The sequence below is a fragment of the Schistocerca piceifrons genome, chromosome 7 (genome assembly GCF_021461385.2).
Source record: "Schistocerca piceifrons isolate TAMUIC-IGC-003096 chromosome 7, iqSchPice1.1, whole genome shotgun sequence".
In the NCBI taxonomy this organism is placed as follows: domain Eukaryota; kingdom Metazoa; phylum Arthropoda; class Insecta; order Orthoptera; family Acrididae; genus Schistocerca; species Schistocerca piceifrons.
This window is the reverse complement of record NC_060144.1, coordinates 100,664,891-100,736,979: the sequence shown is the minus strand read 5'-3', so window position 1 is coordinate 100,736,979 and position 72,089 is coordinate 100,664,891. Positions and strand designations below refer to the sequence as shown.

The 72,089-nt window shown below is 39.7% G+C and overlaps 2 protein-coding genes across 2 annotated transcripts; one reads left to right on the top strand and one right to left on the bottom strand.

Annotated features, from left to right (window-relative positions):
* Positions 1-17,220: 17,220 nt before the first annotated feature.
* Positions 17,221-20,099, bottom strand: LOC124805215 (nucleosome assembly protein 1;2-like). Its single transcript, XM_047265721.1, has 2 exons — positions 19,859-20,099; positions 17,221-17,459 (listed from the first exon to the last, which is right to left on the bottom strand). Exons 1-2 carry the CDS (start codon positions 20,070-20,072, stop codon positions 17,335-17,337), a joined length of 339 nt encoding a protein of 112 aa, XP_047121677.1. The 5' UTR covers positions 20,073-20,099; the 3' UTR covers positions 17,221-17,334.
* A 10,170-nt stretch (positions 20,100-30,269) lies between these two features.
* LOC124805195 lies at positions 30,270-32,334 on the top strand. The gene is made up of 2 exons (XM_047265691.1): positions 30,270-30,533; positions 32,096-32,334. The coding sequence occupies exons 1-2, from the start codon at positions 30,272-30,274 to the stop codon at positions 32,218-32,220; spliced, it is 387 nt and encodes a 128-aa protein (XP_047121647.1). The 5' UTR covers positions 30,270-30,271; the 3' UTR covers positions 32,221-32,334.
* Positions 32,335-72,089: the final 39,755 nt, after the last annotated feature.

Here is a 72,089-nt window from a genome sequence, read left to right as displayed (position 1 = left end):
TAGCAGAATATGGAAGCGGTGGTTTCAGGAGGGTAATACGGAACGCCGTGCTGGATCCCAACGGCCTCGTATCACTAGCAGTCGAGATAACAGGCATCTTATCCGCATGACTGTAACGGATCGGGCAGCCACGTTTCGATCCGTGAGTCAACAGATGGGTACGTTTGGAAGACAACAACCATCTGCACGAACAGTTCGACGACGTTTGCAGCAGCATGGACTATCAGCTCGGAGACCATGGCTGCGGTTACCCTTGACGCTGCATCACAGACAGGAGCGCCTGCGATGGTGTACTCAACGACGAACCTGGGTGCACGAATGGCAAAACGTCATTTTTTCGGATGAATCCATGTTCTGTTTACAGCATCCTGATGGTCGCATCCGTGTTTGGCGACATCGCGGTGAACGCACTTTGGAAGCGTGTATTCGTCATCGCAATACTGGCGTATCACCCGGCGTGAGGGTATGGGGTGCCATTGGCTACACGTCACGGTCACCTCTTGTCCGCATTGACGGCACTTTGAACAGTGGACGTTACATTTCAGATTTGTTACGACCCGTGGCTCTACCTCTCATTCGATCCCTGTGAAACCCTACATTTCAGCAGGATAATGCACGACCGCATGTTGCAGGTCCTGTACGGGCCTTTCTGGATACAGAAAATGTTCGACTGCTGCCCTGGGCAGCACATTCTCTAGATCTCTCTCAGCTGTACCTGTACACTCCATCCAAGCCCTGTTTGACTGAATGCCCAGGAGTATCAAGGCCGTTTTTACGGCCAGAGGTGGTTGTTCGTGGTACTGATTTCTCATGATCTATGCTTCCAAATTGCCTGGAAATGTAATCACATGTCAGTTCTAGTTTAATATATTTGTCCAATGAAAACCCGTTTATCATTTGCATTTCTTCTTGGTGCAGCAATTTTAATGGCCAGTAGTGTAGATTCATCCTAAAGACTATTGTTACTGTGCAGTGTCAATGACATTTTTGCTGAGAGAGTCAGTTAAAAGTGTGGCACCAAGGTCTATTTCACAAACTGAGTGTCAACTGATATTGTGGTATAACAGCGTCGACAATGTACGGAAACTCTGGTAATTATTATATACGTAAGTATATAGTCTTGTGATGTACTTTTAAATACGTTCTCTAAAACCTAACTTGAGCAATTAGTTTCACTAGCTGCACGTAACTGAGATATTTTAGACCCTGTAGCTATAAATAGTTCTGATCTCACGGACGGCGTCTGTACAGAGTGTAGGATTAGCGACCATGATGTCATCATAGGGAACAATGTTGAGGAACAAAATGCTGTCGAGAACGAGCAAATGACTACAGGCACAAGTTAATATAAATCGGTGCACCTGTAAAAAGATCGATGCGCGAATCAGACAACGAATACCTCCGCCATACCTTAGCAAAAGATCTTGCCGAGAACGTGAGCAAATTCTGGTCCTACGTAAAATCGCTAAGAGAGTCGAAGTCTTCCATCCAGTCACTCGTTGACCAGTCTGAAATGGCAGTAGAAGGTAGCAAAAGGAAAGCCAAACTTAAAATTTAACGTTTAAGAAATCGCTCAAGCATTTGAATTGTGCAAAGAATCGTCGCTTGACTATCGCAGAGACACCCCGATGGATGGTGTAGTAATAAGAAACTGAAACAATTTAATGGAAATACGTTTTACGTAGGCTGTTTAGGTATTTATGTTGGTAATGCCACGTAGCGCTCTGTATGAAAATCACTGACTATGCTGTGTGCAGTCTGTGGCTGGTTGGACTCATCGTTGGAATATTCGCTAGTGTAGTGTTGCGCAGTTGGATGCGAACAGCGCATAACGTTGGGCGGTAGGAGGTGAGCCGCCAGCAGTGGTGGTTGCAGAGAGAGAGATGCCAGAATTTTGAGAGATTGCTATAAGCGGACAATCCGGACGCGTGTACGCCAGAAAAAGGAAATCTGTAAAGATGGATGTCATGAAATGATAGATACATATATATGATTACTTTTGAACGATGTTAAGGTAAATTCATTGTTTTTTCTCTATCAAAATCTTTTATTTGCTAACTATGCCTATCAGTAGTTAGTGCCTTCAGTAGTTAGAATCTTTTATTTAACCGGCAGTAATGGCGCTCGCTGTACTGCAGTAATTCGAGTAACGAAGGTTTTTGTGAGGTAATTGATTCATGAAAGGTATAGGTTATTGTTAGTCAGGGCCAATCTTTTGTAGAGATTATGGAAAATCAGATTGAGTTGCGCTAAAAATATTGTGTGTCAGTTTAGTGATGATCAGAGTAAGTAAAGGGAGAAATGGCTGAGTATTTTCAGCTGTTTGAAAATCAAATAACGTAAGAGGTTTTCCAGCGCTGTCATGTTTATAATTTTTTCTTAGGGGACGTTTCAACTTCACCAGGTCATAACTGAGTCTTATGAAAAGTAAATGGTTCAGATGGCTCTTAGCACTATGGGACTTAAAAGTTGAGGTCATCAGTCCCCTAAACTTAGAACTACTTACACTTAACTAACCTAAGGACATTACACACAATCATGCCCGAGGCAGGATTCGAAACTGCGATCGTAGCAGTCGCGTGGTTCCGGACTGAAGCACCTAGAACAGCTCGGCCACCGCGGCAGGCCATGAAAAGTACTTTACGGCATTTTCAACTTATTTAGCAAGCACTTAGTGCGAATCTCTCACCTCGCGCGAACTCCTAAGCTAATGGAAAGAAGCACAGGTTACTCCTGTATATAAGTAGGGTAAATGAACGGACTCGCAAAATTACACGTCAGTATCCTTAACATCGGTTTTCTACGGTATTCTCAGTTCGAATATAATAAATTTCGCTGAGACCGGAGAGCTTCTGTCAACGAATTAACAAAGGTTTAGAAAGAATCGCTATAGCGAAATTCAGCTTGCCATTTCTGACCTGATATCCTGCGAACTATGGGTGAAGGGCGACAGACGCATTCCATATTTATAGATTTACAAAAAGTACTTGACACGATGCCTCACTGCAGACAGTTAACGAAGGTACGAGAATGCGCAATGGATTCCCAGATATGTGAGTGGCTCGAAGATATCTTAAGTATCTGAACCCTGTACATTGCCCTCAACGGCAAGTATTCACCAGAGAAAAGGACGCCGTAAGCTCTGACCCATGGACGTGTAATACAGGGTGTTTCAAAAATGACCGGTATATTTGAAACGGCAATAAAAACTAAACGAGCAGCGATAGAAATACACCGTTTGTTGCAATATGCTTGGGACAACAGTACATTTTCAGGCAGACAAACTTTCGAAATTACAGTAGTTACAATTTTCAACAACAGATGGCGCTGCGGTCTGGGAAACACTATAGTACGATATTTTCCACATATCCACCATGCGTAGCAATAATATGGCTTAGTCTCTGAATGAAATTACCCGAAACCTTTGACAACGTGTCTGGCGGAATGGCTTCACATGCAGATGAGATGTACTGCTTCAGCTGTTCAATTGTTTCTGGATTCTGGCGGTACACCTGGTCTTTCAAGTGTCCCCACAGAAAGAAGTCACAGGGGTTCATGTCTGGCGAATAGGGAGGCCAATCCACGCCGCCTCCTGTATGTTTCGGATAGGCCAAAGCAATCACACGATCATCGAAATATTCATTCAGGAAATTAAAGACGTCGGCTGTGCGATGTGGCCGGGCACCATCTTGCATAAACCACGAGGTGTTCGCAGTGTCGTCTAAGGCAGTTTGTACCGCCACAAATTCACGAAGAATGTCCAGATAACGTGATGCAGTAATCGTTTCGGATCTGAAAAATGGGCCAATGATTCCTTTGGAAGAAATGGCGGCCCAGACCAGTACTTTTTGAGGATGCAGGGACGATGGGACTGCAACATGGGGCTTTTCGGTTCCCCATATGCGCCAGTTCTGTTTATTGACGAAGCCGTCCAGGTAAAAATAAGCTTCGTCAGTAAACCAAATGCTGCCCACATGCATATCGCCGTCATCAATCCTGTGCACTATATCGTTAGCGAATGTCTCTCGTGCAGCAATAGTAGCGGCGCTGAGGGGTTGCCGCGTTTGAATTTTGTATGGATAGAGGTGTAAACTCTGGTGCATGAGACGATACGTGGACGTTGGCGTCATTTGGACCGCAGCTGCAACACGGCGAATGGAAACCCAAGGCCGCTGTTGGATCACCTGCTGCACTAGCTGCGCGTTGCCCTCTGTAGTTGCCGTACGCGGTTGCCCTACCTTTCCAGCACGTTCATCCGTCACGTTCCCAGTCCATTGACATTTTTCAAACAGATCCTTTATTGTATCGCTTTTCGATCCTTTGGTTACATTAAACCTCCGTTGAAAACTTCGTCTTGTTGCAACAACACTGTGTTCTAGACGGTGGAATTCCAACACCAGAAAAATCCTCTGTTCTAAGGAATAAACCATGTTGTCTACAGCACACTTGCACATTGTGAACAGCACACACTTACAGCAGAAAGACGACGTACAGAAAGGCGCACCCACAGACTGCGTTGTCGTCTATATCTTTCACATCACTTGCAGCGCCATCTGTTGTTGAAAATTGTAACTACTGTAATTTCGAAAGTTTGTCCGCCTGAAAATGTACTGTTGTCCCAAGCATATTGCAACAAACGGTGTATTTCTATCGGTGCTCGTTTAGTCTTTATTGCCGTTTCAAATATACCGGTCATTTTTGAAACACCCTGTAGGTCCACTATTATTTTCTGTTTACGTAAATGATCTACCGGACAGAGCGAGGAGCAATATGCGGCTGTTTGCTGATGATGGTATGGTGTACGGTAGGGCATCGTGGTTGAGTTACTGTAGAAGTATACAAGATGACGTCGGCAACATTTTGATTTAGTGTGATTAATGGTGGACAGCTTCAAATGTAGAAAAATGTAGGTTAATGGAAATGAGTAGGAAAAACAAATCCGTAATATTTCAATACGGCGTTAGTAGTGTTGATTCTTGACACAGTCAGATCTTTTATAGATCTAGCATAACGTTTGTAGTGGGACGTGAAATTGAAGCGTCACCCATCCACCAGTGTCAGTCCAGTTTGCAGGTGAATATAAATTTAATTTAGTTTTTGTTTATGTATTTTTTGTAATATTTGTAATGGTTGTAAATTATCTAAAGTTTTGTATTTATTTTTTATGTTTCATGTACGGAGAGGGCGGCGCAACGAACGGAGACAGCATCTTCACTGCCGGGACCAGAGAGAAAATTGCTGGCCACTATACGTCGCGGGTCGACAGCCAAAGAGCAACAGAAGATCCTGAAACCGAGTTGTTGCGTCGTGCTTCTAAAAATTAATAAAAATAAGAATTTGTAATGTTTCTATAACAATGATGTCATAGAAAGTTAATCATGTTGTAAATGTTCAGTTCTGTCTTGTCAAGGCTCAGGTTCACGTCTATATGTAGGAAGATAATAAACTAGTGGATGCTACTAAAGTTGAAATACGTGTTCCGAGAATTTATTTATGAAGAATTATGTTACGTAATTTATGTGACAAGATTATTAATTTTTGACAACGTTCATCGCGAGTTTGAATCTCGAAAGTTTATTCAATGTGGTTCTAACATTTATTAAAGCAGATCACTTGCATTAATATAATTTCTGAGAAGAAACAATCGACATCTAAATTGAAAAAAGTTTACGCAAACCAATTGGCCTGAGTGACGTAATTCTGCGCATACGACTCAAATGATGATGTTTTAATTACAGTTTCGTTCAAGAACCATTCAGAGACAAATTTTAAAAAGAGTTTAAATAATTTTGAAGTGTGTTGTAACTGACGTAGGTGACGAAGTCTGCACATGGTCATATGTCAAATGAAAATCATTTAAACGAAACTTACGTCGTTACACTACACGTTCCAAAGCGATATGACATGGAACGAACATGTAACGATCGTAGTGGAGAAGACGAATGGTCTACTTCGGTTTATTAGGATAAAATTCGGAAAAATGTGGTTGTCTGTGACCCATTCTTATGAACTGTTTGAGTGTTTGGAATCCGCATCACGTCAGATTAAAGGAAGATATCGAAGCATTCACAGACAAGTGCCTATATTTGTTACCGGTAGGTTCGATCAACACCAAAGTATTGTGGAGAAGCTTTGGGAGCTCCCATAGGAATCTCTAGAGGACAGGCCACGTTCTTTTCGAGGAACACTATTGAGAAAATTGAGAGAACCGCATTTGAATCTGACTGCATGGCGATTCTTCTGCCGCAAACGTAATTTCCCTAAGGATCACAAACAGAAGGCGAGAGAAATTAGAATTCGTGCGTATACATATAGACAGTCGTTTTGCACTTGCTCTGTCTGCGAGTGGAAGAGGTGAGGTAAGGACTAGCAGAGGTACAGCGTAGACTCCGCCACGCACTGTACTTGTATACAGAAGTAACTCACGTAGTAACTGTGCCATGCACTAAACAAAATTGTGGGTATGGAACACAATACCAATGGAAAAGAGACGTAAAATATTTTAATGAGATACATGAATACCATGTTCAGTGTATGTCTCAGCACACAGCAGTGATAGCACGCTAGTTAGTTTCGTTTTAATAATACCTACTGGGGTCAAAATAACATCATTCTTTCGCATTGAAGATGGAAAAGACAGTCACATTTGATTTTTATGTGTTTGTTTATATAGCATGGAAACTCTCGTCTCCAGAGTGTGGATTTTTCTTTACATCATTAGCTATTCAGGAAGTCTAACCGGAACAGAAATTTGTAGATCAAATTTAGTACCACGCTGTATAGATGACTGATAATAATATGTTACTTGGACTCTAAATATCATACCTACGTAGAAATAAGATACCATTACAGAGCGAGGTGGTGCAGTGCTTAGTAAGCTGGACTAGCATTCGGGAGAGCAACAGTTCCAACCCGCGTCCGACAATCCAGATTTAGGTTTTCCGTGATTTATCCGTCCACGAAAATACTGAGATGTCTCCTTTGAATGTGCACGGCCTATTTCCTTCCCCATCCTTGAAAAAGTCCAGCATTGTGCTGTGTCTTAGAGTGGCACCTCGATGGCGACGGAACGTTAAACTCTATCTTACTTCCTCCTTCCTACGATATCATTGTCACAGATAACCTCTCACACCGACGGAACGTTAAACGCAATCTTCCTTCCTCCTTCCTACGACATCACTGTCATAGATAACCTCTCGGCGTGGCAAATATATGGGTCTTCCATATTTAGCAAGTGTAACTATATTAACGAGCCATAATTTGTGTATTAGAGGACACTGCATATTTAGCCAATTAAGCATTCTGCTAATGGTTTAATAACAACAACAGAGTTCCTTGACCTTCTCGCCTCTTCTGGAGTCGATGTCGTTGGTAGGTGTACGGTTTTAAACAGTTAAAGTGTCAGGACAGTTGCCACGATGAAGAAGGGTTTGCCGGGCTCGGATAATACAGCTGAACCTGACGACGTGAGTACTGCCCTCGCGCTACCTGGAGTCAGACGCCATGTGGGGGCGCCCGCCTGTGGCAGCCATGGCGGCACAAAGGGGGCTGCGGTCGAGCGCAGCCTCCCCAGTTCAGTTGCTGTTTGCAGTTTCACTGCCAGCCTGCTCTCTGCATTCCCACCCTCCGCATCACCGTTTCCGCGAGCATCACCGACTTCTGGACCCTCGGTGCTGTCATCATCAGTGCCCCAGGTATCGGCTGTTGCATTTGAGACTTCTTCTGCAGCAGCGAGCGGAGCGCAGTGCGCCACATACAACACGGAAGCGTCGGAAGCTTATCGCCCACAGTGTGGCAGGCAAGGACAGCTACTAGTAAGTATTTCACAATGTGCTATGACCCCTACCTATCTTATTAGCAGGAATATCTTCCTGAGCAGGATATAAAACCGTTTCTCTCCTCCTTTCATACTTACGAGGATACAATTATGGCACCAATCACAGCAGTTCACCTACTCTACACAGTAGTTAATTAATAACATAAAATACATAACTTGATTATATACCAGCTGACAACAGCTGAATGATCACCCTCAATCTTGTGCCTATTAGGATTGGCCAGTGATATATCAGTAGGCGTAACTTGGATGAGTGAAACGCCTACATATCACTACATACTCAATATTCATGAAAACAAAACTCCTTTAGTTTCTTCAAATCAAATATGGGAGTCATTACATTAGTTAATCTTATCTATGTCATTATCTGGGTAGCTGCAGTAGACAATAATTGTTAGGACTAAGATGTAAGACAGATATAACATAATTAATAGATAGCATTTAGTACATAAGTGGACTGTGTGTCAGCCGATGAAACCAAATACAATCGAACATCAATGCAGAACTGGTCCATCTTACCTCAATCAACGTGAACAGGATAACTGTTCTAAATTGTACTAAGTGCCTACCTAATGATATTGATACCAAAATATCTTTTATTCACTTGCAATACATATATAACAGTCATCGTTTTACTTAAAATATCGAAGTCCTTAAGTGTTAGTAACATGGCACAAGGGACATTAGTATAATTAGCCCTGCATTGTGGCAAATACGACAGTAACATTGTCAAAGTACTTTGAGTTATTAAGGTCTCTCTGTACGTTAAGTATTTTCTACGATGGGTTTTCAGATTGTTATACATCTCTGCCTCTTTAAGAAGATTAATCTGAATACCCTTTTCCACTTCATAAAAGATTTTGATGTATTTTCAGTGTTCCCTATTGTATTTTCTTCTATTTTAAGGTTATCACGTAAAATGTATGGTTGATGATATCGAAGTCCTTAAGTGTTAGTAACATGGCACAAGGGACATTAGTGTCATTAGCCCTGCACTGTGGCAAAGACGACAGTAACGTTGTCAAAGTACTTTGTGTTACTAAGGACTCTCTGTAAGTTAAGTATCTTTTATGATGGGTTTTCAGATTGTTATACATCTCTGCCTCTTTAAGAAGATTAATCTGAATACCCTTTTCCACTTCATAAAATATTTTGATGTTTTTTCAATGTTCCCTATTGTATTTTCTTCCATTTTAAGGTGATCACTCAAAACAGACTTATGACTGGGATTACAATGTACCTTAAATTTTATGTTAAGCTTCCTTCCTGTTAGTCTATGTATACCTGGTGACACAGGCCACAAGTGATTATTTATACTCTTGAGCTATCATAGACTGGTAAAAATATATTCTTCAATAGTGAAGTTAATATTACGATTTAGCTCATGGAATTTACTATGTAGTTTTTGAATCTCTGTTGCACTACCAGTGGTTACTGATTGTCACAATGTGACAAGAACTGTTAATGTTTCAAATTTTTGTAATTTTAACACCATAGAAGAAAATGAAGAAATAACCTACTCGCAAAAGGAATTATTGTACTTTCGTTGAGAGCATCCTTTTAATTGTTTACTCTTCATATGATGAAAAGTTATGTATGTATGGATATTTGGTAAATAATTAAGGCAATTGATCAGAATAATAATCCAGATGCAGATGACCAGACCTGCTAATTATCTAAATTTCAAGAATTGTGGAATCTTATGCCTAAAAGGTGCCTGACAATTCCTTCTTTCAAATTCATAGCACCTTTATTCAGATTAACATACCATTATTTAGTAACATTTGTGATGAAATATCAACCAATTAAATGACCTTAAATGTATGGTTGATGATATCTGATCCAATACTATGCTGTTTCTCTGATAAAATATACATAAACATGTCAAGCACTGTGTTATAACATAGCTGGATAAATTAAAACAATAACTAGGCACGAATTCCAGCTGAGAACTATTAAGCAAATACTATTATGACTATGGCTGGTGCCATACTTTGATTTTCTGAAGGTCTATTGGTAAATAATGTGATGATTTGTAATTACGCTGTGTACATGTGGCATTGCTGAAAATTGATAGCCTTTCCTTATAACTCTAGATAAGTGTAATGTTAAACAAAGAACTAGAGTAAAGGTTAGATCTACTGATGTTAAGCACTTGTAATGACTATTAAACCATGTACCAAGTCTCTGCATGTATAAAAAAGATTTACTTTCAGTGTTGGTTAAACTGAGGTGTATCTACCTGTATTCCTACTAAACTGTATAGTAACCATAACATGCAGATGGTTTGCAACTGAGTTATTAGTGTTGTAACATAATATATGTATTTTGAGTAATCTGTAATTGAAATGTTAATTTTGTAACCTAATGGATCCCCTTCAGATTGTTATTCATTAGATTTGTATAGCGCCATGTCCATAAAATATTTCATTGAAAGTGATTCCCACTTTTTCTAAATGAATATCAAGGTCGGCAATCGTGTATCTAAGAACCTCAAGAAATATTGTAAAAAGAAATGCCTTAAGCACAAATTAAAAGCAAAACATAGATAAGGAAACGATCTTCTGTAGACTGAAGAATCAAGAAGGGTGTGTTGTAGATATGGCTACTGATATTGTAGATAAATGTTTTGACTTTGAACAGTAAGTAATCAGACACGCATGATAAGAAAATTAACAAACAGGCAGAGTTATGTAATACCCTGGACACATTTATTGACCCTGGTATTACTTTTTATGATATCATTGTGAACTTGTCAAATATTAATGTACTTAGCAAAGGCTTTAAGTTTAATGTTTCGACCAGGTTTAAAAAGAAAAATGTATAATAAATGATAGTTCACTCTAATCTGACAGTTGACTGAATCACAGGTTCAAGAACTGAGGTAAAATATGATAGTGTGTAAAGTAGCTAACGTCATGAAAGAGATTGTAACAGCTGGCAAAAGGCAAAGGTTTCACAAAAGTGACCTACGTATTATCGGTACAGTCAGTAACGAATTAAATGTGGTACAGTCATTAAATTTCAATGTAGACTAAGGCAGTTCCCTTGTTATCCTTACTAAATCCCATATATAAGTAAAATAATTTTTCTAGGAAATAATCAAATATTTTAGATTCCTAAAGCTCCCACTGGTACATACAGTGACTGACATTCAAACGAAAATGTTTGTAGGTATCAACTCAAGTGCTCATAAACTTAGAATTAACCCAGAAATACATAATATTGCGGTTCCCATTAAACCAATTTTCAATTACATCGATTGCAAAGGTTACCATGTAAGTCGAGAATTGAATAAGATAACTACTAAAAACTACAGATTCACAAATAGTCACATGTTAAAAAATGCAGCAGAACTGTTGGAGTTCACCTTAGAGGTTACAATCCCAACAGTTGATAAATTCTTAACATTAGAGCTAAGCAATCCAGATGCAAATGTACCAGTTGAAGAAACAATTAACATCATCAAAAATAATCGACTAACATACAAAAAGGTGAATAATCACCTAATTGTAGAGTTGTATAAACTACTCAGGATAGTTTTGACTCAAAATTAATTTGTATTCAGTTTGACCTTCTGCAGATAGCCAGATGGTTTAGCAATTAGTAATTGCTCAGCAGGGACACTAGCAAACATTTTCATGGATGATTTTCGAAATAAATTATTTCACTGAACAAGAAATGATGAAAAATGGGATTATCTATTACAAAAGCTTCTTTGATGACATGATCATACTTCTTAGTTCGAGTACAACATAGATTGAAAACGTAAGCAGTAACTTAAATGAGCTACTTGCTAATAGTAACTGTGTTATCTAGGAAGAAGAATATCTTCATTTGGAGACATCCAAACTTAATGGAAAGCATACCTACAACATATTTTGAAAACTCACAATCACAAATGCAATCATACATGTGTTTTCATGTCATCCCATATGCTTTGAAGTGTGCACATTTCATGCCATGATGACAGGACCATTTGATTACCCTCATCTAGAGAGAGTATAGACAATGAACACAATGTTTTACGACATGTAGCTGCGGACAATGGGTCTGACTTTATGTCAGTAGACAAGGTGTACAAGAAAGAGATTTTATTAAAAGAGAAGAGCAGACAACAAGTGATAAGGCTACAGAAAATAAAAAATGAAGGAAACCCTAGGTTTGTAATCACGAAATATTTAGTAAAAAATCCCATATAAAATAGCACAGGTTTTCTGAAGTAGTATTGTTAAGGTGGTTTTCCAAATAAATAATGAGGTAAGGAAAATGGTGACTCACAAAATAGAGAAAGAAGATGTATATGATAGATCACAGGTGTATAAATTCACCTGTGGTCTACATGACGATGTATACATAGACAAACAAGAAGGAAGCTTGCGATAAGATTCAAAGAACCTCTAATCCCTGTCATACAGCTGCTTTGAGTGACCACCTTAAAACACATGAACTTACAATAGGGCACACTAAAGAAAACATGAAAATCTTGTATAAACTAAAAGACATATTGTTATGGAGGTAGAGATATATGCTAATCAAAAGGCCCACAGGAAAACATGAAAGATCTTAAGAATACAAAGTCCTTTAGTAACTTTTCTGATGTTTTGCCAAAATATCCATGTAATTCCACATATTGGCTATGGTCAATTTACGAATTGAAACAGCTGTTCATTTTGGCCATTGAGAAGCTGTATTTTTCCTTTTATCCGGCACAGCACCCTAATAGAGAGAAATGGCGATGAGTGCAATTGTTTGACCACAGCCACAGCCATAAATATGATATTCAGAAACCACACAATAAATTCCATGAGCTAAATAATCTTCACTATTTAAGTAACGGAATATATTTCTATCAGTTTATGACAGCTCAAGAGAGTAAATAACCACTTGTGGCCTGTGTGACCAGGTATACATAGACCACCAAGAAGGAAACTTAAAATAATATTTAAAGAACATTGTAATCCCAGTCATAAATCAGCTTTGAGAACCACATTAAAAAAAAACAAGAAAATACAATGGGGAACACTGAAAAAACATGGAAATATTTGAAGCAGTGGAAAAAGGCATTCAAATTAATCTTCTTATGGAGGCAGAGATGTATAACAATCTAAAAACCCATCCTAAAAGATACTTAATGTACAATGACCCTAACAACACAAAGTACTTTGACAACTTTATTGTTGAGGTTGCCACAATGTAGGGGCAAATTATACCAATGCCCCTTATGCTATGTTATAAGTTAAAACTACATAGTTTGTGTTGAGTCCTCGTTGTCACTTTAAGTATGATTCAAGGTACACATAGATGTTTTCTAAAAGTTACTAATATGGTAGGATAAAAAATTTAAGGAATTTATCATGATCTTCGCTGTAGGCATTGTATATATCATTTTGTGCTGCGAACTATGTTTCTGGATGATCCTGTCAATGCTTCAATGCTGCATTATATTTTCTGATGTTGTGAAGTGAACTGAAATATTAAATGGAAACTGGCAGATGAATGTGCTATTAAAAGCCATTTGAAAAACTTTATGTTGAGTATCGAACTTCTGACTGCATGTCATTCCCTATTCACCAGAGTTAAAAAATGTAGAAAGTATGATGGCATCACTAATTAGGTCACAGATAGCCAGAAGGGATCATTAAGAACAGTGAGAATAAAGAGGTACCAACTGAGCTGAAGAGTGCAAATAACATTTTAGGTATTCTGCAAATAAACTAATGTAACCATTGACATAAATTTATTTGTGTGTAAGTTTTTGATAATGTTGAACACATTCATTGCTTGTGTTGAGGCAGTATTTTATATGTTGCATATATTCATTAATGTGAATGTCATTATCCTGGAGTTTTGGCACTGTTTATCTTATAATTACTATAATTGTCATTATCCTGGGGTTTTGGCACTGTTGGCCTTATAATTACTATAATTGTCATTATCCCGGAGTTTTGGCACTGTTGGTCTTATAATTACCATAAATGTCATGAAAAATTTAGTGTTAATTAAGGATGTGATGATCAACTGATACCACAATTCAAAATCGAAAGTTTTTTTTATGTTATATGTAATTAGTAATTGTGTCTTTATTTAACATTGTACTAGCAGCCCTTACAAAAATTTTCATGTTGAGATATAAATACTAGATGGTCACTGAGAAATAGTGTATTGTCACACATGAGAATGGGCCATACTTTGAATGAAGTTGCTATCTTTACCATTAAAATGGAGGGCACTCACTATAGAGATATGCTCACCATATCAATCAGTCATGATCTATGGCACTCCCACATGACTTATACTGCAGACACTTCAGACAGGGTGAGGTGCTAGCTGCCAAAATGTTGATTGAAAAGTTAATACTAGGAGTGACTTCCAGTGGTTAGTGCACTGCAGACGTCCTACATTGCCATGGCTGGAGAAATTATCATGTAGGACTGAAATCTAAGCCATTCTTCTGTCTGAGATCTCCACAATCATGTTTTCCTTCGCAGGCACAACATATTTGGTACTGCACTCCATGATTCCATTTGTGAACAATGATTAACAAGAGTTGAAGACACAGTTCATTGTAGAAAGAGCTTCTTAAGAGCATTCTAAGCCCCATTCCTGCATCATTTTCTACACAAACAGTGCTGTAAACAATGTCATTAACTTCCACTCATTCGACAGCAGACTGATATTAAAGGTTTATTATATTATGCTGTTTGGTGCTTAAGAACAAATTCAGGAGGAGAGCTACAGAAAGTTGTACTTTCCAAAAAATTAGTTTCATTTGTAGATATTTATGTTCTTTACTATCATCCTAGTTTGTTATTTATACTATATTCATAATGTCTGTTACATTCAAAAGATTACAGTGTCTTCAAGTACTTTGTTTATGACTGCCTATAAGGTTAATGTGTCCTCCTGAGTAACTAAATTTATACTAATATTGTCTCGATATCGATTATACACACCTACATACACACCCACCCACCCACCCACCCACACACACACACACACACACACACACACACACACACACACACGCATACAGTCACACACACATACACACACACACACACACACACACACACACACACACACAGACACACAAATATATATATATATATATATATATATATATATATATATATATATATATATATATATATCTGTGTGTGTGTGTGTGTGTGTGTGTGTGTGCGTGTGTGTGTGATTTCAGAAGCATAGCATTCTGTTAAGTATTCACTTAAAATGGATGATGAGTGCTCTTGAGAGATCTGGTTTCTCCACAAGAGAGATGTTGGAAGTAACATTGTTGATATGGTAATGATGCCATACAATTTATACTCTTTTTAGGAAATGTTATTAAGTGAGAGAACAGTTATTAAAAATAATGATGTTCTGTTGATATGGACCCATAAACATATACGTTGCTATTACAGTACCAGTCCATTATATGTTTGTGTAGTTACTCAATAATTACTGTGTTTGCTTTAGGTGCATCCAGTAGGTTAAGTTATCACTTCTGGAATGCTCACCACCCTGAAAAAGACCATTCGAGATTTGCTGTAAGTGCAAGGGGAGTTTGATGAAAGACATTCGTTAAAATGTCAATGTTCAATTAGTTCATTCTTACATGAATTCTGGCTCACAAGCCCGTTTAGAAGCTTTTTCCTGTCAGAACAATCGAGTGCTTAATTCATTCCAGTGATGGCATGTCAACACTTTATAGCTTGCAGATACTGTGTATGGACCAGTCACAGGACTGCATGTGCAGTGTCATGTGTTTGTGGGCTTTATTTTATAGTGAACAAAGTGTTGCCTCAGTGTTTCGATCTTCTCATATCACAATTCCGCATGTTCTGTTCTGGACGCCTAGTGTTGCAACTTGCTCATGAACTCTAGTTACCTGAATTGACATTACATTCTGATGGCGTCAGTGCAAGCAGTAACTGGGTTGGCCGCAGTTGAGGACTGATCAGCATTATGATGAAGTTCCAGGAAGCTTTTCGCAGTTTGGTATACTACTCTGTATTCAATGTTCCAGGTCCTTAAGTAGACCTTATTTTGTTTTCAGACTTAACTTGCTTTGCTCAAAGAGATATGTTTTGAGCCATGTCCGTGGTATAGTATTTGATTTTCATATGTTTACCAGTATAGTCGGAGATGATGACTACATCACATTACCGCTAATTCAAAGGCGTTCTTCACTGCCGATATGTTTCAAATTTCTCTTTGTACAGTTTCTCACATATTGTGGCTTTGTCTATCACATGGTCTACTAAATGGCTTGTGTAATCCTCCATTTGTTATTGCTTTAGCATTGAGTATTGGTAATAGGTAATTTAGTGAAAATGTGTATCACTTACTTTCCTTCCCCAGTCACTTTTGCTAAATTTCTACTGTGCACATGATTTATTATTCACTCTGGAGTGCGTATTTAATTCGTACACGAATTTTACTGTTAACTCTGCCTTCAACAGGACTATTAGTTCATGTGAAGTAAAAGTGCAATCAGCAGAAGGCGTCCCAAACAGCAGTCAGCAGAAGATCGTTGAAATCTTTGCATACATCTCAGAAAGTAAGTAGTGTTGCTGAGACTCTGAGACAACTTGTTTTCGAGATTATATCTGACATAATGATTATATTTCACTTCTTGGTCACACATCTCTTGACTATCAGATTGAGGCTCACATCCTCACTGGCCTTGGTCTACATACATGTCGTATGTAGTACACATTCGCTGAACAAAGCTACAAAACTTTGAGAAGCAACTGTGTCCCTAAATTCGTTCCAGTATTCATTCATGCCGACACTTGTTTCAGTTGCAAAATTTAATTATTTTGTACTACATATGTTTATAGAAATGTGCTCAAATAGCGTTATCAGTTACTCCTTGAGTCATGATTGTCTGGGCAAAGAGCACATTTTAAGGTCAAGTTATTGAAGTCACATACCCTTACGTATTGAGCTGAGTTTGGACAAAGATTAAGAGGCATATACCCGTCAAACACTAAAATCAAAATTCTCATTCTGCCTCTATATTGGACATGCAACAGCTTGCTGCAGTCATGTCTATAGTTACTACAAAGATGTCGTTTCTTGTGTCTTCACAACCACTGACCCAATAAGACACAGGTGTATGTACCCTAGCGTTCTATACTGTAGATCATCATTCCTTAAGAATAAATACAATCTGTCTTCACTTCACAGTGCAAAGTACGCAGATAATGATATAAAGCTTGTAGTATAATATCGGACCGAATATATCGTTTACACCTGAAAACTGGAACACTTACAAGATTTTGGAACTTTTGCAACTTTTTTCCATATTTAGTTATTACCTGTGTGTGCACTTGATCTTACATTTATAGGACAATGAGTAATAGACACGTATGTTTGCCACAAAGTACAGTGGTGCTTTATTTTCTCCACATGAGTGCACGGTACAGTACAGTGGGAGCAGCTCCAGACTGCGCCTCTGCAGTGTGGCGCTCCCTAAGCAACAGCGACTACTTGCTGTGTGCAGCTCTGCGGGCGGCGCCTGACCTGGCATGGGGTCTGCTTCCAGCTCTGGACGCAATGTGTCGGCTGCCTGCACGTGCATGTTTCATGTGGCCGGCCCGGGCGTGAGCACCTGCTCAACAATAAACGAAGAATATGATGTTCTTGTGGCACCTGCATACCTTCCTGTCTCATCAGAAAATGTTAGTCGGCTGAACAGCAACTTCTGTCTTCAGTTGACACAGATAAAAACCTTAAATTTGATAAGTATGTAACACATTGAAGAATTGGATCACACACAACTTGTTTTTCTAACTGATTTCCTTTGGAGTAATTGCTGCTTCAAATATCAAGAGCACTGCTCTAAGCTATAACTTTCCGTTGTAGCATATCCAGCTGTACACAGTGTGGCTTTAAGTGGATATTTTACACTATAGTGATCTGATATATACAGGGTGATTTTCATTAATGTTTGAAAACTCTCAAAGTGGCGTATATGACTATGAGACAAGAAATTTAATACAAGATACATGGAGCCCCAAACGTCAGCAAATATCCTAAATGTGGTTGACGAATGTTGAACATGTTACATGACCAGTTCATGTACCTCCCCACACGTTCAGTGGTAGTGGTCAGTACTAAACACTGCTGTGCTAGCGTAGTACTTTTTTATAATGGTAAATATATTCATTAAGTCTTGTAGTGCCACTACCATGAGCACTACCGTATCACATTGAATAATGCAAGAATAAACGCAGAATAACCATGTGGAGCAATGTGTAAAAGTGCCACTACAGTGTGGGTGGGATAGACTGATCTAGCCGCTGCACTTGCACTAAGGTATCTATCCCCTGGTACCATCACATGTTCAACATTTGCTATCCACTTGGTTGGGGGATTTCCTGACATTTGCGACCATATGTGTCTCATGTCAAATTACTTATCTCAGAGTCATCTACGTCACTTTTGGTTTCATAAACAGTAATATGAATCGCCCTGTATCTTTATAATTTGGATGAAGCACAAGCAGGTATAAGCTATGTACCTGTGATAACTTCAACTCCATCATTGATAAACATACCTCCTTGTAGAGGTCGGAAGTATGCACACATCTTAAGCTGTAAGATTTATGGCATTTTTATGCTAAAATCTAATTTCTGTGACTTGCTCTTGAGATGACTTCTGAGACATGTTAAAGCGCTTAAAAAAATGTGGCAAGAAGACAGCTTGCAATCTCCCTGATGAGCACTATGAATTTTCGAAACATATGATTAACGTTTAACCATACTTCAGTGAATTTTCAACTATTTTTCTAAATTTGTGTGTTGGCACATATGTATTGTCCTACTAGAAAGAGTATTTACAGTAATTTTCTTTCTGATCTAAAAGAAGGATTAAATGACCAGTAACTAAATGGTTAGCTCAAAAAAGTGTAGTATGTGTTGCTCAAAAGACCACATGTTCCTCCAAATTAGAAAACTCTTAGATTGATTTCTGAGTACTTGCGATTCTACATCCTAATTCTAAAACTACACTCTGGTTTATGAGGCTTGTTTCATTAAGGTGTTGCATTCAGTTACACTGTGATAATATTTTAATGTTGTATGTATTAAAAATACTTACATATCACAACAAAAATTAAAATCCGGCTTAAAGATTCTAGTTAATCAGCAGGATCAGAAACACATTCCTTATACTCTTCCTTAAAAGAATGACATTAAAAAATGTCGAAAAAGCAGTTTTTGTCTTATATGTTTGTCTATAACAGCGACAGTACTTTACTGGTTCTCTAGTAATCATTACCCTTGTAATCAAGTAACTGGTCTGCTGATTGTGTCTTGTGCAAACTATTCTTGTAGGTTAATAACGTAACACAAATACCAACAGAAAAAACACATAAAATGCAGCGAGTAATGGTAGCGTCTTTGTTAGTTCTTTCATAATGTTGCAGTTACTGGATGCCAACATACAATCACTGGTTCTCATGAGAGAAGTAAGAGACTTTAGGAGTTGGTTTTACATCTTACTGTTAATATCATATCCTGTTCAGCAAGTGTCATTTGTGTAGAATTTTATGACAAAAACTTTGTAAAACCCCTCATACAAGATTTATTGAAATGTGTTATTTGAACATTCTTTTCTTAAGCCATTTGAGTATTAGCTATCTTCAACATACAATAGGTAATTCCCCTTTTGGGGTCGATGTAAATCAATTGGGCCTTAAGCAGGATCCGTATTTAGCAAATATAACTGTTTTAACGAGCCATACAACCACAGTAAAAGAACACTGAGGTTGAATGTAGCAGTATATTTAAAGTATTCTGTAATGGTATAAAAATAAAAACAAAGGTCCTTGAATCACCTGCCTCGTCTAGAGACGAATGCCTTCAGCTTTTAAAGTGTCAGAATAATGTACAGTATCAACTAGGGACTTAAACCTACAAGAAAGTACACATAGACTCGCAGTCTACACCATAACCTGATGCAGCCAATGCTAAGTAGTGCAGTCTGCCCGCCTCAGCTGCTGTTTACCTTTGGCTGCCCGCCTGCTCTCTCCACTTAGACTCTCCTCATCACCGCTGTCGTCGGCGTCATCGTCTGCTGAGCCGTCGGTGCCGTCGTCATCAGCGTCTCTGTTCTCGGCTGCTTCATCCACCGGTTCCTCTTCATCGTCTGCAACAGCGAACGGCGTGCAGTACGCCACGAGTAACACTCCAGCGATCAGCAGGACAAGGGACGCCTTCATGGCTGCAGTGTCTTCTACTCGTTGGATGCCTCAATACAAGTGCCATTAGTGAGCACACCGACCTCCTCTTATACGGCGTGTCGGACTCTTATCTCCCAATTTGTAGCACACAAGGACAGCTACTTGGCGTGTACTTCAAAAGCGCGATTGGCCATATCGTCGTCATAACTTACTGCCACAAATATCTTGGGGGACTTGGTATGAAACCTTGATGCTGAAGGTTATAGGAGACGGAGGAAAATTGTAAGCAATTGTAAGCAACTTGAATGCTGGATGTCTCTCCTTCGTATGGGAAGTACATACTACAGCACTGACTTAGAATAACGACTAATTTAAAAACGCGTAGGACTTTCATCTACTGTTAATCTGTTCATTGTTCTCGTTGCCTTACGCAACAATTGTCCTTATTTAGCTAAAACCGTAGAATGTTTTCCCATCATCCTCCGATATCTTATGTTGAAAATCGGCATCTCTTTGTACCAATAACTAACAATAATATTTGAATTTGTTTATCATGAAGCGTAAGTTTGTCTTACGCAACCTATGCACGTGTTAAGAGTTTCCATAAATTCTCTTTACCATAGATCATTACAGGTAGGTAGACTGTGAACCCCAACATCGACGTTTGGTGCCATGCAACTACGTTCCACATTAGTGATTTTCTTTCAGTTCTTTCATCGTTTCTCCCATTCAGACAAAAATAGCAACAGTGAGAACCATTAGGCAGTTATCACCTCCACATCAGCATCTACATCCATACTCCGCAAGCCACCTGACGGTTTGTGGCGGCGAGAACGTTGAGTACCTCTATTGGTTTCTCCTTCTATTTCAGTCTCATATTGTTCGTAAAAGAAAAGATTGTCGGTATGCCTGCGCGTGGGCTCTAATCTCTGTGATTTTATCCTCATGGTCTCTTCACGAAATATACCTAGGAGGGAGCAATATACTGCCTGACTCCTCAGTGAAGGTATGTCTTCGAAACTTCAACAAAAGCCCGTACCGAGCTACTGAGCGTCTCTCTTGCAGAGTCTTCCACTGGAGTTTATCCAGTAACGCTTCCCTTGACGAAGCCCGCTGTTCTCCGTTGTATCTTCTCTCTCTTTTCTATCAACCCTATCTGGTGTGGATCCCACACTGGTGAGCAGTATTCAAGCAGTGGGAGAACAAGTTTCTGAAACCTACTTCCTTTGTTTTCGGACTACATTTCCTTAAGATTCTTCCAATGAATCTCAGTGTGGCATCTGCTTTACCGACTATTATCTTTACGTGGTCACTCCAGTTTAAATCACTCCTAATGCCTACACCTAGATAATTTATGGAATTAACTGCTTCCAGTTGTAGCTAAATGATAAAGGATCCTTCTTTCTGTGTATTCGCAGCACATTGCACTTGTCTACATTTAGATTCAGTTGCCATTCCCTGCACCATGCGTCAATTCGTTGCAGATCCTCCTGGATTTCAGTACAATTTTCCATTGTTACAACCTCTAGATATACTACAGCATCATCCGCAAAAAGCCTCAGTGAAATTACAATGTTGTCCACAAGGTCATTTATATATATTCTGAATAGCAACGGTCCTACGACACTCCCCTTCGACACACCTGAAATCACTCTTACTTCGGAAGACTCCTCTCCATTGAGAATGACATGCGGCGTTCTGTTATCTAGGAACTCTTCAATCCAATCACACAACTGGTCTGAGAGTCCATATTCTCTTACTTTGTTCATTAAACGACTGTGAGGAACTGTATCAAACGCCTTGCGGAAGTCAAGAAACACGGCATCTACCTGGGAACATGTGTCTATGGCCCTCTGAGTCTCGTGGGCGAATAACACGAGCTGGGTTTCACACGATCGTCTTTTTCGAAATCCATGCTGATTACTACAGATTAGATTTCTAGTGTCCAGAAAAGTCATACTCGAAGATAATATGTGCTCCAAAACTCTACAACTGATCAACTTTAGAGATATAGGTCTACAGTTGTGTACATCTGTTCGACGTCCCTTCTTGAAAACGGTACGCTACGCTCTTCCAGAGACCTACGGTACACCGCTGCAAGAAGGGGCAAGTTCCTTCGCGTACTCTGTGTAAAATCGAACTGGTATCCCATCAGGTTCAGAAGCCTTTCCTCTTTTGAGTGATTTTGTTTGTTTTTCTATCCCTCTGTCATCTGTTTCGATATCTACCATTTTGTCATCTGTGCTAAAATCTACAGAAGGAACTACAGTGCAGAGTTCCTTTGTGAAACAACTTTGGAAAAGACATTTACTATTTCGGTCTTTAGTCTGTCATCCTCTGTTTCAGTACCATTTTGGTCACAGAGTGTCTGGACATTTTGTTTTGATCCACCTACCGCTTTGACATAAGACCAAAATTTCTTAGTCTTCCATTTTTCTTTCTTTATTAGTCACGCTTTTTGTGTATGGACTGACCCAAATTCGATGGGGTACACCACGTCTCTCCAGTCCGATGTTTATCAAACTTTGAGCCGTTGTTCATCACATAGTGAGTATTAATAATTAAACTTTCTTTCCATCCTGAACTGATACCCATTTTCAACATCATTACGACGCGTGATCCCTACACGGGGACTGATGAGCATAGATGTTAAGTCCCATAGTGCTCAGAGCCAGCTGTGATCCCTACAGACACTGCTACATTCTTATATACGTTGTGGCTCGGAAGCAAACTGACTCCAAAGGCATTCTTCACGAACGAATGACAGCAATGAAGTAAGTTGCGTAAAAGATAACTTCTTATTATCTTCTGAATTTAACAGGGGTAACGTCTTTTTTAAAAGTAAATAGTGATCATTCAAGTGGGGAAACTTTCAACAAGATAGAATACCGGAAAATTGTAACGAAAAGTGAACTCGGAAATCAAACGTTCTTCACAGATACAAACTGTATCCCGCAATTCGAAAAAGTAACTGCAATCATCAGTTGACGTTACGACTAACTATGCAAAGTTAACATATACTACGCCCCCAAACTACCAACGGAAAAGTATTGCTAACCGGACCTCACCAGATAAACGCCCATTTCTCGATTGCGTGCTCACCGTCTGTGAGCGGAGGTCAGTAGCGTACTCGCCCCTATTATCACGTGCAGACCGCGAGCATGCCAGCATGACCATCGTTCATGGAGGCAGGGGGGAGAGTGTCTAAAACTGTAGTTCTAATTTCCCTCTGAGGTTATGGAGAAGTTCCACGTCATCCAGCAATGGCGGTAATGATCCCGAGCGCTGTATAATCTCTAGACAAGTTTTGCCGCTATCGCGACCACCTCCCCAGTGAAATTACAAGATTTCGGCAGATCATCAGCAAGAGTGAATCTTTTTGCCTATTTTGTAGGGGAGTTGAGCATGAGCAAAAGTCAACTGCCGTGCAATTCACGTTCCATAACACCCACTGAGACAGTCTTGCGATTCCCACAGAGAACTTCCGACCACCATTTGCTATTAGTGAAGGAGACATACCCCTATGTAGGCATCGCACCTTAGCAAGAGGGCTTTCTCCCATTATGTAAACGTGCCGGCCTTTAGTCGGACGAACCAACGTGCTTGGTGGATGCACTGGCCACATTTATGGCTGTGGCCATGGTGAAACAATTGCGCCCATGCGTGATTTAGAGAGCTATTAGGGCGCTGTGCCGAATAAACGGAAAAATACAGCTTCTCACTTTCCGAAATGAACAGCTTTTTCAATTCCTAAATTAACCATACCCAATATGTGGAATTACGTGTGTATTATGGCGTTGTATACACAATTTTGTGTAACGAACTATCTTTCTGGATGATCCTGTCAATGCTTCAATGCTGCATTATATTTTGCGATCTTGTGGAGTAAACTCAAATATTTAGTGGAAATTGGTGACCAGTTCTGATAATTACCTAATTTTCAAGAATAGTAGAATCCTATACCTAACAGGTGCCTGACAAATCAAATTAACATACCAGTCCTTCTTTCACATTCATAGCACCTTTATTCAGATTAACATACCATTATTTAGTAACATTTGTGATGTAATAGTAACCAAATAAATGACCTTAAAAGTATAGTTAACGATGTTTGATCCATAACCATGCTGTTTCTCTGTTAAATTATATGTGAACATATCATACATTGTGTTATCACATAGCTTGATAAATTAAGACAATAACTAGGCAAGTATTCCAGCTGAGAACTATTAAGCAAATATTGCTATGACTTGGGCTGGTGACATACTTTGATACTCCAGAGGTCAAATGTTAAACAATGTGATGATCTGTAACTACCCTGTATACACATGGCACTGCTGAACGTTGATGGGCTTTCATTATAACTCTAGATAAGTGACATATTAAACAAAGAACTAGAGTAATGGTTAGATCTACTTACGTTAAGCACTTATAATGACTATTAAACCATGTATCAGGTCTTTGCATATTTAAAAGGGATTTACTTTCAGTGTTGGCTAAACTGAGGTGTGACTGCCTGTGTTTCTACTAACACTGCACAGTAACCATAAAGTGCAGATGGCAAGTGAACTATTAGTGTTGTAATATAATGGATATATTTTGAATGATCTGTTATTAAAATGTTGTAATATGATGGATCCCCCATGAGTTTGTTATTATGTATGATCTTAACGGCAGTGGGGTGTATTTCTAGCAGATGTATCTTTGATTTTGACCTATTCTGTTGGATCCATGCGTTTCTCACACAGTTAATGGCTATAAGAATAAATGGACTAATAGCACAGTTGGAACAGTGTACATCCAGTATCCGATATTACAATTATGCAGATGTAGAGCAAAGATGCGTCTTTATGTTCTTTGTTACAGTGCTATAATTTGTAATGTATTTACTGTTGTCTCACATAACAGTTGTGTGCTTTCATGTTACACACTTTGTTATATGTGATTCTGTTTTTCTTTGGTACTGTAGACCTGGTGATGGTCTGATCCTAGACCAAAATCGATTGTCTGTTATAAAATATATCGTTAAGACTGTGTACTGCATAATGCAGTTCTTAACATTCATTACACTTGTATAGCTCCACATCCATAAAACGTTACCTGTGTTGCCGAGTAAAGGAAAATTTGTGGTCATGATGTACCAAAGAACCAAATTAAAGTTATTTATGTGTGTAAAACCAAAGGAATTTGTAAGAAAGTGTGTTTCGTTGAAAGTGATTCCAGCTTTTTCTACATGAATGTCAAGGTTGGGAGTGATGTGTGTGGGACAATCAAGATATATTGTAAAGAGAAATGGCTTAAGGTTGAATTAAAAGCAATACATAGATATCGAAACCATCCTCTATAGATTGGAGAATTTAGATGGATGTGTTGTACATATATATGTATTGATGTTGTACATAAATTTATTGACAATGAATAGTAAGTAATCAAAGACAGGCATGGTAAGAAAATTAACATACTGGTTGACTTACATAATACTCTGGGCACATTTATTGACCCCAGTATTACGTTTTATGACTGTATTGTGCACTTGTCGAGTATGAATCTGCTTAGCAAATGCTTAAAATTTAATGTTGCACCCAGACTTAATGAGAAAAAACATAAGAAATGGTAGTTGATTCTAATCTGTCAATTGGCTGAATGACAGGTTCAAGGATTGAGCTAAAAATAGGATAGCGTGTAAAATAGCTAGATCATGAAAGACCAAGGAAAGGCAAAGGTTTTCCAAAAGTGACCTAGGTATTATTGGGACAGACAATAACTAATTAAATGTAGTACGGTAATTAAATTTCAAAGCACACAGAGACAGTTCACTTGTTATCATTACTAAAGTGCATATATAACTAAAATTCTTTTTAGAAGATGATCAGATATTTAAGATTTCTAAAGCTCCCACTGGTAAATACAGAGACGAAATTAAGGGGAAGGTAATAAATCCTATTCCATTTTTACTGGCATTCAAAAGAAAATGTGTATACCTATGAACTCAAGTGCTAATAAACTTAGAGTTTACTACTGAAAACTACAGATTCCAAAATAATCACATGTTAAAAAATACAACAGAACTGATGCAGTTCAGTTTAGAGGTTACAAACCCAGCAGCTAAATTCATACCGTTAGAGCTTAGCAATCCATATGCAAAGGTACCAGTTGAAGAAATAATTAACATCATCAAAAATAATCAACCGACATACAAGAAAATGAATAACTAGCAAATTGTATTAGTATGTGATCAGTTCAGGCTAGTTTTGTCTCAAAAGTATTTTGTATTCAATTTGACTTTCGGCAGATAGCGAAATGGCTTAGGAATTAGTAATCGCCCAGCAGGGACACTAGCAAACATTTTCATGGATGATTCAGAAAATTAATTTTTACACTTAACAACTATAAAAGCTGCCTTGATGACATGTTCATACATTTCAGTTGCAGTACAACATAGATTGAACACCTACACAGTATCTTAAATCAGCTACTTCCTAATATTAACTGTGTTATGAAGGTAGAAGAAAATAATTCTATAAGCTATCTCCTTTTTGAAGATATCCAAACTTAATTAATGGCATACTTACAACATATTTAGAAAACTAACAACCACAGATGCAATCATACATGTGTCTTCATTTCATCCCATATGTTTCTAAGTGTACACTTTTCATGCCATGATGACGTGTTCAATTGATTACCCATATCTGTAGAAAGTATAGACAGTGAGAGTAACATTTTACATCATGTGGTTGTGGAAAATGGGTCTGACTATGTCAGGAGAAAAGGTTTACGAGACACAGATTTGATTAAAAGAGAAGTACAGAAAATAAGAAATAAAGGAAACCCTAGGTTTGTAATAATGCCATATTTAGGCAAAGATCCCTGATAGAATAAAACAGGTTTCTGAAGTGGTACTGCTAAAGTGGTTTTTCAAATAAATAATGAGGTAAGGGAAATTGTTAAGGCACAAGATAGAGAACGAAGATGTATATGATAAATCAGAGGTGTCTAAATTCATCTGTGGTCTATATGATGAAGAATACGTAGACAAACAAGAAGGAAGCTTACGATAAGATTCAAAGAACGCTGTAGTCCCAGTCATAAAGCTGATTTGAGTGACTACTTTAAAACACATCAACTTACAATAGGGCACATTGAAGAAAATATGAAAAACCTTGTATAAACTGAGAAAAGGTGTTGTTATAGAAGTAGAGATATATATTAATCAGAAGACCCCCTATAAGGAAGTGAAAGACCTTAAGAAAACAAAGTCTTTTGGTAACCTTTCTAATGTTTTTGCCATTATGCACAAGTAATTCCACATATTGCCTATGGTCAAGTTAGGAATTGAAACAACTGTTAATTTCGGCCTGTGAGAAGCTGTATGTTTCCATGTATTCTGCATGGCAGCCTAATAAAGAGAAATGGCAGATGGACCCAATCGTTTAACCATTGCCACCGCCGTAAGTGTGTAACTTTAAGTGGTCTTAAGGGTCAGTGCATCCACCACGCTCGCTGGTTCCTCCGACTCGAGGCTGGTATATGATGGGAGATAATACACTGGGCTCTTAGAATGCGCTCTTACCAAGGTGCGATGATTACATGAGGGAATGTCTCCTTCAGTTAAAGGGGTGGTGATTGGAAGTTTTCTGTGGGAATCGATAGAATCTGGTCTCAGTGGGTGTTATGGAAATTGACCTGCAAGACAATTACCTTCTTTCTATGCCCCATTCCCCTACAAAATAAGCAAAAAGTTTCACTCTTGCTGATGCTCTGCAGAAATCTTGAAATTTCATTGGAGAGGTGGTCGCAGTAGTGGCAAAACATATCTAGAGATTGTACAGCGCTCGCAATCATTACTGTCGTTGCTGGATGACTTGGAACTTCTCCAAAACCTGAGAGAGAAGTTAGAACTGCAGTTTTAGACACTCTGTCTCATGCCCCCTGAACGACGGTCTTGCTGTCATCCTCACGGGCTGCACATGATAAAAGGGACCAGTACACTACAGATCTCCGCCCACAGCCGGCGCGCACGGAATCGAGTGATGGGCGTTTATCTGCTGAGATTCGGGTAGCAATGCTTTCTCGTGGAGTAGTTTGCGGGGCGTGGTATATGTTAACTTTGTAGAGTTAGTCGTAACGGTAATTGACTACTGCAGTAAGTTTTTCGAATTGCAGGATACCTTTTGCATCTGTGAAGAATGTTTGATTTCCGATTTCATGTTTCGTTACAACTTTCCGGTATTCTATCTTGTTGAAAGTTTTCTCACTTGAATGCTCGTTAATCGATATAAACAGCTTCTTTTATAAGCCTGTATTTTCATTTAACAGAAAGACGCCACGTTTAACTAAACTGTGCTGTTGTGAAGTGGTTGACCAATGTATTTCATACAGAACTATTTACATTTAAAGATGAGGTTACCCCTGTTAAATTCAGAAGTTAATAAGTAGTTATCCTTTACGCAACTTGTTTACTGTCTTTTATAAGGAAACTTGCATGATTGCATAGGGAGCTTCATTTCATTTTCTGATCAAAGATACTTTAATTTTGCATTCTCAGCATATGCACACTACGGCCAGAACCACTCCACCTCACACTTCCTAAACGTGAAGTTGATTTATAAGCAGCCAAGAAAGATTCAGGCTACATGGAATGGCATTTATAGCATATTACTCAATGACAAACTAGGTCTGATTGTTAATATCGATTTGCATCACACACTGCCTGTAACTGCCGAGCTATGTAATACATTGCAGTAGTAAATTAGTGAACTAATAAAGTAGAAGGTTAAGACGGAAAAGATTAAAATCTTATTTTATTTTGTGAGGAAAATGAGGAATTCTAGATGTACACTCGGAATATACGAATTGTTCTTTCAACTAAATGTCTAAGATGAGCAATCAGTTATTTTTAGAATGAGCATACGAGCCTCACGTCTCACGTTCTAAATAGGCGTCAAGACGAGTATATAAAACAGACGAAAGACTAGTCGAATATGCGTAGCGAAAAGTCTCACTGCCATTTGTGGTGGTTAGATTGCCAGCAACGTGTCCATGGACACCCTACTGAAAGCTCATAAGAAGTAGTTCTGCTGTTATACCCTTGATAACTGGGTTGCCAATTGCAATATGCTAATCAAACACTGCAGTTAATGGCACAGATGTCTTTAGGAACAAACAGATTTACAAATGGCATAACTGACCTTCTGATCTGTCACCCACAGAGCATGTCTGGCAAGACGAAAGCTTCGAGACCGACACAGCAAGGGTTTCATTCAAGAGATTCGTGAAAAATGCGTTTGGTGTCTGGTTGCTTCCGAGCCACAACGTATAAAATAAAGTTTCAGTGTCGTTAGGGATCACACGTCTTACTGATGTTGATATAGAGTATTAGTTCAGGATGGAAACAGTGTTTAATAATTAATACCCGATATGTGATGAACAACGCCTCAAAGTCAGATAAACATCGGAGTGGAGACACGTGATGTATCCCATCCTGTTTGGGTCAGTTCATATACAAATAGCGTGATTAATAAAGAAAGAAAAATTGAAGACTATGACGAAAGTGATAACCGGCTGATGGTTCTCACTGTTGCTATTTTTGTGCGCATGGGAGAAACGATGAAAGAAATAAAAGAAAATCACTTATGTGGAAAGTAGCTGCTTGGCACCAAACGTCGACATTGACGTTCACAGTCTACCTACCTGTAATAATCTACAGTAAGGAGAATTTAGAGGAACTCTTAACAAGTGGATAGGTTTCATAAGACAAATTTATGCTTCACGTTAAACAAATCCAGAGCTTATTGTTAATAATTGGTGTTAATTATTGGTAAAACGAAGTAACGATTTTCAACATAAGATAACAGAGTATGATGGGAAGACGTTGTACACTTTTAACTAAATCTGGACAATTGTTACGTAAGGCAACGAGAACAATGAACAGATTAACAGTAGATGAAAGTCTTATTCGTTTTTAAATTGGCCGTTATTCTAAGTCAGTGCTGTTATATGCACTTGACCATACAAAGGAGACAATTTCATTTTTCAAGTTACTTATAATTGCTTACAATCACCTTAAGCATCAAGGTTGCATACCAAGGCCCCCAAGATATTTGTGGCAGTAAGTTATGACGACGATATGATCTATCGGGCTTTTGAAGTACGCACTAAGTAGCTGTCCTTGAATGCCACAATTTGGGAGATAAGTGTCCGACACGCCGTATAAGAGGAGGTCGGTGTGCTCACTAATGGCACTTGTATTTGTGGCATCCAGCGTAGTAGAAACCACTGCAGCCATGAAGGCGTCCTTTGTCCTGCTGATCGCTGGAGTGTTACTCGTGGCGTACTGCACGCCGTTCGCTGTCGCAGACGATGAAGAGGAACCGGTGGATGAAGCAGCCGAGAACGGAGACGCTGATGACGACGGCACCGACGGCTCAGCAGACGACGACGCCGACGACAGCGGTGATGAGGAGGGTATAAGTGGAGACAGCAGGCGGGCAGCCAAAGGTAAACAGCAGCTGAGGCGTGCAGGCAATGCAAGGGGCTAATTGCCGTACCATTCACGGCATCAGGTTATGGTGTAGACTGCGAGTCTGAGTGTACTTTCTTGTAGGTTTAAGTCCCTAGTTGATAATCTATATTATTCTGATACTTTGAACACTGAAGTCATTCGTCTCTAGACAAGACAGGTGGTTCGAGGATATTTGTGTGTAGTATTATACCATTAGTGCATACATTAAATATGCATGTTGTGTTTTGAGCAGCACACACTATTCATTACTGAGCTAATCATTTAGTTGCCTGTCATTTAACCTTTGTTGTAATCAGAATGAAAATTACTGCAGTTACGCTTTCTGGTAGAACAATATGTCTATGCCAACACACAAGTATACAAAAATAGTTGAAAGTTCACTGAAATATGGTTAAACGTTAATTATATGTTTCGAAGATTCTTAGTGACCGTCAGTGAGATTTTATGATGTCTTCTTACCACAGTTTTTTAAAGCGCTTTGACATGTTTCAGGAGTGATATTTAGAGCGAGTTACAGAAACTGAGTTTTAGCATCAAAATGCCTTAAGTCTTACAGCTTAAGATGTGTGCATACTACCGACCTCTACAAGTAGGTATGTTTAGCAATGATGGAATTGAAGTTATCACAGGTACATAGCTTATACCTGTCTGAGTTTCATCGCGATTATAAAGATACAGGGTGATTCATATCACCGTTTAGGAAACCAAAAGTGACGTAGATGACTCTGAGATAAGTAATTTGACATGAGACACATATGATCGCAAGTTTCAGGAAATCCCCAAACCAAGTGGATGACAAATGTAGCACACGTGATGGTATCAGGGGATGCATACTTTAATGTAAGTGCAGTAGCTAGATCAGTCTATCCACACTGTAGTGGCACTTCTACACATTGCTCCACGTGGTTATTCTGCGTTTATTCTTGCATTATACAGTGCGATACTGTAGTGTTCATGGTAGTGGCACTACAAGACTATAGTGAATCTATCTACCATTAGGAAAACGTAGTACGCTAGCAGAGTAGTGTTTAGTACTGACCGCTACCACTGCACCTGTGGGGAGGTACATAAACTGGTCATGTAACATGTGCAAAGTTCGTCAACCACATTTAGGATATTTGCTGACGTTTTTGGTTCCATGTATGTTGTATTAAATTTCTTGTCTCAGAGTCTTATACTCCGCTTTGAGAGTTTTTAAACATTAATGAAAATCACCCTGTATATATCAGATCACTATGGTATAAAATAGCAACCTAAAGCTACACTGTGTATAGCTGGATATGCTACAAACAAAAGTTATAGCATAGAGCAGTGCTCTTGATATTTGAAGCAGCAATTACTCCAAAGGAAATCAGTCAGAAAAACAAGTTATGTGTGATCCAATTCTTCAGTGTGTTATATACTTACAAAATTTAAGGTTAGTATCTGTGTCAACTGTAGATGGAAGTTTTTGTTAAGCCGACTAACATTTTCTGATGAGACAAGAGAGTACGCAAGTGTCAGAGGAACATCATATTTTTTGTTTATTGTTGAGCAGGTGTTCACGCCCGGGCTGGCCACATGAAACATGCACGTGCAGGCAGCCGAAACATTGCATCCAGAGCTGGAAGCAGACCCCATGCCAGGTCAGGCGCCGCCCGCAGAGCTGCACACAGCAAGTAGTCGCTGTTGCTGAGGGAGCACCACACTGCAGAGGCGCAGTCTGGAGCTGCTCCCACTGTCCTGTACCCTGCACTCATGTGGAGAAAATAAAGCACCACTGTACTTTCTGGCAAATATATGTGTCTATTACCCGTTGTCCTATAAATTTAAGATTAAGTGCACACATAGGTAATAACTTAAAATGGGAAAAAGTTGCAAAAGTTCCAAACTCTTATAAGTGTTCCAGTTTTCGGATGTAAACGAGATATGCGGCCCGATACTATACTACCAGTATCATATTATTATCTGTGTATGTTGCACAGTGATGTGAATGGCAGTTTGGATTTCTGCTTATGGAGTCATAATCTACAGTATAGAGCGCTAGGGTGTATACCCCAGTATCATATTGAGTTAGTGGTTCTGAAGACACAAGAAAAGAAGTCCTTGTAGTAATTGCACATATTGTGATTTTTAATTGTTATAACATTTCCAAAACTACAGACATGACTGCAGCGAGCTGTTGCATGTCCAATATAGAGGCGGAATGAGAATCTGATTTTAGGCTTTGACGGTAGTATGCCTCTTAATCTTTTTCCAAACTCAGCTCAATACATAAGGATATGTGAGTTCAATAAAATGACCTGAAAATGTGGCCTTTGTCTAGACAATCATTACGCAAGGAGTAACTGATAACGCTATTTGAGAACGTTTTTAAAAAATATGCAGTACAAAATAATCAAATTTTGCAATTGGAACAATGGGAGACATGAATGAATACTGGAAAGAATTTAGGGCCAGAGCTACTTCTCAAAGTTTTATAGCTTTGTTCAACGAAAGTATACTACATATGACATGGATGTAGACCAAGACCAATGAGAATGTGAGCCTCAATCTGATAGTCAATTGATGTGTGCCAAAGAACATAAAATATAATGATTATGTCAGATGTAATCTCGAAAACAAGTTGTCTCAGAATCTCAGCTACACTATTTACTTTCTGAGATGTATGCAAAGATTTCAACGATCTTCTGCTGACTGCTGTTTGGGACAGCGTCTGCTGATTGCACTTTTACTACACATGAACTAATAGTCCTGTTGATGTCAGAGTTAACAGTAATCTTCGCGTACGAATTAAACGCAGACTCTAGACTGAATAATAAATCATGTGTACAGTAGAAATTTAGCATTAATTTTAAAAGTGATTATGGAAGGAAGATAAATGATACACCTTTTAACTAAATACCTATCACTAATACTCAATTCAAAAAAATAACAAATGAAGGATTACACAATCCGCCCGGTGACCATGTGGTATAAAATGCCACATTATCTGAGAAACTGTACAAAGAAAAATTCTTCACATAGCGGCAGATAAGAACGCCTTTGAATAAGCGGTAATGTGATGTAGCCATCACCTCCGACTGTACTGGTAAACGAAGGAGAATCAAATACTATACCTCAGACATGGCTCATAACATGTCTCTTTGAACAAAACAAGTTAAGTATGAATACAAATGAAGGCCTACTTAACACCCTGAAAGATTGCATACAGAGTATTGTACCAAGCTGCGAAAGGCTTTCTGGAACTTCACCATAATGCAGATCGGTCCTCACCAGTGGTCATCCCAGTTACTGCTCGCACTGAAGTTGACCCCTTCACCTGTGGTAGAGTGGAACGTCGCCCTGGGGCGAAACAGGCGGCGAAAGACTTCCCAAGCGGCAGCACGTAAGGCCTCCCCGGTTTGTCTGACAAACAGGCTTGCGGACCTCTGGTACAGAGCCGAGTGGAGGGTCTGAATCAGAGGCTCAGACGGTTCTGCGACCATGTGGGCTGCAGATTCATCTACGTGCGCCAAAGTGTGGTTGGCTTTCGTGTTCCACCGAGTAGGTCAGATGTCTACTATACGCAGAATGCGGCTACACGGGTAGCGGGGGCTGTGTGGCGTGGACTGGGAGGTTTTTAAGTTAGATGGTCTCGGGAAAACACAAGTAGGGATTCAGTCACAAAGAGTGAAGGCTGAACACAGGAAGAACGTAGATACAGGAACCATTGGTATATCGTTTGTTAATAGTCGTAGCTGTGTTTTTGAGAGTACCAGAGCTTTAAGCACTAATAGAAAGCACTGATACTCAAATTGTTATAGGCACTGAAAGCTGGCTAAAGCCGGACATAAGCTCAGCCGAAATTTTTGCGAAGAACCTAACGATGTTCCGAAAGGATAGGCTAAACACGGTTGGCGGAGACGTGTTTGTTGCTGTCAGAAGTGGTTTATCTTGTCGCCAAACTGAAGTAGAAACTTCCTGTTATTTTGTATGGGCAGAGGTCACTGTTGGCAACCGGAATAAAATAATAAATTGATCGTTTTACCGACCTCCCAATTCAGATGATACAGTTGCTGAAACGTTCAAAGAAAACTTGAGTTTGATATTAAACACATACCCGACCTATACGATAATAGTTGGTGGTGACTTTAATTTACCCTCAATATTTTGGCCTAAATACATGTTTATTTCCGGAGGTACGCATAAAGTATAATCCGAAATTGTGCCTAACGCATTCTCTGAAAATTGTTTCGAGCAGTTAGATCATGAGCCCACGCGAAGAGTAAACGGTCGTGGAAACACACTTGACCTCTTAGCAACAAACAATCCTGAGTTAACAACCAGCATCAAAACCGATTCAGGGGTTAGTGAACACAGAGTTGTCGTAGCGAGATTGAACACTGCAATCCCCAAATCCTCGAAAAATAAGCGAGAAAGAAACCTATTCAAAAAGCAGAAAAAAATTCACTTGAAGCCTTCCTAAGAGAAAATCTCCACTCATTTCAAATTAATAAAATAAGTGTAGACCAGATGTGGCTTCGATTCAAAGAGATAGTATCGGCAGCAATTTAGAGATTTATGCCAAATAAATTAACAAACGACGGAGCTGATCCTCCTTGGTACACAAAACGGGTTAGAACACTTGCAGAAACAACGAAACAAACGTGCCAAATTGAAACAGACCCAAAATCCCCAAGATTGGTGATCTTTTACGGAAGCTTGAAATTTAGCATGGACTTCAATGCGAGATGCCTATAACAGTTTCCACAACGAAACTTTGTCTCTAAACCTGGTAGAAAGTGCAAAGAGATTCTGGTCATATGTGAAGTATGTTAGCGGCAAGAAACACTCAATGCCTTCTCTGCCCAATAGCAATGGAGATACTATAGAAGACAGTGCTCCCAAAGCAGAGTTACTAAGCACAGCCTTCCGAAATGCCTTCACAAAAGAAGACAAAGTAAACATTCCAGAACTCGAATCGAGAACAGCTGCCTAATTGAGTTACGTAGAAGTAAATATCTTCGGAGTAGTGAAGCAACTTAAATCAGTTAATAAATGCAAGTCTTCTGGTCCAGACTGTATACCAATTACTTTCCTTTCGGCGTATGCTGATGCAGTAGCCCCATACTTAACAATCATATACAACCGTTTGCTCGCCGAAATATCCGTACCCAAAGACTGGAAAATTGCACAGGTCACACTATCATTCGAGCAAGGTAGTAAGAGTAACCCACTAAATTACAGGCCCATATCGTTAACGTCGATATGCATCGGGATTCTAGAACAGATATTGTGTTCGAACATTATGAATTACCTCGGAGAAAACGGTCTATTGACGCACATTCAACATGGGTTTAGAAGGCATCGTTCCTGTGAAACACAACTAGCTTTTTATTCACATGAAGTGTTTAGTGCTATTGACAAGGGATTTCAGATCGATTCCGTATTTCTGGATTTCCAGAAGGGTTTTGACACTGTACCACACAAGCGGCTCATAGTGAAATTGCATGCATATGGAATATCGTCTCAGTTATGGGACTGGATTTGTGATTTCCTGTCAGAGAGGTCACAGTTCGTAATAACTGACGGAAAGTCATCGAATAAAACAGAAGTGATTTCTGGCATTCCCCCTATATAAACGATTTTTGAGACAATTCGAGCAGCCGTCTTCGGTGGTTTGCAGATGACGCTGTCGTTTATCGACTAATAATATCATCAGAAGATCAAAATAAACTGCAAAACGATTTAGAAATAATATCCGAATGTTGCGAAAAGTGGCAATTGACACCAAATAACGAAAAGTGTGAGGTCATCCACATGAGTGCTAAAAGGAGTTCGTTAAACTTCGGTTACTCGATCAATCAGTCTAATCTAGAAGCCGTAAATTCAACTTAATACCTAGGAATTACAGTTACGAACAACTTAAATTGAAAGGAACACACAAAAAATGTTGTGGGGAAGGTTAACCAAAGACTGCGTTTTATCGACAGGACACTTAGAAAATGTCACAGACCTACTAAGGAGACTGCCTACAGTACGGTTGTCTGTCCTCTTTTAGAATACTGCTGCGCGGTGTGGGATCCTTACCTGGTAGGACTGACGGAGTACATCGTAAAAGTTGAAAGAAAGGAAGCACGTTTTGTATTATCGCGAAGTATGGGAGAGAGATTCACAGAAATAATACAGAATTTGGGCTGCAAATCATTAAAAGAAAGACGTCTTTCGTTGTGACGGAATATTATCACGAAATTCCAAGCACCAACCTTCTTCTCCGAATGCGAAAATATTTTGTTGACACCAACGTTCACAGGGAGGAACGATCACCACGATAAAATAAGGGAAATCAGAGCTCGTACAGAAAGATATATGTGTTCACTCTTTCCACGCGCTATACGAGATTGGAATAATAGAGAATTGTGTAGGTGCCAGATGAACCCCCTGCCACGCACTTGAATGTGATTTGCAGAGGATTCGTGTAGCTGTAGATGTAGTTTGTAGTGTGAGAATAGCCATCAGAATGTAATGGCAATTCAGTTACCTAGAGTCCATGAGCAAGTTGCGACACCAGTCGTCCAGAACAGAACATGTGGAACTCACGAGATGAGAAGATCGCAAAACTAAGGACAACACTTTGTCCACTATTAAACAAAGCCCATAAACACGTGACACAGTACATGCTGTTCTGTGACTGGTCCATACTCAGTGTCTGCAAAGTATAAGTTTGTGGACATGCTATCACTCGAATAGTCAAAGACTGGAATGCATTAAGCAATCGATAGTTCTGGTAGGAAAAGCTTTTGAACAGACTTGCGAGCATGAATTCATATAAGAATCGATAAATTGATCATTGAAATTTTAAGGAAAAGTTTTCATCAAACACCCCTTAGATTTACAGCAAATCTCGAATGCTATTTTGCAGGGTGGTCAGCATTCCAGAAATGGTAACTTAACCTCCGGCATGCACCTAACACAAACACAATAATTATTGAGTAATTACACTAACATATAATGGACTGATACTCTAATAGCAATGTATATCTTTATGGGTCCATATCAACAGACCATCATTATTTTAAATAACTGTACTCTTAGTAACATTTCCTGAAAAGAGTAAAAATTATATGGCATCATTACCAGATCAACAATGTTACTTCAGACATATATCTTGTGAGTAAACCAGATCTCCCAAGAGCAGTTATCATCCATTTTAAGTGAATACATATCAGAACGCAATGCTTCTGAAATCACACACACACAGATATATATACATATGCACCAACACACACACATAGACACACACACACACACACACACACACACACACACACACACACACATGCACACACACACACACACACACACACACACACACACACACACACACACACACATATATATATATATATATATATATATATATATATATATATATATATATATATATATATATCGTTTGTCTGAAACATTTATGAATACAGTATAAATAATCTTTTTTTTATGGAAAAGAACGCAAATACCTACAAATGAAACAAATTTTTAAGAAACCAGAACTATTTGTGGCTCTCCTCCTGAATTTGTTACTTAAGCACCAAACAACCTAGTCTATTACACTTTCAATATCAGTCTGCTGTCGAATGAGTGGATGTAAATTATGTTAATGGCATTGTTTACAGTATTGCTCCGTGTAGAAAACGATGCATGTAGAAAATGAAGAGGCTGTTTCTAGAATAAACTGTTTCTTCAACTCTAGTTAATCATTGTTCACAAACAGAATCATGGAGTACAGAACCATCTGTGTTGCGCCTGACAAGGAAAACATGATTGTGGAGACCGCAGTCAGAAGAATGGCTTAGATTTCAGTCCTACATGATATCTTCTCAAGCCATGGCAATGTAGGACGTCTGCAGTGCACTAACCACTGGCGGTCACTCCTAATATTAACATTTCAATCAACATTTTGTCAGCTAGCACCTCACCCAGTCTGGAGTGTCTGTAGTATTAGTCCAGTGGGAATGCCATAGAGCATGATTGTTTGATATGCTATTTGTGTAGTGTGAGTGCCCACAATTTTGCTGGTAAAGATAGCAATTCCATTCAAAGCATGACCCATTCTCATGTGTGACCTCACATTATCTCACAGTGATCATCTTGTACTCATATCTCAACACGAAAATATTTGTAAAGACTGCTAGTACAATGTTAAATAAAGACACAACAAAAAAATTTCGATTTGAATTGTGGTAGAAGTATATCATCACAGCCTTAATTAACACAAATTTTTTCCTTGACATTTATAGTAATTATAAGACCAAAAGTGCCAAAACACCAGGATAATGACATTCACATTAATGAATATATGCAACAATTAAAATACTGCCTCAACAAAGCAAGGAATGTATTACAACAATATTGTAAACTTACACACAATTTAATTTACATCAATTTTTGCATTGTTACATATTCAGAATACCTAATATGATATTTGCACTTTACAGCTCATTTAATACCTCTTAGTTGTCACTGTTCTTAACTATCCCTTCTACCTAATTAGTGATGTCATCATACATTTATAAACTCTGGTGAATAAAGAATGACATGCAGTCAGAAGTTCGATACTTAACAGAAAGTTTTTCAAAAGGCTATTAATAGCATATTCACTTGCCAATTCCCACTTAAAATTTCTGTCCACTCCACAAGATATAATTCAGCATTGAAGCTTTGACAGGATCATTCAGGAAGATAGTTCACCACACCAAACTGTGTATACAACGCCAACAGCGAAGATCATGATAAATTCCTTAAACTTTTTATCCTGCCATAGTACTAAACTTTTACAAAACATCTATGCATACCTTGAATCATGCTGAAATTGACTATGAGGACTCAACACAAACTATGTAGCCTTAACTTACAACATGGCATAACGGACATTGGTATAATTTGACCTGCATTCTGGCAAAGACATCAACAAAGTTCTCAAAGTACTTTGTGTTGTTAGGCTCTCTCTGTACATTAAGTATCTTTTAGGTTGGGATTTTTAGATTGTTATACATCTCTGCCTCCTTCAGAAGATTAATCTGAATACCTTTTTCCATTTCATGAAATATTTACACGTTTTTTCAATGTTCCCCATTGTATTTTCAAGTTTTGTAAGGTTGTCACTAAAAAAAGATTTATGCCTGGGTTTACCATGTTCTTTAAATGTTATGTTAAGCTTCCTCCCTGTTAGAGTATGTATTCCTGGTCACAAAGGCCACAAGTGATTTTTTACACTATTGAGCTATCATAAACTGATAGCAATATATACTTTTACCTCAATAGTCGAGATTATATAAGGATTTAGCTCATGGAATTTACTGTGTAGTTTTTGAATATGTGTTGTACTACTAGTGGTTACTGATTGTTATAGTGTGACAAGAATTGTTGATGCTACAAATTTTTGTTATTTTAATGCCCTGCAAGAAAATGTACAAAGAACCCTCTCGCAAATGAATTATTGTATACTTTTTAACGCCATGTGATAAAAAGTTATGAACGTTTGGATAATTAGTAACTAATTAAGGCAATTGATCAGAATAATAAGCAAGATGCATGTAACGAGTTCTGATAATTATGTAACGTGCAACAGTTGTGGAATCTTATGCCTAATAGGTGCTAAAAATTCAGATGAACATACCATTCCTTCATTCACATTTATAGAACCTTTATTCAGATTAACATACCATTATTTAGTAACATTTTTGATGTAATAGTAACCAATTAAAAGACCTTAAAAGTCTGGTTGATGATGTTCGATCCATAACTGTGCTGTTTCTCTTATGAAATATACGTGAACATGTCATGCATTTCTACATCTACATCTACATAAATACACCGCTAGCCATCAAGCGGTTTGTGGCGGAGGGCACAATTCGCGCCAAAGTCACATTTCTCTCCCACCCCCCTCACTGTTCCACTCGCGAATCGCGCAAGGGAGAAACGACTCTCTGAACCCCTCAGTACAAGCTCTTATTCCCCTTATCTTTGAATGATGATCACTACGTGGTTTGAAAGTTGGTGGTAATAATATATGCTCTACATCCTCAGTGAAGATTGGATTTCGGACCTGAGAGAGCAGAACCTTCTGTTTAGCGTCTCGTCTATCTGCAACTTCAAACTTTCTATGAGATTTGTAACGTTCTCGCGATGGCTAAATGTACCAGTCACGAATCTTGCCGCTTTTCTTTGGGCCTTCTCAATCTCTTGAATCAGACCCAACTGGTAAGGGTCCCGTACAGACGAACAGTACTCTAAGACTGCACGAACTAACGTATTGTAAGCTATTTCTTTTGTTGAAGGACTGCATCACTTCAGGATTCTACCAATAAAACGAAATCTAGAGTTCGCCTTCCCGTTACTTGTGTAAACTGATCATTCCATTTGAGATCATTTCGAAAAGTCACACATAGATACTTGACTTATGTTACCGCCTTGTTACACGAAGTAAATTACACTTTCTAATAGTGAGAGATAACTGCCAGTCATTACACGACTCATTTATTTTCTGCAAATCCTCATTGATTTGTTCACAACTTTCGTGTGATACTACTTTCCTGTAGACTACAGCTTTATCGGCAAACAGTCTAAGGCCGCTGTCAATACCATCAACCAAATCGTTTATGTAAATCGTTAAAAGCAGAGGACCTATTACGCTGCCCTGGGGCATACCTCAAGTTACTCTTGTTTCTGTTGAAGTTACCCCATTCAGGGCGACACTTTCTAATATTGAGAGATAACTGCCAGTCATTCTATCCAACCGCACATGTCATTGGATACACCGTAAGGGGGTACTTTTTGTAGCAAGCGACAGTGCGGAACTGAGTCGAACGCCTTTCGACAGTCGAGAAATATGGCATCAGCCTGGGAGCCGGTACATCATGGGACCCTGTTGTACATCATGTACAAAGAAGGCCAGCTGTATCTCGCATGACCGCTGTTTCCTAAAGCAGTGTTGATTTCTGCAGATGAGCTTCTCAGAGTCTAGAAAGATAATTATGTCTGAACACAAAATATGTTCCATGATTCTATAACAAATCGATGCCAGTGAAATTGGCCGGTAATTTTGTGCATCCGATTTTCTACCCTTTTTATAGATTGCTATGACCTGAGCCTTCTTCCAGTCCCGTGGAACTTGTCGCAGTTTCAATGATCTCTGATAGATGACGGATAAGAATGGTGCTATATTTGTAGCGTATTTAACGTAAATCTAACGGGAATACCGTCTGGGCCAGATGCCTTCCTGCCGTCTAAGGATCTTAACTGTTTTACAATCTCAGATACACTAAACACTATGTCAGCCATCCTTGCGTTTGTTAGGTAATTGAAAGGGGGAATGGTGCTGCAGTCCTCTATCGTAAACGAGTTGCTATAAGCTAGGTTTAGAATTTCGGTCTTCTGTTTATCATCATCAGTTATATTACCCGTACTGTCAGCAAGAGAAGGTATTGAATTATTTGAGCGTTCATAGATTTTACGGATGACCAAAATTTTTTTGGTTATTTTTATTATCTGCAGATAAAATATTGCTTCCAAATTTGTTAAAGAGTCTCTCATTGTCCTTCTGACAGCTGCTTTTATTTCGCATTATTTCTGTTTGTCAGCGCGGCAGTTACTACGTTTAAAACTACTGTGAAAAATTCTCTGCTTTCTCGGCAACTTCCTAATATATTTGTTGTACCAAGGTGGATCCTTTCCCTCCCCTATACTTTTGCTGGGCTTATACTTCTCTAGCACATGGTGAACAATATCTTTAAATTCCGACCAAAGATGCTGAATATCTTTGTGTCCCGCGGTGATTGGAGCTGACGATGAAGATATTCATTAATGACAATTTCATTTGCTTTCCCAAACAAGAGAACTCTACGAGGTTTTTTTTTTTTTTTTCTTTTTTTTTTTTTTTTTTTGCAGCTACGACTGACATAGATGCCACAACGACATTACTGTCGCTAATAACTTCTTCTAGATTAACTTCCTCATAAGGATCAGGTCTGTTTGTCGCCAAGATATCTAATATGTTCACATCTCGAGTTGGTTTTCTAGCCAATTGCTCAAGGTTGTATGTTGAGAGCGCTCCTAGAATAACTTCATACGAATCTTAGCTTCTGCCCCCTGTGATAAACGTGTAAGTTTGCCAGTCAATGGATGCTAGATTAAAGTCTCCACCTATGGATAACTTTGATATTTACTTCCTATGTACTCAAGACTTTCCCTGAAACGTTCTGTGACGTTTGTTGAAGATGCTGGTGGTCTATAAAAGCATCCTATTACAATGGTCAGTCCTTGTCTGATTGACAGCTTTATCCCAACTATTTCACAGTCCGACCCATTAACGATGTCAACTGTGTTTAAACAACTATTAACTGCAATGACCACACCACCTCCTATAGCATCAGTCCTATCCCTCCTATCTAATACAATATTGGCATTGCTACTGTTTATTTCGGAGATTAACTCGGGGATCTTTCTACAGACATTTCGACAATTTACTAACATGAGATTAAGTGTATTTAAATCCTTTGGAATGACGTGTTTAGGCGAACTAACAATTTTTACAGTTGGAACACCCACATCAGTGTCATGATCTGGTAATTTTTCGGGCCAACCGTTTGTTTCCCATGGGGAGGAACCTAATCTAAAAAACCCCCATGGGCACGCCACAAGCACTGTGCTACCCATGTAGCTGCTTCCTGTGTATAATGAACCCCCGATCCATCGAGGGGCGTCCTGTAACCTTCCACCCCATAGCGTAAGTCGAGGATTCTACAACCAGTTTCGTCACAGTGTCGACGTAGCCTCTGGTTTAGATTCTCCACTCCACTCCAAAATAGAGGACCCCGGTCCACCCTCGGTATGATGCTGCAGGTCGTCAGCTTCCACTCCTGGTGAGATGGAGGCTGCCTTCACCAATTCAGCCAGCCGTCGAAAGGACCCAAGGATTTCCTCAGAAACCCGACGACTGGCATCGTTGGTGCCGAAATGAGCAACAATCTGCAGCTGGCTTCACCCTGCACGCATGATAGCCGCTGGAAGAGCATCTTCCACATCCCGGCGAGCACACCGAGTGAACGTTGGACTTCTTCCCTGCCCGCTATGTTCCTGAAGGGCTCCATGACCCACCTAACATGACCTTCTGTTATAACGTAGCTTGATAAACTAAGACAATAACTAGGCAAGAATTCCAACTGAGAACTATTAAGCAAATATCAGTATGACATTGTTAAACCACGTGATGATCTGTAATTCCCCTAATCCATATGGCACTGCTGAACATTGATAGCCTTTCCTTATAACTCTAGATAAGTGATGTATTAAACAAAGAACTAGAGCAATGTTTAGATCTAGCGATGTTAGCACTTATAATGACTATTAAACCGTGTATAAGGTCTCTGCCTGTATAAAACACTTTCAGTGTTGGTTAAACTGAGATGTGTCTACCTGTGTTTCTACTAACGCTGTCTAGTAACCATAACACGCAGACGGTAACTGAACTATTAGTGCTGTAGTATAATAGATGTATTTTGAGTAATCTGTTATTAAACTGTTAATATTGTAATATAATGGATCCCCCTTGAGTTTGTTGTTATGCATGATCTTAACGTCAGTGGAGTGTATTTCTAGCAGATGCATATTGGCTTTTCGTTAAATCTTTTGCCTATTCTGTTGGATCCATGCGGTTTTCTTACAGTTAACAGCTATAAGGATAAATGGACCAAGCTAATAGCAAAGTTGGAAGATTGTACATCCTGTATCTCATACTACAATCATGGAGACACAGAGCTAAGATGCGTCTGTACGTTCTTTGTTACTTTGCTATAAGCTGTAAAGTATTTATTGGTGTCTCACTTATCAGCTGTATGCTTTCATGTTACACACTTTGTGATGCGGGTTCCTGATTTTCTTTGGTACTGGAGACCTGATGATGGTCTGATCCTAGACCAAAATTGATTGTCTCTTATAAAATATGTCGTTACGACTGTGTATTGCATAATCCAATTCTTAACATTCTTTGAACTTCCTTAGCGCCACATGCACAAAATATTTCTTGCGGTGCCCAGTAAAGCAAGTTTGCTGATCAATATGTACCAAAGAAGCAATTTAAAGTAATTTATGTGTGTACAAGCAAATGGATTTGTAAGGAAGTTTACTTCGTTGAACTGTCTGACAATATCAAGATATATTGTAAAAATAAATGGCTTAAGGGTGAATTAAAAGCAAAACATAGATAAGGAAACCGTCCTCTACAGACTGAAGAATATAGAGGGATGTGTTGTACATATGTGTATTGATGTTTTAGTGAAATGTATTGACAGCATCATGAAAGAGCGTGTAACACCTGGAAAAAGGCAAAAGTTTCACAAAAGTGACCTAGGTATTATTGGTACAGACAATAACGAATTAAATTTCAAGGCACACAAAGGCAGTTCGCTTGTTATCCCTACAGAAGTGCATATATAACTAAAACTCTTATTAAAAGATGATCAAATATTATAGATTCCTAAAGCTCCCACTGGTAAACACAGAGACGAAAGTAAGGGGAAGGTAATAATTCCTGTTCCATTTTTACTGACATTCAATGAAATAGTGTATAGGTATCAACTCAATCGCTAATAAACTTAGAGTTAATTCAAAAATACATAAAATTGCGCTTCCCTATAAGCAATTTTCAATTACATTGATTGCACTTGTCATTTTGTAAGTCAATAGCAAGTCAATAGCACTCAACAATTCATGCTTTCTAAACCCACGTTGAATGTGTGTCAATAGACCGTTTTCTTCGAGGTAGTTCATAATGTTCGAACACAATGTATATTCTAGAATCCTGATGCATATCCACGTTAACGATATGGGCCTATAATTTAGTAGATTACTCCTACTGCCTTTCTTGAATATTGGTGTGACCTATGTAACTTTCCAGTCTTTGGGTACGGATATTTCGGCGAGTGAACGGTTGTATATGATTGTTATGTATGTTGCTACTGCACAGCATACTCCGAAAGGAACCTAATTGGTATACAGTCTAGACCAGAAGACTTGCTTTTATTAAGTGATGTAAGTTGCTTCATTGCTCCGAGGATATTTACTTCTACGTTACACATTTTATCAGCTGTTCTCGATTCGAGTTCAGGAATGTTTACTTTGTCTTCTATTGTGAAGGCATTTCGGAAGGCTGTGTTTAGTAACTCTGAGTTGGCAGCACTGTCTTCGATAGTATGTCCATTGCTATCGCGCATAGAAGGCATTGATTGTTGATTGCCGCTAACATACTTCACATAGACCAGAATCTCTTTGGATTTCCTGCCAGGTTTCGAGACAACGTTTCGTTGCGGAAACTGTTATAGGCATCTCGCATTGAAGTCCGTGCTAAATTTTGAGCTTCAGTAAAAGATCGCTAATCTTGGGGATTTTGCGTCTGTTTCAATTTGGCACGTTTGTTTCGTTGTTTCTGCAAGTGTTCTAACCCGTTTTGTGTACCAAGGAGGATCAGCTCCGTCGTTTGTTAATTTATTTGGAATAAATCTCTCAATTCCTGCCGACACTATTTCCTTGAATCCAAGTCATATCTGGTCTACACTTATATAATTAGCTTGAAATGAGTGGATATTGTCTCTTAGGAAGGCTTCAAGTGAATTTTTTTCTGCTTTTTGAAAGGTATCTTTCTCGCTTATTTTTCGAGGATTTGGGGATTGCAGTGTTCAATCTCGCTACGACAACTCTGTGTTCACTAACCCCTGAATCGGTTTTGATGCTGGTTGTTAACTCAGGGTTGTTTGTTGCTAAAAGGTCAAGTGTGTTTTCACAATCGTTTACTATTCGCGTGGGCTCATGAACTAACTGCTCGAAACAATTTTCAGAGAATGCGTTTAGCACAATTTTGGATGATATTTTATGCGTACCTCCGGAGTTAAACATGTATTTACGCCAACATATTGAGGGTAAATTAAAATCACCACCATCTGTTGTCGCATGAGTCGGGTATGTGTTTAAAATCAAACTCAACCGTTCTTTGAACCTTTCAGCAACTGTATCATCTGAATTGGGAGGTCGGTAAAAGGATCCAATTATTATTTTGTTCCGTTTGGCAGCAATGACGTCTGCCTATACTAACTCACAGGAAGTTTCTACTTCAGTTTGGCGACAAGATAAACTACTTCTGACAGCAACAAACACACCACCGCCAACCGTGTTTAGCCTATCCTTTCGGAACACCGTTAGCTTCACGCAAAAATTTCGGCTGAGCTTATGTCCGGCTTTAGCCAGCTTTCAGTGCCTATAACGATTTGAGCATCAGTGCTTTCTATTAGCGCTTGGAGCTCCGGTGCTTTCCCAACACAGCTACGACAATTTACAAATTATATACCAACGGTTCTTGTATCTACGTTCTTCCTATGTTCAGCCTGCACTCTTTGTGACTGAAGCCCTACTTGTGTTTTCCCGAGACCCTCTAACCTAAAAAACCAACCATTCCATGCTACACAGCCCCAGCTACCCGTGTAGCCGCCTCCTGCGTATAGTGGACACCAGATCTATTCAGCGGAACCCGAAACCCAACCACCCTTTGGCACAAGTCGTGGAATCTGCAGCCTACACGGTCGCAGAACCGTCTGAGCCTCTGATTCAGACCCTCCACTCGGCTCTGTAGCAGAGCTCCGCAATCGGTCCTATCGACTATATTGCAAATGCTCAGCTGTGCTTTCATCTTGCAAGCAAGACTGGCAGCCTTTACCATTTCTGTTGGCCTCTCGAAACTAGAGAGAATCTCTTCTGATCCAAAGTCACACACATCATTGGCACCAACGTGAGCAACAACCTGCAGTTGGCTGTACCCTGTGCTCTTCATGGCATCAAGGAGAGCCCTCTCCACATCTGGAATTACTTCCATAAGACAACGACTGCTTATTCGACGTATTTTAACGCCACTCTTTTAACTAAGAGCATAAGGAATGTGTTTCTGATCCTCCTGATTAACTAGAATCTTTAAGCCAGATTGTAATTTTTGGTGTGATATGTAATTATTTTCAATACAGATAACATTAAGAAAATTATCCCAGTGTAATTGAGTGCAACACACTTATGGAACAAACCTCACAAAGTAGAAAGTAGTTTTAGATGTACGATGTAGAATCGCAAGAACTCAGAAATCAATCTAAGAGTTTTCTAATTTGGAAGAACATGTTTTCTTTTGAGCAACACACACTATACATTTCTGAGCTAATCATTTAGTTGCCTGTCATTTAACCTTTCTTTGAAATCAGAAAGCAAGTTACTGCAGTTACTCTTTCTGGTAGAACAATATGTCTGTGCCAACAAACAAGTGAACAAAAATAGTTGAAAGTTTACTGAAATATGGTAAACGTTAATCATATGTTTCGAAAATTCTTAGTGACCATCAGTGAGATTTCATGATGTCGTCTTTCCACGGTTTTTTAAGCGCTTTGACATGTTTCAGAAGTGGTATTTAGAGCGAGTTACAGAAACTGAGTTTTAGCATCAAAATGCCATAAGTCTTACAGCTTAAGATGTGTGCATACTACCGAACTCTACAAGGAGGTATGTTTAGCAATGATGGAATTGAAGTTATTACAGGTACATAGCTTATACCTGCCTGAGTTTCATCCCCATTATAAGAATACAGCGCGATTCGTATTACTGTTTATGAAACAAAAAGTGACGTAGATGACTCTGAGATAAATAATTTGACATGAGACACATATGGTCGCAAATTTCAGGAAATCCCCCAACCAAGTGGATGACAAATGTTACACGTGATGGTACCAGGGGATACATACTTTATTGCAAGTGCAATGGCTAGATCAGTCTATCCTACCCACACTGTAGTGGCACTTCTACACATTGCTCCACAAGGTTATTCTGCGTTTAATCATGCATTACACAGTGTGATACTGTAGTGTTCATGGTAGTGGCACTACAAGACTATGGTGAATCTATCTACCATTAGGAAAACGTAGTACGCTAGCAGAGCAGTGTTTAGTACTGACCACTACCACTGCACCTGTGGGGAGGTACATAAACTGGTCATGTAACATGTGAAAAATTCGTCAACCACATTTAGGATATTTGCTGACGTTTCTGGCTCCATGTATGTTGTATTAAATTTCTTGTCTCAGAGTCTTATACTCCGCTTTGAGAGTTTTTAAATATTAATGAAAATCACCCTGTTTGTATATCAGATCACTATAGTGTAAAATATCCACTTAATGCTACACTTTGTATAGCTGGATATGCTAAAACGAAAAGTTATGGCTTTGAGCAGTGCTCTTGATCTTTGAAGCAGCATTTAGTCCAAAGGAAATTAGTCAGAAAACTAGTTGTGTGTGATCCAAGTCTTCAGTGTGTTATATACTTATAAAATTTAAGGTTAGTATCTGTGTCAACTGTAGATCGAAGTTTTTGTCAAGCCTACTAACATTTCCTGATGAGACAGGAGAGTACGCAGGTCTCAGAGGAACATCATATATTCTGTTTATTGTTGAGCAGGTGCTCACGCCTGGGCTGGCCACATGAAACATGCACGTGCAGGCAGCCGACACATTGCATCCAGAGCTGGAAGCAGACCCCATGCCAGGTCAGGCGCCTCCCGCAGAGCTGCACACAGCAAGTAGTCGCTGTTGCTGAGGCAGCGCCACACCGCAGAGGCGCAGTCTGGAGCTGCTCCCACTACCCTGTACCCTGCACTCATGTGGAGAAAATACTGTACTTTGTGGCAAACATATGTGTCTATTACGCATTGTCATATAAATGTAAGATCAAGTGCAGGCATAAGTAATAACTAAAAATGAAAAAAAGTTTCCAAAGTTCCAAAATCTTATAAGTGTTGGTTTTCGGGTGTAAACAATATATTCGGCCGGGTTTTATACTACCAGTATTATATCATTATCTATGTATGTTGCACTGTGATGTGAATGGGAGTTTGTATTTCTTCTTATGGAATCATGATCTACAGTATAGAGCGCTAGGATATACACACCAGTGTCTTAGTGAGTCAGTGGTTGTGAAGATACAAGTACAGAAGTCCTTGTAGTAATTGCACATATTATGGTTTTTAATTATTATAACATTTCCAAAGCTGCAGACGTGACTGCAGCAAGCTGTTGGATGTCCAATATAGAGGCGGAATAAGAATTTTGATTTTAGTCATTGACGATTGTATGCCTCTTAATCTTTGTCCTAGCTCACCTCAATACATAAGGGTATGTGATTTCAGTAAAGTGACCTTAAAATGTGCCCTTTGCCTAGACAATCATGACTCAAGGAGTAACTGATAACGCTATTTGAGCACATTCTTATAAACATATGTGGTATAAAATAATAAAATTAGCAACTGGAACAAGTGGGGGGCATGAATGAATACTGGAACGAATTTAGGGCCACAGTTACTTCTCAAAGTTTTGTAGCTTAGTTCGGCGAATGTATACTACATGTGACATGTATATAGACCAAGGCAATTACAATGTGAGCTTCAATCTGACAGTCAAGAGATGTGTGCCCAAGACCATGAAATATAATCATTATGTCAGATATAATCTCGAATACAAGTTGTCTCAGAGTCTCAGCAACACTACTTACTTTCTGAGATGTATGCAAAGCTTTCAATGATCTTCTGCAGACTGCTGTTTGGGACAGCTTCTGCTGATTGCACTTTTACTTCCCATGAACTAATAGTCGTGTTGAAAGCAGAGTTAGCAGTAATATTCGTGCACGAATTAAATTTAGGCTCCAGAGTGAATAATAAATCATGTGGACAGTAAAAATTTATTTATTTCAAAAGTGACTGCGGAAGGGAAATAAATGATACACATTTTAACTAAATTACCTATTATTAATACTCAATTGAAAATCAATAACAAATGAAGGATTACACATGCCATCTGGTAGTCCATGTGGTAGACAAAGCCACAATGTGTAAGAAACTGTACAAAGAAAATTTCTAAACATAGGGGCAGTTAAGAATGCCCTTGAATAAGCAGTAATGTGATGTAGCCATTACCTCTGACAGTACTGGTAAACGAATGAGAATCAAATACATTGAATAAGCAGTAATGTGATGTAGCCATTACCTCTGACAGTACTGGTAAACGAATGAGAATCAAATACTATACCACAGACATGGCTCAAAACATATCTCTTTGCCCAAAGCAAGTTAAGTCTGAAAACAAATGAAGGCCTACCTAAGGACCTGGAACATTCCATACAGGGTATTATACCATGCTGCATAAGGCTTCCTGGAACTTCACCAACAGCTATCAGACTGTAATGTCAACACAGGTACTAGAGTCCATGAGCAAGTTGCAACACTAGTCGTCCAGAACAGAACATGCAGAGTAGTGATATGAGAAGATCGAAAAACTAAGGACAACACTTTGTCCACTATAAAACAAAGCCCTTAAACAAGTGACACTGCACATGCAGTTATGTTACTGGTCCATACGTAATACCTACAAGGTATACATTTATGGACATACCATCACTGAATGAATTAAGCAATCGATAGTTCTTACAGGGAAGCTTTTGAACAGACTTACGAGCCAGAATTCATGTAAGAATGAATAAATTGAGCATTGACATTTTAACGAAAGGCTTCCATCAAACACCCCTTGAATTTACAGCAAATCTTGAATGCTCTTTTGCAAGGTGCTCAGCATTCCAGAAGTGGTAACTTAACCTGCCGCATGCACCTAAACAAACACAATAATTATTGAGTAGCTACACTAACATATAATGGACTGATACTCTAATAGCAATGTATATGTTTATGGGTCCATATTATCAGAACATCATTATTTTACACAACTGTTCTCTTACTTAATAACATTTCCCAAAAAGAGTAAAACATTATATGGCATCTCTACCGTATTAACCATGTTAGTCCCATACACACACACACACACACACACAAATATGTATATATATATATATATATATATATATATATATATATATATATATATACACCAACACCCAAACACACATACATAAACACACACACACACACACACACACACATATATATATATATATATATATATATATATATATATATATATATATACTCCTGGAAATTGAAATAAGAACACCGTGAATTCATTGTCCCAGGAAGGGGAAACTTTATTGACACATTCCTGGGGTCAGATACATCACATGATCACACTGACAGAACCACAGGCACATAGAGACAGGCAACAGAGCATGCACAATGTTGGCACTAGTACAGTGTATATCCACCTTTCGCAGCAATGCAGGCTGCTATTCTCCCATGGAGACGATCGTAGAGATGCTGGATGTAGTCCTGTGGAACGGCTTGCCATGCCATTTCCACCTGGTGCCTCAGTTGGACCAGCGTTCGTGCTGGACGTGCAGACCGCGTGAGACGACGCTTCATCCAGTCCCAAACATGCTCAATGGGGGACAGATCCGGAGATCTTGCTGGCCAGGGTAGTTGACTTACACCTTCTAGAGCACGTTGGGTGGCACGGGATACATGCGGACGTGCATTGTCCTGTTGGAACAGCAAGTTCCCTTGCCGGTCTAGGAATGGTAGAACGATGGGTTCGATGACGGTTTGGATGTACCGTGCACTATTCAGTGTCCCCTCGACGATCACCAGTGGTGTACGGCCAGTGTAGGAGATCGCTCCCCACACCATAATGCCGGGTGTTGGCCCTGTGTGCCTCGGTCGTATGCAGTCCTGATTGTGGCGCTCACCTGCACGGCGCCAAACACGCATACGACCATCATTGGCACCAAGGCAGAAGCGACTTTCATCGCTGAAGACGACACGTCTCCATTCGTCCCTCCATTCACGCTTGTCGCGACACCACTGGAGGCGGGCTGCACGATGTTGGGGCGTGAGCGGAAGACGGCCTAACGGTGTGCGGGACCGTAGCCCAGCTTCATGGAGACGGTTGCGAATGGTCCTCGCCGATAGCCCAGGAGAAACAGTGTCCCTAATTTGCTGGGAAGTGGCGGTGCGGTCCCCTACGGCACTGCGTAGGATCCTACGGTCTTGGCGTGCATCCGTGCGTCGCTGCGGTCCGGTCCCAGGTCGACGGGCACGTGCACCTGCCGCCGACCACTGGCGACAACATCGATGTACTGTGGAGTCCTCACGCCCCACGTGTTGAGCAATTCGGCGGTACGTCCACCCGGCCTCCCGCATGCCCACTATACACCCTCGCTCAAAGTCCGTCAACTGCACATACGGTTCACGTCCACGCTGTCGCGGCATGCTACCAGTGTTAAAGACTGCGATGGAGCTCCGTATGCCACGGCAAACTGGCTGACACTGACGGCGGCGGTGCACAAATGCTGCGCAGCTAGCGCCATTCGACGGCCAACACCGCGGTTCCTGGTGTGTCCGCTGTGCCGTGTGTGTGATCAATGCTTGTACAGCCCTCTCGCAGTGTCCGGAGCAAGTATGGTGGGTCTGGCACACCGGTGTCAATGTGTTCTTTTTTCCATTTCCAGGAGTGTAGTAATTATAAGACCAACAGTGCCAAAACTCCAGGATAATGACATTCACATTAATGAATGTATGCAACACTTAAAATACTGCCTTAACACATGCAATACTGTGTTACAACAATATCAAAAACCTATACAGAATTAAATTTACGTCAGTAGTTACATTAGTACATATGCAGAATACCTAAAATGTTATTTGCACGCTTCAGCTCAGCTGGGACCTCTTTACTGTCACTGTTCTTAACTATCAGAATTAAATTTACGTCAGTGGTTACATTAGTACATATGCAGAATACTTAAAATGTTATTTGCACGCTTCAGCTCATTTGGGACCTCTTTACTGTCACAGTTCTTAACTATCCCTTCTGGCTACTTGTTACGTAATTAGTGATGCCACCATACACGGGGAATCTGACTTTCAACAATCCCTACAAAAGAAAGGCCCTGACTAACAATAACCTATACCTTTCATGAATCACTTACTTCACAAAAATCTTCGTTAATCGAACTACTGCAATACAGCGAACGCCAATACTACCAGCTAAATAAAAGATTCTAACTACTGAGGGCACTAACTTCTGATTGGCATAGTTACCAAATGAAAGATTTTGATAGAGAACAAACAATGTATTTACCTTAATAGTGTTCAAAAGTCATCATATATATATATTTATCAATTCATGACATCCATCCTTACAAATTTCCTTTTTCTGGTGGAGACACGTCCAAATCGTCCGCTTATAGCAACCACTCAAAACTCAGGCATATGTCTCTCCACATCCACCACCGCTGGCGGCTCACCTCCAACCGCCCAACGCTATGCACCGTTTCCATCCAACTGCCTAACACTACACAAGCGAACATTCCAACAATGAGTCCAACCAGCCACAGACTGCACACAGCACAGTCAGTGATTTTCATACAGAGCGCTACCTGGCGTTACCAACATAAAAACTTAAACAGCCTGCTTACAACGTATTACCATTAAACTGTTTCAGTTGCTTAAACTACACTATCAATCGGGTGTCAGTGCGATGGTCAGAACTGTTTGTAGCTACAGGGTCTAAAATATTTCAGTTACATGTGGGTAGTCAAACTAATTGCCAAAGTTAGGTTTTAGAGAAGGTATTTAAAAGTACGTCACAAGACTGTCTAATTACGTATACTTACGATATGTTTGCACAATTCAACTTCGTGAACGATTTCTTAAACGGTAAATTTTAATGTTTGGCTTTCCTTTTGCTACCTTCTACTGCCATTCCAGACTGGTCAACGAGTGACTGGATAGAAGACTTGGACCCTCTTAGTGATTTTACGTAGGACCAGAATTTGCTCACGTTCTCGGCAAGGTCTTTTGCTAAGGTATGGCGGAGGTATTCGTTGTATGCTTCGCGCATCGATCAGTTTACAGATGCACGGATTGATATTAACTTGTGCCTGTTGTCATTTGCGCGTTCTCGACAGCTTTTTGTTCCTCAGTATTGATCTCTATGATGATATCAAAGTCGTTAAATCTACACTCTATACAGACGCCGTCGGTGACGTCAGAACTGTTTGTAGCTACAGGGTCTAAAATATTTCAGTTACATGTGGGTAGTCAAACTAATTGCCCAAGTTAGGTTGTAGAGAAGGTATTTAAAAGTACGTCACAAGACTGTCTACTTACGTATACTTACATATATAGTAATTACCAGAGTTTCCATACACTGTCGGCGCTGTTATGCCACATCAGTTGACACTCGGTTTGTGAAATAAACCTTGGTGCCACAAACTGACTCTCTCAGAAAAATTATCATTGACACTGGACAGTAACAAAAGTCTTTAGGATGAATCTACACTACTGGCCATTAAAATTGCTACACCAAGAAAAATACAGATGATAAACGGGTATTCATGGGACAAATATATTATACTAGAACTGACATGTGATTACATTTTAACGCAATTTGGGTGCATAGATCCTGAGAAATCAGTACCCAGAACAACAACCTCTGGCCGTAATAACGACCATGATACCTCTGGGCATTGAGTCAAACAGAGCTTCGATGGCGTGTACAGTTACAGCTGCCCATGCAACTTCAACACGATACCACAAGTCATCAAGAGTAGTGACTGGCGTATTGTGACGAGCCAGTTGCTCGACCACCATTTACCAGACGTTTTCAATTGGTGAGAGATCTGAAGAATGTGCTGGCCAGGGCATCTGTCGAACGTTTTTTGCATCCAGAAAGGCCCGTACAGGACCTGCAACATGCGATCGTGCATTATCCTGCTGAAATGTTGGGTTTCGCAGGGATCGAATAAAGGGTAGAGCCACGGGTCGTAACACATCTGAAATGTATCGTCCACTGTTCAAAGTGCGGCCAATGTGAACAAGAGGTGACCGAGACGTGTAACCAATGGCACCCCATACCATCACGCCCGGTGATACGCCAGTATGACGATGACGAATACATGCTTCCAATGTACGTTCACCGCGATGTCGCCAAACACGAATGCGACTATCATGATGCTGTAAACGGAACCTGGATTCATCCGAAAAAATGACATTTTGCCACTCGTGCACCCAGTTTCGTCGTTGAGTACACCATTGCAGGCGCTCCTGTCTGTGATGCAGCGTCAAGGGTAACCGCAGCTATGGTCTCCGAGCTGATAGTCCATGCTGCTGCAAACGTAGTCGAACTGTTCGTGCAGATGGTTGTTGTCTTGCTAACGTCCCCATCCGTTGACTCAGGGATCGAGACATGGCTGCACGATCCGTTACAGCCATGCGGATAAGATGCCTGTCATCTCGACTGCTAGTGATACGAGGCCGTTGGGATCCAGCACGGCGTTTCGTATCACCCTACTGAACCCACCGATTCCATATTCTGCTAACAGTCATTGGATCTCGACCAACGCGAGTAGCAATGTTGCTATACTATAAATTGCAATCGCGATAGGCTACAATCCGACCTTTACCAAAGTCGGAAACGAGATGGTACGGAATTCTCCTCCTTACACGAGACATCACAACAACGTTTTACCAGGCAACGCCGGTCAACTACTGTTTGTGTATGAGAAATCGGCTGGTAACTTTCCTCATTTCAGCACGTTGTAGGTGTCGCCACCGGCGCCAGCCTTGTGTGAGTGCTCTGAAAAGCTAATCATTTGCATATTACACCATCGTCATCCTGTCGGTTAAATTTCGCGTCTGTAGCTCGTCATCTTCGTGGTATAGCAATTTTTATGGCCAGTAGTGTATAATTAGTTCATATTTTTTGGTTTGATGTATTCATATCTCTAGTAGAAGTAACATGTTAAAGTAAATGAAACAATATAACAAAGAAACTGCAAGTGAAGCGTTGCTACAACATGCCTCCTGAATTAGGAATCAGTTATAACCGTGGGTGTAGCCAGAGAGGTCTATTCAGGGTTCAGACCCCTCTTGAAATTTTCACAAAGCTAAAAAAAGGGAGCCTTGGTCAAAAATCGATTGCGGTGTAATATTTATTTCAGTATTACCGTATTTTCAGACTGCAGGTGTTGCCAGTGTGACATAGAGTAGGTGTGGAACATGGCAGCGATAAGCCAGCTTTGGCTACAGTACGGGCACCGATATCTGGACTGAGACTCAAAGAAAACTGGTTTGTTTGGAGTCCTGTAACGTCCAGGTAGTGCTGTCCTGCATGAGAGCTACCATAATTGTCACAATTTCTGTGGCTGGGCACAGTGAGAAGACATTTGATCACACGACAGCAGCTTGGAACTACTACGATGATCACGCTTTCTGGAAGCTCCGAAAATTGTTGTTATTATTTTGGTTAGTATTATTTTAATTGCTTGTTTTAAGTTATGTAGGGGAGAGGAATGGGTAGTATATGCAATAGGATATACTCTGTTTTTTACGCTTGTTTTTTTATATTCACATGATGCGTGCAAAATATGAGAAGTGACCAGTTTGAAGCGTACTTGTGCAAGAGAAAAGTTCCAGGACATCAAAGTGTATTTACAAAGAGACTAATAAGGTGACAAATAAACCTAGTTCTCAAATAAATATCACAATTTATCAGCTTAACAGAAATCTCATGCATCAAGATGTTTAAAACTTAAGGACGAAAGTAACATTCGCATGATTTGTGACTGCTAACATAGCTCGATAAAGCTTGGATCATACATAGGAAGATCTACTACAGTGCACTACAGACAGTAACTGAAGACATACACAGTGAGACGAAAATAAATGACACTTCTATTCCAAGCCAAATAATTACACGGAAGACACCGCGATTTGTGATGGTCCTCTGGACATTACAAAAGACGTGGCGTGGTTCTTAATATGGTGAGTGATCACCAAAGTTGGCATGTGCAACATGCCTCCATTCTGTCCACGAGATTGGAAAAGAGTTCTTGTGGCAAAGCTTCCAGTACTTCCACCACGGCGGTAGATATCAGTTGGATGGTTGTTGATACATGTGAACTTTCTGTAATACGTCTCCCCAACGCATACCACACGTGCTCGATGAGATCTAAGTCTCAAGAATGGAGAGGCCAGTCCATTTGTCGAATATTTTCTTGGTATCTACATATGTATAAGTACCGAAGGATCTCCGTCTTGCAGCTGAAATAACAGGATTTGAAAGGCGTTTGAGTCCTTTTCGGACAAATGATTATTCTAAGAAGTAATTTCATTGATCCTGGATGTTATTTCCGACTTTGCCGACAACCATGCCTGAACGGAGTTACGTCTCCACTTTATAAACTTGTAATCCGCTGCCCTCCAGGATTACAGTAGCAGCTTCATCAATAGAGATGCGTTCATGTTTATGACCTTTGCCTCTGGTCTCTTACCAAGTGTCACATAAGAGAAGGAATAACTTGTGTTCCGAAATCTGTCATTCTTTACTTATACATATTTACTCTTCAAACGAATGAGAAATTTTCATAGAACATTGAGAACAGCCGTTTTTGTTTCGTCTTCCTTTTTGGGAAGTATCCATTATAATTCTTCAGAATGTCTTAGAGTGCGAACTGTCATCCATCTTCATTCGCTTCCAAATGAAAGCCAATGAAATTCACCTAGACAGATACGTCATCACCATTTGATCGTGCAGTCTTACTGTGAATATTATTACATCAAATTTGAAAAATCCTTTTCGCTCAACTACCGAGCTATCCACCTTCTAGAAAAAGACGATTTTTGATCTGCCCCTGTCCAAATTTTACTAGAGTACCGCAGTCATTATTCCGTTTTGTCATTATTTCCATTACAGATTTTTAAAATATCTTCATAATGTCGCAACCAACATAAAATCTGTTTTTCTCATATCGTTTTACATGAGATGCGTCTTTCTCACAGAAATTGCAAATGGCTCTGAGCGCTATGCGACTTAACTTCTGAGGTCATCAGTCGCCTAGAACTTAGAACAAATTAAACCTAACTAACCTAATGACACCACACACATCCATGTCCGAGGCAGGATTCGAACCTGCGACCGTAGCGGTCTCTCAGCTCCAGACTGTAGCGCCTAGAACCGCAAGGCCACTCCGGCCGGCCATACAGAAATTTCAGTTCATTTTAAGATAAAATATCTGAACTGACGATCGATAAATGTGGGACTCATATCACTCTGTACCTTTCTGGCATAATGATCCTTCTAATAAGAGTTCCTGCACTTATCATTAGCAACACCGGTGCAGCTTACCAGAAGAACATGTTTACCAATCTTTTTCGTCTTGACCCCTCAATGATCGTTTGTATCCATTTTTCTATCATTCTATTAGTTCTACGCCATTCGTAAGACTGTCATTTAAAATAAAACATTCAAACATTACGCCGACTTTCAGTGAAGAACGTAGCCAAACAATGGTCTGTTGTGGACTGATGCCTCCTCCATAGCCAAACATAGCAGTGTTCAACAAAAGATCCAGGAGAAAGCGCATGTATCTGACAGGGGAACAACTAAATACAGATAATGTCTGTACTGATAAACAAGTGAAACTACAAGCCTGACTATTATAAAAACTTGAATAGAAAATAAAGACTTGGCGGTCATTAACCACGCCATTTCTATAAAAATAATAAGTGACATTATACGCTAACCAAATAGGTTTCTCGAAACTTTCTTAAAATTTTTTAAGACACATTTTAATGCTCTATAACTTTTCTCGTAGAAATATGTGCGTCAAATCAGTCAGTCCTTAGACACTGCATTTTTTACAATAGCGAAACGGATGTTCAACGAAGTATGAAGTACTAACGTTTTATGGTGTATTGTAGCTAGTAAAGCGTCGAAGTAGTAATGTTTGGTGTATGCCTTCTATAGGCACCATCACATTGAAATGTGCTTATTTGAAGTAAGGAGAATAAATTTTAATTAATTGAGTTATGTAACGCAAATATTCATTGATTGCTAATGTTGACAAGGACTGCAAACAGAACACAAACGGCACGACGATTTCCGACTTTACCGACAAGTACCCATCAGGAAAAGGGGGTGAAAATGCCAAGATAACTTCTAGAAGTTATAGGTGATATCAGTAAGCCTATGTGTCGGAGAAAGTCGTTAAGCTTCGTGTAGTAGCCGAGCACAGTCTACTTTTGCGATCGAACATTTTTAAGATACGCTTAATTTAATTCATTATTCCTTTCTATTAATAAGTAGTACGTCCGAACACAACGGTCCTGTTGCGTGCTTTCAGGAAACCTTGTGGTTTTAGTCTGCTATTTATACTGTGGCATTGAGAGTGGTGGCATAGTGCCTAATGTACTACACTCACAGCCGGGATATCCGAGTTGAACCACAGAGCCGCCATACCGATTTAGGTTCTCTTTGGCTTCGCAGTTCATTCTAGCCGATTGCAAGAATGGTACCTTGAAGTGGCCACGCCGCTTCCTTCAACTCCAGTAAATGAAAACAGGAGCAATACTCCGTTTCCAGCGACCTTACCCGTCAACGAGACATTAAGCATTAAACTGATTTCCTTATTTCAACCAAACCATACAATCGATGGGCCAACGAACTGAAAATTACGCGTACGTTATCAGAATTGTGGAAAACGGAAATTATTTTTCATGTATTTCTCCTCTCTTCCTGGCGGCCACTGGTTGCTGTTACCTCCATACACTAACTCGTTATTGTTTAAAATTTAAACTCATATTGGAAAGACTTGGACTGTCGACATGTATGCACAAATGTTCACTGCCATATCTAAAGCACGTCACCGCCATACAGAAACACTTCTTTATGTAGACACCATCGTCAAAAGAATATATTGACTGATTTCTGTTTGATGACATTATAATTTACTAACTGAATGACTGACAATAGTATAGATTTTATTTTATATATAATTACACCATGTATATATTGCTATAGGGGGTACTATTACAAGTACAGTTTACAATGATGACCTTTGTTGAATCCCCTGGAAATGAAATGCTGGCTGTGCCTATGGTTATGGGTGTAGGAATTAGAATAATAACTATTCACTAATGAGACTAGGTGTTTTCGAATTAGATTGTATGTGTCTTGATTTGTGCTACCAGCGGGGTACATTTCTTCGCAAGTCTTGTAGTTTTATATTCACAAATTAAAAACAATTGCTGCATTTCCTCTGTCGTATACAACAAGAAGTCTAGCTCCACGACAGAATTATTGCATTGTACATGAAAATTTACTAGAAGAGTATTCAACCTGTATTATGTACTACACACTTTGATGATATGTAGCGACATACATTGGGCTTTCGCGTAGGTCTACTTTCCCAGCTTTATTTTAAGTTGTTTAACTAGCTTGGTTTACGAATCATGAAAGAAGGTTGTATACGTGGAAGAGGCCTGTAGACTCTGGAAGGTTTGAAATAGATTATGTAATGGTAAGCCAGAGATTTAGGAACCAGGTTCTAAATTGTAAGACATTTCCAGGTGCAGATGTGGACTCTGACCACAATCTATTAGTTATGAACTGTAGATTAAAACTGAAGGAACTTCAAATGAGTGGAAATTTAAGGAGATGGGACCTGAATAAACTGAAAGAACCAGAGGTTGTAGAGAGTTTCAGGAACAGCATAAGGGAACAATTGACAGGAATGGGGGAAAGAAATACAGTAGAACAAGAATGGGTAGCTTCGAGGGATGAAGTAGTGAAGGCAGCAGAGGATCAGGTAGGTAAGAAGACGAGAGCTGGTAGAAATGCTTGGGTAACAGAAGAAATATTGAATTTAATTGATGAAAGGAGGAAATATAAAAATGCAGTAAATCAAGTAGGCAAGAAGGAATACAAACGTCTCAAAAATGAGATTGACAGGAAGTGCTAAATGGCTAAGCAGGGATGGCTACCGGACAAATGTAAGGATCTAGAGGCATATATCACCAGGGGTAAGATAGATACTGAGTACAGGAAAATTAAAGGGACTTTTGGAGAAAAGAGAACCAGTTGTATGCATATAAAGAGCTCAGATGGAAAACCAGTTCTAAGAAGGTAAGGCAGAAAGCTAGAAGGAGTGTATACAGGGTCGATACAAAGGTGATGAACTTGAGATCGATATTATGGAAATGTAAGAGGACGTAGATGAAGATGAGATGGGAGATACGATACTGCGTGAAGAATTTGACAGAGCGCTGAAAGACCTAAGTGGAAACAAGACCCCAGGATTAGACAAAATTGCATTAGAACTTCTGATAGCCATGAGACACCCAGCCCTGACAAAACTCTGCCATCTAGTGAATGCGAAATAACCCCAGACTTCAAGAAGAATGTATTAATCCCCGTGACAAAGAACGAAAGTGTTGATGGGTTTGAAAACTACCGAACTATCAGTTTAATAAGATACGGCTGCAAAATAGTAACACGAATTATTTACAGCCGAATGAAAAAAAACTCGTAGATGCCGATCTTGGGGAAGAGCAGTTTCAATTCCGAAGAAATACTGGAAAACATGAGGCAATACTTACCCTACGACTTATCTCAGAAGATACATAAGGAAAGATTAAACTATATTTCTAGTACTTATAGGCTTAGAGAAAGCATTTGACAATGTTGACTGGAATACTCTCTTTCATGTTCTAAAGGTGGCAGGGGTAAAATACAGGAAGCGAAAGGCTATTTACAATTTGTACAGAAACCAGATGGCTGTTATAAAAGTTGAAGGGCACGAAATAGAAGCAGTGGTTGAGAAGGGAGTGAGACAGGATTGTAGCCTATTCCCAATGTTATTCAATCAGTATACTGAGCAAGCAACAAAGGAGAGAAGAGAAAAATTTGATGTACGAATTAAACACCATGGAGAAGAAATAAAGACTCTGACGTTTGCCGACGACATTGTAATTCTTTCAAAGACAGGGAAGGTCCTGGAAGAGCAGCTGAAAGGAATGGACAGTGTCTTGAAAGGAGGGTATAAGATGGACAACAACAAAAGCAAAAATATGGAATGTAGTCGAATTAAATGAGCTGATGCTGAGGGAATTACATTAGGAAATGAGACACTTAAAGTAGTAAATGAGTTTTGCTATTTGGGGATCAAAATAACTGACCATGGTCGACGTAGACAGGAAATAAAATGCATTCTGACAATGGCAAGGAAAGCGTCTCTGAAGAAGAGTGATTTGTTAACATCGAGTATAGATTTAAGTGTCTTTCTGAAAGTATTTGTATGGAGTGCAGCCATGTATGTGACTGAAGCATGGGTTCTAAGACAAGAAGAGAATAGAAGCTTTCGAAACGTGTTGTTACAGAAGAATGCGGACGATTAGATGCGTAGATCACGTAACTAATAAGGAGGTACTGTATAGAATTGGGAAGAAGAGGAATTTGTGGCACAATTTGGCTAGAAGAAGGGATGTAGAACAGTTTCTGAGGCATCAAGGGATTACCAATTTAGTACTGGACAGAAGCGTTGAGGGTAAAAATCGTAGAGGGAGACCAAGGCATCAATACACTAAACAGATTCGGAAGGATGTAGTGTGGAGTAGTTACTTGGAGATCAAGAAGCTTGAACAGGGTAGATTAGCATGGAGTGCTGCATCAGACCAGTCTCTAGACTGAAGGCCACAACAGCAACAACAACAATTTGCTTCAGCAACTGTGTTAAAAAGCATAACTGGCTTTAAAAATCTTACCACACTTACATAACTCTTTTAGAAACATGTTAAACATGATAACGAGCAATTATTTTTGCACGTTTAACAAATATATACTTCCAACGTATTCATGTGTTTAGCCCATTATACACGCGTGTAAACTGCATAACGTGTCACTGGGTGTGCCAGGACATGCAGATATTGGCTAGACCAGTGTTCGTGAGGTGTAAGATAACAATTATTCCAAAGAGAACAGACCAGTTGTCTTTTTGTCATCCACTTCATACATATAATTTGCACATAAAAAGCAAGCATAGTGTTTGTAGCAGGTGTAAGCAGGTGTGGCTATTGCTCTTACTGAAATTTTCTGGTGTGACAGGAATGTAAGCAGATGTCACTGGAACACCATATGTGTTGAATGCCATTAAGCAGGTGCACACAACTGGGCTGGCCACACGAAACATGCAAGGGCAGGCAGCTGACACACTACAGACACAGGCAGAGCCAGGTCACATCCCAGGTCAGGTGCTGCCTGCAGAGCAACCCACTAGCAGCAGGTAGTTGCCACTCCTGAAGTGGAGCCACAAAACAGAGGCACAGTCTGACGTTACTCACACTGTCCTATACCCTAGAGTAAAATGGGAAAAGTAAAGCACCACTACACTTTGCAGCAAGCGTATGTGCTTATTACCCAGCGTCTCAAAAATGTAAGCTCTAGCGCACTCATTGATGAGGCAAGATTTTCCAAATTATTAAAATTTCTTTAGTAGTCGACTATAAATAATGTATACTGAGCTGGTTATAATTTCACTTCTACTTCGTTTATTCTGATGTGATGTAAAAGTCAGTTTCCATATTTTGTTAATAACTGATTATCTACACTATACAGAAGTGTGGTACATGGAGCAAAATGATACTGAATTTGCCATTATGGAAAGCAATGAAAAGAAAAACTTGTAACAATCGCACTTCCAATGCTCTTCTAGTTACCATAACATTTCCACCGTTACAAACATAATTGCTGGCGAGCCCTCCGATGTACATGCAGAATGAAAGGAAAATTTTAATTTTAGACTGTGACAGTTATCATCAAAACTATTATGGGAAAGTAATGAAGTAATATATCTAAAGCACTGCCATTTTATTCATAGTGTACGCGGTACTACCACCAAGTGCGTATGTGCATATCGCTGTCCCATGACTTTTATCACCACCGTGTTCTAGTATAAACTGCAAATGTATTCAATCCAATATTATGCTGCAAATCATGCGAAATAAATCTTAGTTCTCGTTACACTATGAATTCCTAGCACCTGAATTCGAAGAAGACTATGTGAGCATAGTGCTGCCACCATTCCATATTTCTCGTGGGGGTCATATTTTAAGAGCCAGTATGGCACAGTCACTTTTCTTCTCCCCTTGTTCAAGACGAATATGGAATAGGTGGAGTAAAGAAATCGCTGAAGTTTATTTTGACTACATGTCCAGTTGCTCTTACCGCTTCTTGCACCATTGTGCTGATGTTAATAATACAGGACCTAACAGAATTTAACGAATGTAACTCGCCAATAAACAGGAGACAACTGCGATAAATCTACTAGTAGCATATGGAGATATTGTATTTAGTGTTATGGTAACATATGTGACACGTGTACATCGTCTTTTTAACTGCGAGGAACTAAGGGACAGCACCCAGCAGCCTTCTAAATATGGGAGATATAACGAGAGCGACAGCTCGATTATGTGACTGGAAGTATTAATATCAAATATCTTTAGAGCATTTAGCATGCCTTGATAACGATAGTTGATTAGCCTTTCGTGGTAGCAAAATTTTGTAAGAATCAGCTAGCTTAAAACTGTTATTAATGTAGCTAAAACCAGCATATTTAGCTACACTGAGTTAACTAACATTGTAACGCACTCCCTCCATCACAACAATGTGTTTTAGTGTAAATATAGGACGGGTTAGCTAACTAGTATTGTAGTGGCTGAAGAGCAAGAGGAAGAAGTACTTCTGTGGACACTTTGTATATACTCTCTCAGAGTGGCGGAATCCGAATCGGCATAGGATACTAAAACAACACCTGTCAGGGTAATTAATAAGAAAATAAGCATTCTTGTACAGAATCTTTTTTAATTTTTGCGTATGCATTTATTCACAGGAAACAATTCCTTCTTTATGATGCCTGGCATAGTTTTGATAGCGTCCAACTCAATTTTTAACTTGTAGTTTTAATCTAGACCAGAACCTTGTAATTATTTTTCAGTCGAGTACCTCGATAAATACAGAGGAAGTTTGTCTATAATTCCAAAATGTATCAACTATCTGCCTTATCCCCTTGACGGGTAGATCTGTTCCTTCTTGTAGTTGTTCTAGCCAAGTGCATTCAGTGACTTTAATTTTGCCTTTTGTTTTCAGTACTACTCTATTTTAAAAGTATTGCATGTCTTCTTGGCTGTATGTTAGTAATACTCCTATCCTACATTCTTGTGAAATTTCTGCGAAGAACTTTTAAGTATTCAGCCTTTGCAAATTAACTACCATTGAAATTAGTTGTCCTGACAATTTTAAACTCTACAAACAGCTTTTCTGTAGGCAGATGCACAGCATCCAGTCCACCACGTTCAGTTACAATATTAACCCCACTGTGTAAGTAGAACCAGATCGGAATGGTGATGTATAAACATATATTAGTATATCCTTATATAAGTAATGTCCTCAGTTCTGTAATTTTATGTATGCTCCAATGTATGACAGGCTTACATTGCTATTTACGGTAAATCCAGATATCTTGTATTTCCCAGTGGTACCCACATTTTTCCATATGCCATGTTTAAAGTAATCGGTAAGCTTTACGCGCACATGTGCAATGGCATGCTCTTTTTCTAGCTCCAGTTCCTATTCTTCGTCTGCGAAAATAATTTAGCCAAATGCTTTCCTTTTCTTTTCTTTACTTTTTTTCCTAGCTCGATCTCTTCCATTTCCAGTTTGCTTCGTCCAAGCAATACATTAAGTGCACTTGAGGGAGTGGTTTAAGTCTGTTTAATGCATTGGTTGCTTTTCTTAAGACCTGTGGAACATCATTCGTGGAATTGTAATTTGGCAGTACCTATATGTGATTGTATTGTGGAGAACCATGTCCTAGATCGAGAAAAATATATTTCTCCTACCTGATACTTATATTGTCTTCTTTGGAGTCTGTGTTAATAATCTCAACATATCTTACAGGTAAATAATTAAATCCATGGGCAAACAGAACATAGCGTATAATCTTTTCTCATTTTTGAGTGTCTGTAATTTTTACTTATATTCCAGTGTATTCTTATTGCCCCAGTACACAAATTGCAGAACACTGTTAAATACAACACAACAGCTATTTCTTAAGCTAGTTGATGATATTAATACATGGAAGTGATGGACACAGACTTTGGTTGAACATGTTCTCAGTGTCGCGTGTTGGGATTGAATATACGTAAACAGTTTTCCACAGTCAATAACGCCGTCTATTCTATAATTGTAATTGTTCTTATAGTGTGGATATGCCAAGTTCGTTAGCGCAGAAGACATAAAAGTTTATCAGAGACAGATGTCAGGGAGCAGTATGATATCTTTGTTCTCATTTGGGCTTGTGATTTGACGTATGTATTTCTTATAAATTTTTATACTGCAATTGGAGCTCTTCCATCTTAAACAGCCTATCCCAGCTGCCTATTCTTCTTTATTGTCACAGTGCTCTTTCCTTCATAGCATTCTTCTATAACAGAATTATGATTTGTTGTTAAGTAGTCACATATCACCATTCTGTTAAAAATCAAAACCAAATCTTGCATTACATCCAGTGCCGTAAGGTAACAGTCATCTACACAAAGCTTTATCAATGTTCTAGGCACTAGGTCCATGAGAACACCCATTTTAGCGCCATAAAATTGCACTATATATGGTATGGTCATAGGTCTGCTATGCTTCCTCAGAATGTTCTCTAGTGTATAGTTACCAAGTTTTTTTACTATGGTTCTTGCTGTCTTATTATTGTTACCGTGTATGATAAATTCTAGCTTTGCCTTAACATATTCTTTCACAGAGACGAACTCGGAGAATTGTTAGGTTCATCATCCGTGCTTTGCCATTTCAGAGCTTCTGTTCTCTAATTCTTCTTGATCACAGACTGTAACCACCACAATTTTGCCACAAAAGTTCTGTAATTAGTGTAAGCACATTTACATTTTCATGATAAGGAGCATGCCATCTCGGTGTTTGTCAGTAATGAGGTTGTCCATCATCCTCAATAATGACCACTAACCAAACCATTTGTCTATTCGCTTTGTCTTCTTCGATAATAAGATAGAGATGTTAAGCACTTTGTAGCGAGACAATCTGACGCTTTCTGCTACCACAAAATAGACTGACTGGAGCTTGTAGGTTGTTATACACACTAAAGATCCTCAATATTCTGGTCACGTGATCATGTCATCACTTCTGCCTACAGGTACCAAATATAGAACGCTATTGGGTGCTGCGTTCTAGTTGCACGCAATTACAAAGTCGTTACATAGTATATGTAAGTCAAGTATGTCACCATAACGCTATATACATTATATGCCTCTAGTAGATTTGCAGACATTGTCTCCAAATTTTGGCGATGTAGCCTCGATAAAGTCTCTCAGGTCCTATATTAACATTGCGATAAGAGTGCCGTATGCAATGACAGCAACAAGACCAAATCGACATCTAATGTGAGATTATGGTTCATTTAGGCTGGAACCCACTGGAATCGTGTCCCGACATCGCCGATGGAATTTTTTTAACCCACAGGAAAAAGTTATCACCGGAGACTTAAAATACTCTGCTGTATAAAATTAGAGCAAAAAACAGCTATTTCCCCACCCCATGTTAATTCACGATATAATCATACAAACTCTGAACATAAGATCGCGTCTACACAGAAGATGGCATTCTGGTCAACGAGCAGCCACACCGGCAATGACGTCAGGGCACCTGTCAAGTAGGATAGTGTTTGCAGAGAAGTCCCACATCCACAATCGCTGTGTATACGGTCACAGACAGCGCGGTAAGACACATAGAAGAGACCTACGTTCTATCTACTGTGGAGATCCATACGAAGAATGGAAGCAGGAGAGTCACAAATTGATGTGAATCGATGGCTTAACGTGAATCATTCTGTTGTTTCACGGATGAGGCGACAGTTTATAGAGACCGAAGCTGTGTCCCAGAGAAAGGGACGGGACCGACCAGTTGTGACACTAGGAAGAGTGGACCATTATTTGGTTGCAAGGGTACGACTGTACCGCCTTAGTACTGCGCTGTAACTGGCATCTGACCTCGCAGCATCCCCTAGACGCGCTATGTCGAAGTGAACGGTGTAGAGAAGGCTTCAGTGAGCTGGCGCTTATTGTTGGAGACCTGCTGTCTGGCGTGTCTACACAGAAGGGAATTCTCGATATGTCTGTCAAGCACAATGCATTTGGCAATACGTGTTACGACATTCCTCTCAACAGCGAGTAGTTCGCCTTCCGTAATGTTCGCACATGCATTGACAATGCGCTGTCGCATGCTATTATGCGTTGTCGGTGGATTACGATAGCAAATATCCTTCACCATTCCCCATAGAAAGAAATCCGGGGATGTCAGATCCGGTGAACGTGCGGGCCGTGGTATGGTGCTTCGACGACCAATAGACCTGTCATGAAATATGCTATTCAATACCGCTCCAACTGCACGCGAGCTGTATGCCGCACATCCATCATGTTGGAAGTACATCGCCATTCAGCCATGCAGTGAAACATCTTGTAGTAAGATCGGTAGAACATTACGTGGGAAATCAGTATACATTGCACCATTTATATTGTCATCGATAAAATGGGAGCCAATTATCCTTCCTCCCATAATGCCGCACTATACATTAACCCGCCAAGGTGGCTGATGTTCCACTTGTCGCAGCCATCGTAGATTTTCCATTGCCCAATAGTGCATATTATGCCGTATTACGTTACCGCTGCTGGTGATTGACGCTTAGCCGCTTTGTATAATCATTGTGGTGGCAGTAATCATAGTCAGCGACAGCTTGAGGCTAAAACAGCTTTTTATATTTTTGGGAGGTACTGTTGTGTTATTACTGGATTCTTGATTCTATGGGAGCCACTGAGAATATTACACTACAGTTTCTCGAAACGCAACTCTGAAATAGCACAGAACACTATTAATAATGCAAAGATTTGAAACCAGCCTCATATTTACATACGCGGAGGTCAGAAACTACCCAAAATAGCATCCAGGCGGTCCTGAGTGCCAAACAGACAGTGACAAATCCCGTAATAGTGACTGAGACTTGCCAGGAATGAGATGAAATGGTGTTATGGCATCGTTAGTCGGGAGGCTCATCCCAGGAAGCTCGCCCGCTGGGTTGCAAGTCTAATTTCACGTGATGCCACACTGGACGACTTGCACGTCGGTGATGATGCAATGATGATGAGGACTACACTACACACAGTCCACGAGCGGAGAAAATCTCCATCCCGTCGGGGAATCGAACTCAGGCGTGCTGGATGGTAAGTGAACATGTTACCACTCAGCTAAGCAGGTGGACATTCGATAGAAAGGCGGGAACGACCAAAGAACCCGCTGAAGGTGGACCGATCGGTAAGGGATCGTCAACAACGGTTCACCAAAGTGAACAGGAGAACAAGAACAGGCGGGAAACTGAAGATAGACACATCATTGGAGAATAATAAATTAAGAACGACCAAACGACGGCTGAAAACCCGAGATGATGCAAAATCTAAGTCCAAACCATTGATGTGGCTGCAGTACCAGACCCATGCGCACGTCTCAGTCTTGTGAAACATGGTAACCTGGATTTTAAGTTACATGAGCAGATGGAAAAGTAGCTAAAAAGAAAAATGGAACATTTACCATTTGCCATACGTTTGCTTTTTTGCAGCTTGTTCTCTGTACCCTGGAGCTAATCGTTGAACCATGATACTCTAGTTCCTGGAGTGCTTCTTCTCAGTAAGTTATCGTATTACGGTTTAATCAGACCTTGGCTGCATGCTAGAGGCTCTGACCTACAGTTTATCAACGAGAAAGACACTACTCCATATTTCGAAATGAGTGTAAGCAGTGAGTGTTTACTGTATAAAATATCTTCTCTTTTTTACTACGTCATGACTCTCTTTTTAAATATGTTGTGCGTTTCGACTGGTTGGTAGCGATGCACTCAAATGGCTCTGAGCACTATGGGACTTAACTTCTGAGGTCATCAGTCCCCTAGAACTTAGAACTAATTAAACCTAACTAACCTAAGGACATCACACACATCCATGCCCGAGGCAGGATTCGAACCTGCGACCGTAGCGGTCACGCGGTTCCAAACTGAAGCGTTTAGAACCGCACGGCCACACCGGCCGGCAGCGATGCACTCCAAGCTGTCTTCAAATACAGGTTCTCAGAAATTACGTGACATGGTTTTGTGGGAATTAGTTTCTCTTTCTTCTTGGTCAATATGATAGTGTGAAATACATAATTATTACCGACTTAGCCGGCCGGAGTGGCCGTGCGGTTCTAGGTTAGGTTTAATTAGGTCTAAGTTCTAGGCGTCTGATGACCTCCGAAGTTGAGTCGCATAGTACTCAGAGCCATTTGAACCATTATTACCGACTTAAACGAGGGAAGTTACTGTACAATTCATGACTGATGGCACGACGTATTGTTAATGGAACAGAAGAAATCTGTGTTACGGATATGACCCCATTTGCTATCTGTCGGTGTTGGGCGATGGATGCAGTATTAATATTATTACAGCTGAAGGTCTGCCTACAGTTGTGCATAAAAATGAGGCAAGATTGATTGTGAATGATAGCTATTTGTAAAACCTAAGCTCGTGCTGAAACTGCTAAGACCGTGCCATGTGTAAATAAACTGTAGACGTAAAACCCATTCTGCACATGTGCAAGTTTTATGTAACAGAAGAAGGCAGAAGAGTGTGGTGACGTACGCAGCATGGCACGCAACTGGCAGCAATTGGTCTGCTGTCTCATAACTAGCCCCGACTGATAGGGTGAGATGTGTGACAAATACTAACTGTACCTACACATTCCCCCTGTGTGACCTAGAAACGCACCAAATGAGAGCTGGGGCTCAGCTTTAAAGGCGAATCGTAAAACTGAATTATGAGATGCATGTTTTCACGAGAACCACGTGAAATATTTGGCATCTGCATACCAAGTGAGTGAAGGCTGTGGTCAAGGGGGGAAATGGGAGCTTTTGGCGGAGGTTTGGCCCCAACATAAAGGTTGACTGGCAGCCCCAGCAGATGCTAGGGAGTGGTGGGTGTGCGCACTCGGCAATCTAGAAAATTCACTCACACCGCTGTGACATCTGCATAACAATGCTGTAAGAGCGAATGTTCTTAAATGTTTAAATAAACTTACAGTGCAACGTCTTGATAGTTAAATACTGCATCGCAGATGCTCATAAAAAGTGTGGTACGTAACACATCGCGGTAAAATGTTTCTTAATGTTTAAATAAATGGGCCATGCCACATGTATGGTATCTTTCAGGATTTCCCGCCATTTTTACATTGGATGAGGTCAGACTGACGGACTTATGCGACAATTCATAGACGATGCTATCTGGAATTGTGATGGATAACTGTCTTTGAATAAGGAAGACGGGAAGGGGTGAAGTTTTGGCAGATAGGGACCAGGAGACAGGGCCGTAATACATTATCCTAATTAGATCAGCAGTAACTATAATGGTAATGGGGGAGGGGAAGGCGGTTTATAAATCATTAATAAGGGTGAGATAATGATGACAGGTAATAAATCATAACATTGTAACTCTCACAGCGCCCCTACTATTACCCACATTCATTTAAAAAAATTGGCCAAGTGTGAGTACGACACACCCTCTGAGGATTATGTATCATACTGGGTATCGAGAATCTCGACGGCTTTTGCGTTATCGATGAA

Excerpts from the sequence above, each read along its gene's own strand:
- LOC124805195 (XM_047265691.1), top strand. The coding sequence starts at position 30,272 with ATGGCACTTGTATTTGTGGCATCCAGCGTAGTAGAAACCACTGCAGCC. Across the intron at positions 30,534-32,095 it reads CAGCAGGCGGGCAGCCAAAG|GTGTTCACGCCCGGGCTGGC; the intron begins GTAAACAGCAGC and ends ATTGTTGAGCAG.
- LOC124805215 (XM_047265721.1), bottom strand. The coding sequence starts at position 20,072 with ATGAAGGCGTCCCTTGTCCTGCTGATCGCTGGAGTGTTACTCGTGGCG. Across the intron at positions 17,460-19,858 it reads GAGCAGGCGGGCAGCCAAAG|GTGCTCACGCCCGGGCCGGC; the intron begins GTAAACAGCAGC and ends ATTGTTGAGCAG.